General features: G+C 45.8%; 1 long non-coding RNA gene across 1 annotated transcript; it reads left to right on the forward strand.

The window, feature by feature from the left end:
* The first annotated feature begins 11,565 nt into the window (after positions 1 to 11,565).
* On the forward strand, positions 11,566 to 27,577 carry LOC135051123 (uncharacterized). Its single transcript, XR_010242051.1, has 3 exons — positions 11,566 to 11,652; positions 20,394 to 20,472; positions 26,830 to 27,577. It is a non-coding gene; the product is annotated as an uncharacterized LOC135051123 (long non-coding RNA).
* Positions 27,578 to 72,089: the final 44,512 nt, after the last annotated feature.

Below are 72,089 nucleotides of genomic sequence, written 5' to 3' on the forward strand. Positions count from 1 at the left end.
CTGCAGTCTCCCAGCGGGGATGGTTATCAATTTCCCAAAAAAGTTCAATCCTAATTCTATGGTTTTGCTGGGGTGCGCTCCCTGGGTCACTACGGGTAATAGTCCTTTGTGTAGAAAGGGAAAGTTCTCCTCACTGGACAGTTTATCAGCAGTACTTCCTTGTTCTGATATAGCACGATGTCCTCAAAGAAAGAAATAGTAAATAGTGAAGTCCCGTAGGGATCAAATGGATTATCAGAAATTTCAATCACATATAGATATAATGTGATTGAAATTTCTGATAATCCATTTGATCCCTACGGGACTTCACTATTTACTATTTCTTTCTTTGAGGACATCGTGCTATATCAGAACAAGGAAGTACTGCTGATAAACTGTCCAGTGAGGAGAACTTTCCCTTTCTACACAAAGGACTATTACCCGTAGTGACCCAGGGAGCGCACCCCAGCAAAACCATAGAATTAGAGGAATATCGGCGACTTAGTGCAGTATCTTTACTCTTCCTCATATGATATTCAGAGATAACATCAAGTATAACAATCCAACGCGTTTCGTCTAGTAACTAGACTTCATCAGGGGTATGTCTAAAAATTACAGAACAACTAGTCAATATTTATATACAGTAAAAATTGTACAAAGAACAGTCCATGGAAAATAGGATGTGCGAGACATGGTAAAACAAAGCGACAAACACAGACTTCCTTGTTGCGCTGTTTAAAGAGTAAATAAATGCTAATGGGCAGCCTTGTTTCACTGTTCCCTGTTAGAATGAACTGGAGTGAACATTATATGTGACAGTAGTAAAATTGGCGCCCTATGGAGTTGGAATTAATTCCCTCCTTAGTTCTTGATTATACAATATTATAGTGTAACATTCCGTACATTATAAAACAAACAGTAAGTTCCAACATACAAATTTTATTTAAAATTCATAAAAAATGGCGACAGTGTCCATATATACGTAAATGCTTTCTGGTCCAGCACCCCCTATCACATAACATGGGAGTCTGGTTTTGCATAAGTGTACAGATACTTCTTTTGTGATATCCTCCTTCCAATAATGTAGATTGGAGGTTACTTCAGAACAAGATAGAATGCCCTTAACGCTTTTCGTCTAACACAGAGACTTCATCAGGGGTGTATCTATAATGTTAGAACATCATTTTTTAGTACATCAGATCAAATAAAAATACATTATTACGTAAAAAAGATAAAGATTGGAACATCACTGAGAATTAACCACTGAACCACGGAGGAATTGGAATAAGAAGGAATAAATGACATGCAGGAGAACAAATCTAGGTGTGGAGATGGAAATAACAACATACCTCATATTAGGACTATAACATTGGATGATTGTATCATAATGAAGTGTTCTTGGACACTTTTTCGAACAAACCAAATATTCTTGGACACTTCTTTAAACAGGCCACAAGTTAGTATACAGCAGGCATGTCCAAACTGCAGCCCTCCAGCTGTTGAGAAACGACACATCCCAGCATGCCCTGACACAGCTTTAGCATTCTCTGACAGCAAAACTGTGTCAGGGCATGCTGGGATATGTAGTTTCACAACAGCTGGAGGGCCGCAGTTTGGACATGCCTGGTATACAGGTAAGTACTCGTGCCTATTGAATAAATATCCCCATTTATATATATTTCTTCATATAATAACTCCAACATGACGCTTTCTATTTTGACCAATAACACGTACCTGATAATCTTTAAAAAAGGACGTGTGACACTTAGGGGTTCAAATTCGCAGGGAAATCTCACAGGAGAATCTCAGACAGTCAACCTGGTAAAGTTCATTACATAAAATCAGGGCCCAAAGATTTATCATCTAAACTGACTACTTAGAGACAAGAATATCAAAATCATTACAAAGGGTTTATCAGAATCCATCTTAAATTACTAATGGGTGTGATTCACAACTTAATGACCCTTTATCCACAGCATTGTAAAAGTGTTACAAAAACATACATATAAACCAAATCAATAGAATTACAGAGAATTAAACCTGAACCATATTGAAATATCACTTGTAATTCTAAACAGATGTCCTTAAACCATGTCTTATTGGCAGCACTGTATGGGGGTCATTCCGAGTTGTTCGCTCGTTGCCGATTTTCGCTATGCTGCGATTTGTTGCAAATTGCGCATGCGCAGGGCAGTTTTGCTGTGGCATCTGCGAAGTTCCAACGTTCTTGGGTGGAGACACCACCAGAGGAGGGCTATAATGTAATGTCCTTTATTTGTCATGAACAAAACAGCTGTCACGATCCGGGTTACAGGACACCATTATTTACCTTTCAGGTGTCTCCTGAGGCTGGCTCAGCGTTCCAGGGCCATGTCTCAGTCATGCTGCTGATATCCTCACTGCATGTCTCCTCTCTGCCAGTCTACAGATGCTGTCATAAGGAACTCTTATTGTCTGGATGGTGTCTCTAGCCACCGCGGCCTCCACCGCCATTGCTGCGGTTCTAGTGCTCAGATGGCTCTGCATGGCGTCTCCTGTCAGTTGCGGCCTCTGCCGCCATCATTGTATTCAAGTGTACAGGCGGGTCTGCGTGACGCTTCTCACCCGCTGTGGTCTCTGCCGCCGGCCCCGTGTGTCTGATGCGCGGGTTGGTGCCCATTGGCTCCTGCGGCCGCTGCCACCATTACTGCAAACCCTATGTGGTGCTACAAACTAGATTCTCCTCCAAGTGCCAGGATGGGCGCAGCCATGTTGGTCCTAATCACATGACGCTATTTCCACCAATCCACTGCATTGCTGAATACTGCCTGATTGCTCATCCAATCCCTGCACTGCTGAGGGTATAAAGGGACTGATCCTGAACCAGGAAGTTGTCAGTGCTTTGGTTGTCATTACCAGTGTAACCTGTCTCTGCTCTCTGTGGTTGATTATCAAGTTCCAGGTATTCCAGCTCCTGTGTCTTCGTTCCATCAGAGACCCGCACCAATCACCACCTTGCGGTGCAGCCTGACTTCAGTGTCCTCACTGCTCTCTGCTCCTGTCAGTGCTCTAAAACACCGGCTTCCAGCGCCTGGCTCCCAGCGGTGTTCAGCTTCACAGTATTATCGATGTTCCACCATCGATTTCCTTGATACCATCGATGTTCAGTCATCTGTTCTTCAATATCATCGATCCCTAGCGTCACAAGTGTCATTCAACTCTCCTCCTGTTAACACTGGTTCATCTGCACTTCTTCAACAGTTTTCCATCACCGGTTCCAACCGGCAAACCCGGCAGTCTATGTGTACAATCTACTCTACAGTACATTCAGCCTCTGTACAACATCTGCTGACCAGTTCATATCTCCATCTTTTTATTTCAGCATATAGGTGCTGGTGAACGGACTCTCCATCTCCTAATCTCCTAACCCCTCAAGCTAGTCTTGCTGTGGATACCACACCTAAGGACATTTCCTTTATTGCTGCATCCAGTGGAACTGTGTACTGTTTATTTCATTCCTCATATTCTACTACTGCTACTGCCGTGTACCATCTGAACTGTGCTGAATAAATATACATTAATTTTTTCCTTGTTGTCATGGTCACACCTTCGGGCATTGGTGGAACAAATCTATCTGCATGTCTAGAAGTCCTATACTGCTGCCCAGGTTTACATACACACCAGCCCTTACAACTGAGGCTACTCCTGGTCAACACCAGCCCTCAGTTGTGACAACAGCAATGAAATGTCAATTACATTTCTGTATAGACACTGTGTACAATGGAACAAACCATAAACATATTTGATTAAAAAGAAGTTAGCCCTAATCCTTTTGTTCGTTTAGCAACCGAACAGCTGTTGGAAAAAAGCTATTTAACATGTGCTTTGTGTGTGTACACTCCTAAAACATTTTTGGGATGGCAGTCTTTCAAAGACCAAATAATTTGGATGACTAGCATCAGCTAATATGCATCTGGCATTTTTTAACACTCTTTTTACATAAAAATCCTTCATACAGGGCAAAGACACCCCAATAATCCTACTAGTAGTTCTAACCACATGTTCTAGGGTAATTCACTCAGCTACTGTACAATTCCCAAACCACACTATGATCCCATAAGTCAGAACACTCTCTATAATACTTCGATAAAACCTAACTAAAGTAGTCATACTCAGACAGATAGCCTTAAGTCTTCTTAAAAAGAAGAGGTGCTGCTTGGCCTTCTTAATCAAAAAAAGTGCAGTTTAAGGATCAAGTTAGGTCATTAGCAAAATACCTGCCCAAGAATTTAAATGAAGCCACCTCCTCAATTGGCTTACCATCTAAAAATACAGTAAGTAATGGTCTATTACTGCCTCGTCTAAAATCAATTACCATTTCCTTTGTTTTAGATGTATTTAAAATCAAACAATTTTCTTTACTCCATTCTAGTAAATGTAAAATTTCATATCTGTAGGATACCTCATCATTTTCACTTATCAGGCCAACAACCTCTGTGTCATCTGCAAATTTCTCTACTTTAACAGAATCAGAAACTGAAAAACAATCATAATAACTGCTTGTCACCTCAAAGAAGAGAAATTAAATCAGGTAAAATGGTACCCCAGTTACAATAATATTCGGACACACAAAAATAAAGAAAAAATAACCCTAGTGTACTGTATATGTGTTTGTACATATGGTAGGGAATGGAATATAGATTGTAAGCTTCACTGTAGTAGGGGATGATGGGAATGGTTAAGTATAGAATTCTCTGTAAAGTGATGTGGAATACAGGTATGAGTGCACTTTATAAATAGCTGCTGCTACTAAAGATAAACTCCCTAATCCTCTCCTGTGCCTCTTTTCCAAATTTACAAAAGTCGCAATTGAACTAAAAATATCTTCAGCAGAGTCCAAACATTTTTTTTTTTTGTGTCCCTGACAATTAACTGTATCCTGTTATACTCCACACCTCTGGGAATACCAGGACTAAATGAACAAATCCCCACACATTCCAGTGCATTGTGACATTGGTTACTAATATATTATCAGACTCCACCAAGAAGATTGTTTCTCAAATAGAAAAATAAAATGTAGCCAACCAAACTAGACCTAAAAATGAGATTTAAATAGGCATCCCGTTGGTCACTATTAGCAACCCCTGGAGAAGCAATATATAGACAGTTTACTCATGCTTTCTTTTTACAGCTCCCTCAAGGCCAGTTCCAGATTCAACCAATAAAACTCTGGAAGCAAAAACTGTTAATAGTTTATATAAACCTGAAATAAGTACCTATCAGGTACCAGATGCTTGTCTCCGCCTGCTTTGAAGATTGTTACTGTGTTTTCCTAGAAATTAGTGTACTGTATTTGCTTTGTGTCTGGTATCCAGTCATTTCAGACTCTGTTACCCCTGTGCCTCTTGTCTGGTACCTAGTTACATATTTCAGTCTCTCCCTATTGTCTGGCTACTACCAGTCATACAGTTCTCTTGTACTCATGTGCCTCACTACCACCTTTAACAGTCTCTGACACCCCTGTACCACATGACTTACTACCACCAGTCATACCAGTCTATTGTACTCTGGTGCCTCATGTCTGGTACAAAATTATTCCAGTTCTGGTACAGCTGTGCCTCATATTTGGTTACCAAAAGACATACATTAACTCATACTCCTGTTGCATCAGTATTACTAGTCTTACAAATATTTAATACTATTGTGTCTCATTCTTTTCTATCAAAAGTTATACTATACTCCAGTACTTCTGAGTCTGGGCGCTAAAAATGCCAGGTGTGCTAAGAATACGATCCAGCCTGCAAGGCAAACATGATGTGCCTGTTGCCTCCCACCTCCTTGCAATGTGCAGACAGCCCAACTAGCTTTGCAATAACCCAGCATCACAGTAAAGTGAAATGAACCAGATTTCCTGTTAGTGAAGATGGCATATTTTGTGTGCGGTTATTGACCATTTACTAAAACTTGTACAGTGTCTCCACCCACCAGAAATGAGTGGAGTCAATCCTGACTGATTGCACCAAATCTGTCTAATACTCATAGATTCATGGCAGAAGCATTTTGAATAACCTGCTAAAAAGCAAATTGTACAGTACATGGAAATAATTTTAACATTTTGCAAGTATGCAAAATGTTATGGTGTCATTTGAACATGGTTTGTTATACTAGTTATTGTTTGTGCTACATCTCACCTTTTCCTCTTTATTCCAAGTGGAGATGGCAGGGTTATTTGTAATTAGCCACTAACTTGCAAATAGACAAGAGCCAACGTGATCCTTTTTGCATCATCAGCTTCTCTGAGCTCCTTGCTAAGGGCACCCATAGCACTATACATAACAACATTCTCTTTCAGTATTTAATTGGGATGCAGTCAGTGGCGGATCCAGAAAAAAATTACAGGGGGGGCACCATAAGGGGTTGGGCTATCAAGGAGGGGTGGAGTTAGAAGTGGAGTAGGTGTGACCAAGTTTCAGTGGGTGTGTCCAATTGTGTGACGGGTAACAGCAAAGACACAGTCACTATCCATGTGTACAGCAAAGTCTAAAGGGCCCCATACACTAGGACAATGGGAACCCGATTTCAACCGATTTCGGGCATTCGGCCCAATATATCGGATGAAATCGGGCATTTTGGAGGCGTTTCCAATCCGATCTGATGCGCGTTCCCGTGAGCATCAGATCGGATCCTCCAGATTGAATGTGCTGCACATTCAATCTGGTCCGACCCCACAGGCGTGGCTGGGATCGGCCAGGATCGCCCAAGATACATCGTATGCAAAAGGACAGCATGCGATGTATTTTGGCCGATCCTGCACCCCCCCCTTCCTTCCCCTACCAGGAGTCTGCCGGGGTGATCGCGAGGGACATGTCACAGTAGTGTGTGGGGCCCTTTACACAGAGGTAGCGTAAATCAAAAAACATAAGGAGTGTCAAGTCCAAAGCAGAGGTCAGGAACACGCAGGCAATAATGCAATAAATCAGGGTCTCAAAACAGTGTCACATATCCAAAACCAAGGTCTGGGCAGGCAGTAAACAAGAGTCCCAAAAGTAGCCATGCAACTGTAGAATACCACCCAACAAATGCTCATCATTCTCTAATGTGTGCTCCTGACTAATTATGGATTATACACAGCAAGGTCCTCTACCCAGATTACATAATTTGCAATAAACACTAAACTGTATCAATTGCGACAAAATCAGGGCCTATTGCTAGCTACGTTATTTTGAGGTTCGGTTATACTTCTGCCCACAAAGATAAATACGGGTTTCATTCAGTGAACCCGAGAAAGAGCTTATGTAGTCACCCAGTAAAACACAGCGACACTCACCAGACACCAGTGACGTGCGGTGAGGTCCCTGGCTGGGGAGGCACTGAGGTTTTTTATATATATATATATATATATATATATACACACAGTGGTCGAAGTGGAAATTTTTAAGTGGGGGTATGGAGAAGTGAAGGTTGCAATTATGCGCGCACCTCCGGAAAAGGGTGTGTGGCCACTCAAACAGGGGTGTGTCCTTCAGTGTAGTAGGACCCCTTATACTATCTAGTACTGGCGCCCCTTTCACCTGATACCACACGGTATGAGCCGAAATTCACAATACAGCACACGGTATGAGCCGAAATTCATATTTTACCACACGGTATGAACCAAAATTCACATTACAGCACATGGTATGAGCCGAAATTCACATTACAGCACACCATTTGAGCTGAAATTCATATTTTACCACACAGTATGAGCCGAAATTCACATTACATTACAGCACACGGTATAAGCCAAAATTCACATTACAGCACATGGTATGACCTGAAATTCACATTACAGCACACGGTATGACCCGAAATTCACATTATAGCATACGGTATAACCCACAATTCAGGGACAGGGAGAGAGTGACAGCAGGGACTGAGAGAGTGACAGCAGGTACTGAGAGAGTGACAGCAGGGACATAGGGAAGCAGGGGAACATTACCTGATATGTGCAGCGGAGGTGCGGAAGGGACTGTGGTTGTCGGTGGCAGATGAGCCCATGATCTGCGGGGAATGCGGCAGTACTAAGCTGTCCTTTGTTGCTGCGGCGTTGATGCCCCTCTGACCACCGCCAGTTGTTGTCTGCGCTGGTCAGCTTTCAGTGGCGGTGCAGCTTGCGGCAGTGAGCGGCGGGCAGCTGTGATACAAATATATCTTTTTGTTTACATTTATTTTTTTTATTTTTCCCTGTCCCTGCAGTCCAAGTGATCTGAGGGTGAGCTGCAGTCCAAGTGATGTTGCCCAGATCACTTGGACTGCAGCTCACCCCCAGATCACTTGGACTGCAGCTCACCCCCAGATCACTTGGACTGCAGCTCACCCCCAGATCATCTGGGGGAGAACTGCAGTCCAAGTGATCTGGGGGTGAGCTGGCCAGACCCTTCCCACCCCACAACTGCCCCCCCCCCCACCTCCGCCCCCTCGCCTGGGTGGTCAGCGTGCTGACCCTAGCTCTGGTGCTCCCGTTATCTCTGGAGCTGCCACTGCTGTAGGCAGCTCTAACAACGGGTCCCACCGCCGCTGCCCACACGCCGCGCTCCTGTAGTTGTGGCTCTACTGTAGCGCCGGGTCCCGCCAGGTCCTGCCGCTGCCGCCCCCCCCCCCCCCACTGCTAATAGTGATTAAAAGTTTTAAAATGCATAGTATAATATAAAGAGATTACGTATGACACAGAAAATGTGTCATAAGTATTTTCTTTATATTATTTTAATCATTAATGGCTCATAAATGGCAGGGGTGGCACTGCCTCCCCTGACTGCACGTACCTGCCAGACACACACTCACAACCAGTGCAGAATGCAGGGCCAGGATTCTTCTTGGCCTGGGCGTCCAGTCCGCAGCACCTGCGCAGCGTACATCTACTTTTGCACACAAAAAAAACAGTTTTGGCACTGCGCTAAAGAGAGAAAATAGGTTAAACTGTAAAGTGCTGCTGCAAGGAGTGGGGCTACTACCTAGCTCCACTAACTTATGAACACAAAAAAACAAGATCTTTCCCCAGCGCACAGTACAGGGTATACCATAAGGAAAAATAAACCAAATTTGTTTCAATTCCTTAAATTTCTTTTTTATTCGATAATTCAAGAGAGGTTTAATATTCAGTTAAAAATACATATCAATGAAAAAGGTGACTGCCTATTACCAGTAAACATACATATAACAATCACAAACACAGAAAAAACATATAGATGGGGATTTTTAAAAATAAATATTCACTATACCCCACTGGTCTCCAGTGCAAAAAATGAAATGCAACCAATTCTCATAGGTTGGATGCGCTGCTCTGCGGCTTACTCCTTCTATGTTAATAGGTAATGACCACAGAATACCTGTAGGGATGTGCACAATCTGTTTGGAAAAATCATCTACCTCTACAAGTGCAGTTGTATAACTGGGAGTGTGCCCCCCCCCCCCCCCCCCCCCTTAAAGAAGGACTGTGACTTTAAGAGGAATTCTGTGGTCATTACCTATTAACATAGAAGGAGTAAGCCGCAGAGCAGCGCATCCAACCTATGAGAATTGGTTGCATTTCATTTTTTGCACTGGAGACCACTATACCATCGTGGGGTATAGTGAATATTTATTTTAAAAAATCCCCATCTATATGTTTTTCCTGTGTTTGTGATTGTTATATGTATGTTTACCGGTAATAGGCAGTCACCTTTTTCATTGATATGTATTTTTAACTGAATATTAAACCTCTCTTGAATTATCGAATAAAAAAGAAATTTAAGGAATTGAAACCAATTTGGTTTATTTTTTCTTATGGTATACCCTGTACTGTGCGCTGGGGAAAGATCTTGTTTTTTTACATCTACTTTTGGTGTCTGCCCTGGCTGGGACCCTCAGCGGCGGATGGCGGTGTACTGTAATTCCAGGGGCTGGCGGTGCGCTGTCCCGAACCCCCGGCGACAGTGCGCTGTGTGTGGGTGGGCTGGCGTTCCGCTGTCCCTCAGCGGCGGTGGCGTGCTGTCCCAGACCCCCGGCGGCAGTGCGCTGCGCTGTGTGTGGGTGGGCTGGCGGTGAGCTGTCCCTTAGCGGCAGCGGCGCTGCGGTGGGTTTGAATCTGGAAGCTCCACCTCCAAACATGCAGGAAGGTGGAGCAGCTGACAGGGGAAGAATTACAGCGGCTGACTGTGACTGACATCCAGCAGCCTGATCATTGATTCGGGCGGGTGTGCGGACATTATTTGACTGCACAGTAAAAAAAAAAATGACAGGGGGGGCACGTGCCTTGGTGCCCCCCCCCCTAAATCCGCCACTGGATGCAGTAACGGCAATGCTTTTTCCTATGTTTATGTTTACTGCTTACTGCTGTTTATCTGAGCCTGACCAAAAGTATCTATCAATATAAATATTTTGGTTTCTCTGTTAAGTTGGGTACACACTAGGCGATGTGTTTAGTGGGCGACATCACCTAGTGTTTTCCCACCCGACGGTGGGCACAGATACTGTGCAATATCACTAATGACATTGCACAGTGATATCATGCCGCGGCCAGCTGGAGCATGCAGCTTTGGACGATGAGTCCAAATTGAGCTGCATGCACGACCAAGACCGAGGGTTGTTAATGACCCGTGGTGCCGCGCAACGCTCGTCATCAGCTGCATACACACTGGGCAATATAGTAAACAATGTCACTCAGAAAGGGTTAAGTGAGCAACATTGTTTACTTTATCGCTAAGTGTGTACCCATCTTTAGAATTTCTGCATATGCCAAACACAACAGAAGCACGTGTACCTATGTGGCAAATTATAATACAGTATATAGCCTACCGAGGGAGTCTTGGCAACTTTTGACCTGGGTATGAGGTCAAACAAGCACAATGGAAAAATAGGCATCACGAAACCTTTGCTGAATTTGTTTGTCAAAAAAGTCTTGGTTCTTTATAACTAGTGAAATATATGAGAAATTGATATTTTTGCGTATTAGAGAAAAAAATTAGTCTCATCTGACTAATATTCATTGCATAGAGTACTATTTAAGTAACTGATCTACAACACAGAAAGCATTACAGTGATCTTAATACAATACAGACTCTGTATTACAGAGAGCATTCTAGTATACTTAGTACAACACAGACAACATTCTAATAACGTCTATACAATACATGGAGCATTTCAACAACTGATATACAATACAGATAGCATCCTAGTAAACAATATACAATACAAAAAACATTCTAGTGGCCTCTGCAGAGCTAATCATTATAGCCTATGTACAATACAGATACTTTCATATTCATCTCCGTAGATTAAAGAGAGATTACAGTTACCATTAGACAATGCAAAGAGAATTCATGAAATATGTATGTGATGCAAATATATTTACTGTGATTACTATACAATACAGAGATCTCTCTAATGTGTGCTATAGAGAAAATTTGGGGATTCTGCATGTCTATCAATCTCAGCAGCCTATGTTGATTATCGATGGCGGTATTTTAGGATGGCAATAGCAGCTGCAGTACCAATATTAAATTGCTTTATTATTCAAATAAAGCACTTTTTTCATACATCTGTACTAAAATTATTTTTTTTTATTTATTTTTTATATTATTGTTAATAGTTCCAGATGGGATCCCAAGACTGAGCTTCTAGGTGCAGTGTGCCTCTATGATCTATCACTATGGAGCTGAGCGTTTCTCATCTGCACTGGTAATTGTTGTTTCATCTATTAAAACATACAGTATGATCTTCTTTCTTATATTGGCTCCTAAACAGAAACAACAAAATAAGACCTTTCAGATCTTACACTTACTTTACCTTTTCTCTGACGTCCTAAGTGGATGCTGGGACTCCGTAAGGACCATGGGGAATAGCGGCTCCGCAGGAGACTGGGCACAACTAAAAGAAAGCTTTTGGTCTAACTGGTGTGCACTGGCTCCTCCCCCTATGACCCTCCTCCAGACCTCAGTTAGAATCTTGTGCCCGGCTGAGCTGGATGCACACTAGGGGCTCTCCTGAGCTCCTAGATAAGAAAGTATATTTTAGGTTTTTTATTTTCAGTGAGATCTGCTGGCAACAGACTCACTGCTACGAGGGACTAAGGGGAGAAGAAGCGAACCTACCTGCTTGCAGCTAGCTTGGGCTTCTTAGGCTACTGGACACCATTAGCTCCAGAGGGATCGAACACAGGACCCGGCCTCGATCGTCCGGTCCCGGAGCCGCGCCGCCGTCCCCCTTACAGAGCCAGAAGCATGAAGATGGTCCGGAAAATCGTCGGCAGAAGACTTCGGTCTTCAACAAGGTAGCGCACAGCACTGCAGCTGTGCGCCATTGCTCCTCATGCACACCTCACACTCCGGTCACTAATGGGTGCAGGGCGCTGGGGGGGGGGGGGGGGGCGCCCTGAGCAGCAATATTAATACCTTGGCTGGCAAAAAATCACAATATAAAGTCCCAGAGGCTATATATGTGAAAAATACCCCTGCCAGAATCCATAAAAAAGCGTGAGAAAGTCCGCCGAAAAAGGGGCGGGGCCATCTCCCTCAGCACACTGGCGCCATTTTTCCCTCACAGCTCCGCTGGAAGAATCGCTCCCTGGCTCTCCCCTGCAGTTTCAAGCTACAAAAGGGTAAAAAAGAGAGGGGGGAGGGGCACTAAATTTAGGCGCAGTAGTATATATATAAGCAGCTATATGGGAAAATCACTCAGTTATAGGGGTATATGCAATTGTGGTCGAATTCCCGAAATTGTCGAATTTCGGGTCATTTTCGACCAAAAAAAAAAATTCCCCTATGCAATCCAGTGCTTTCCGACCAAAAAACGGACTTTCAAAATTCGACTTTTTGAAATTCGAATTTTTGCAAATTCGACTTTTCTGCAATGATACAAGTGCTGCAATTCGACCAAAGCATATTCAATTCAAGTTTGGAAATTCGACAGCAGTGCTTTTAGACAGCAAATTCGTCATTTTCAATCCGCCACACTTTGGAGGGTGAAAACAAATAAAAAAATTTTAAACATGTTTTTTTTGGTGTTTTTTTTTTGGGGAATAGCAGATCTATTTATATTAGAAGGGATTAGGTACTTTTTTTTTTTTTTTTGGGAGGCACAAATATTATTTATATATTTTTTAAAATATTATTATTATTTTTTTTATGCTGGAAGGGTAAAATCATAAAAAAAAATGGCGTGGGGTCCCCCCTCCAAAGCATAACCAGCCTCGGGCTCATTGAGCTGGTCCTGGTTCTAAAAATGCGGGGAAAAAATTGACAGGGGATCCCCCGTATTTTTAAAACCAGCACCGGGCTCTGCGCCTGGTGCTGGTGCCAAAAATACGGGGGACAAAAAGAGTAGGGGTCCCCCGTATTTTTAACACCAGCATCGGGCTCCACTAGCTGGACAGATAATGCCACAGCCGGGGGTCACTTTTATGCCGTGCCCTGCGGCCGTGGCATCAAATATCCAACTAGTCACCCCTGGCCGGGGTACCCTGGGGGAGTGGGGACCCCTTCAATCAAGGGGTCCCCCCCCCCCAGCCATCCAAGGGCCAGGGGTGAAGCCCGAGGCTGTCCCCCCCCATCCAATGGGCTGCGGATGGGGGGGCTGATAGCCTTTGTGATAATAAAAAGATATTGTTTTTTCCAATAGTACTACAAGTCCCAGTAAGCCTCCCCCGCAAGCTGGTACTTGGAGAACCACAAGTACCAGCATGCGGGAGAAAAACGGGCCCGCTGGTACCTGTAGTACTACTGGGAAAAAAATACCCAAATAAAAACAGGACACACACACCGTCGACAGTAAAACTTTATTTCATACGTCGACACACACATACTTACCTATGTTCACACGCCGACATCGGTCCTCTTCTCCATGTAGAATCCACGGATACCTGTAAAGAAAAGTTCAAAATACTCACCTCAACCATGGTCCAGAGATAAATCCACGGACTTGGCAAAATAAGAAAACGCAAATACCCGCACCAAAAACGGACTGAAAGGGGTCCCATGCTGACACATGGGACACCTTTCCACGAATGAGACCTGTCAGTGACAGCTGTCACTGACAGGTCTCTAAGCCAATCAGGAAGCGCAACTTCGTTGCGCTCACCTGATTGGCTGAGCGCTGTCTGCACTGTGACAGCGCATCGCACAGCTCCCTCCATTATATTCAATGGTGGGAACTTAGCGGCTAGCGGTGAGGTCACCCGCCGGTCAGCGGCTGACCGGCGGGTGACCCCACCGCTACCCGCAAAGTTCCCACCATTGAAAGTAATGGAGCGGCTTTGCGATGCGCTGTCACAGTACAGACAGCGGACAGCCAATCAGGTGAGCGCCACGGAAGTAGCGCTTCCTGATTGGCTGAAGGGACGTCAGTGACAGGAGTCACGTGATGTCCCGGCATTCGGGAGAAAGGGGTCTGATGTGAAAACATTGGACCCCTTTCTAGTCCGGTATGGATCGGTGTTCGGTTTGTTTTTTTGCCAAGAACGTGGATTTACCTCTGGACGTGGATGTACCTCTGGACGCTGGAAGGTGAGTATAATTTTTTCACAGGTACCCTCGGATCGTCGGCGACCGTGGCAGTCGGCGTGTCAACATAGGTAAGTATGTGTGTGTCGGCAGTATGTAATAAAGTTGTACAAGTCACGGTGTCTGTGTCCTGTTTTTATTTGGGTATTTTTTTTCCAGTAGTACTACAGGTACCAGCGGGCCCGTTTTTCTCCCGCATGCTGGTACTTGTGGTTCTCCAAGTACCAGCTTGCGGGGGAGGCTTGCTGGGACTTGTAGTACTAATGGAAAAAACAATATCTTTTTATTATCACAAAGGCTATCAGCCCCCCCATCCGCAGCCCATTGGATGGGGGGGGACAGCCTCGGGCTTCACCCCTGGCCCTTGGGTGGCTGGGGGGGGGGACCCCTTGATTGAAGGGGTCCCCACTCCCCCAGGGTACCCCGGCCAGGGGTGACTAGTTGGATATTTGATGCCACGGCCGTAGGGCACGGCATAAAAGTGACCCCCGGCTGTGGCATTATCTGTCCAGCTAGTGGAGCCCGATGCTGGTGTTAAAAATACGGGGGACCCCTACTCTTTTTGTCCCCCGTATTTTTGGCACCAGCATCAGGCGCAGAGCCCGGTGCTGGTTTTAAAAATACGGGGGATCCCTGGCCAATTTTTCCCCTGCATTTTTAGAACCAGGACCAGCTCAAAGAGCCCGAGGCTGGTTATGCTTTGGAGGGGGGACCCCACGCCATTTTTTTTCCGGGTTTTTCACGTTTTTTTCCCGTTTTTTAAAATCGCGGCAAAATCCGCCAAATCGGCCGATTTTCGCCCGCGATTCTGGCGAATCCGTTTTTCATTGAATATGGTGAATCCCGGCAGGCACCTGCCGGGATTCACCTGGCGAATTTGGTCAAATTAAAAAACGGCGATAATTGCCGCGAATTCGACCGCAATTGCATATACCCCATTGTGTTAATCCCTGTGTTATATAGCGCTCTGGTGTGTGCTGGCATACTCTCTCTCTGTCTCCCCAAAGGGCTTTGTGGGGTCCTGTCCTCTGTCAGAGCATTCCCTGTGTGTGTGCGGTGTGTCGGTACGGCTGTGTCGACATGTTTGATGAGGAGGCTTATGTGGAGGCGGAGCAGATGCCTATAAATGTGATGTCATCCCCTGCGGGGCCGACACCTGAGTGGATGGTTATGTGGAAGGAATTACGTGAAAGTGTCAACTCCATACATAAAAGGTTTGACGACATACCAAATATGGGACAGCCGGCTTCTCAGCCTGTGCCTGCCCAGGCGTCTCAAAAGCCATCAGGTGCTCTAAAACGCCCGCTACCTCAGATGGCAGACACAGATGTCGACACGGATACTGACTCCAGTGTCGACGACGATGAGACTAATGTAACTTCCAATAGGGCCACACGTTACATGATTGAGGCTATGAAAAATGTGTTGCACATTTCTGATGTTACCCCAGGTACCACAAAAAAGGGTATTATGTTTGGAGAGAAAAAACTACCAGTAGTTTTTCCTCCATCTGAGGAATTAAATGAAGTGTGTGAAGAAGCGTGGGCTTCCCCCGATAAGAAACTGGTAATTTCTAAAAGGTTACTAATGACGTACCCTTTCCCGCCAGAGGATAGGTCACGTTGGGAAACATCCACTAGGGTGGATAAAGCGATCACACACTTGTCAAAGAAGGTGGCACTACCGTCTCCGGATACGGCCGCCCTAAAGGAGCCTGCTGAAGCTATTGCTTCAGCATGGATGTGCAGTGCTGCAGCTGCGTGGTCAGATTCCCTGTCGGAAAATATTGATACCCTAGACAGGGACACTATATTGCTAACCGTAGAGCATATTAAAGACGCAGTCTTATACATGAGAGATGCACAGAGGGATATTTGCCGGCTGGCATCTAAAATAAGTGCAATGTCCATTTCTGCCAGGAGAGGGTTATGGACTCGGCAGTGGACAGGTGATGCAGATTCTAAAAGGCACATGGAAGTTTTGCCTTATAAGGGTGAGGAATTGTTCGGGGATGGTCTCTCGGACCTCGTTTCCACAGCAACAGCTGGGAAGTCAGAATTTTTACCCCATGTTCTCTCACAGCCAAAGAAAGCACTGTATTATCAGGTACAGTCCTTTCGGCCCCATAAGGGCAAGCGGGTTAAAGGCGCGTCCTTTCTGCCGAGGCAGAGGTAGAGGGAAAAAGCTGCAGCATACAGCCAGTTCCCAGGAGCAAAAGTCCTCCCCCGCTTCCTCCAAGTCCACCGCATGACGCTGGGGCTCCACAGGCGGAGCCAGGTACGGTGGGGGCCCGTCTCAAAAACTTCAGCAATCAGTGGGCTCGCTCACGGGTGGATCCCTGGATCCTTCAAGTAGTATCTCAGGGGTACAAGCTGGAATTCGAGACGTCTCCCCCCCGCCGTTTCCTCAAATCTGCCTTGCCAACAACTCCCTCAGGCAGGGAGGCAGTGCTAGAGGCAATTCACAAGCTGTATTCCCAGCAGGTGATAGTCAAGGTGCCCCTACTTCAACAAGGACGGGGTTACTATTCCACAATGTTTGTGGTACCGAAATCGGACGGTTCGTTGAGACCCATTTTAAATTTGAAATCCTTGAACACATATATAAAAAAATTCAAGTTCAAGATGGAATCGCTCAGGGCGGTTATTGCAAGCCTGGACGAGGGGGATTACATGGTATCATTGGACATCAAGGATGCTTACCTGCATGTCCCTATTTACCATCCTCACCAGGAGTACCTCAGATTTGTGGTACAGGATTGTCATTACCAATTCCAGACGTTGCCGTTTGGTCTATCCACGGCTCCGAGGGTATTTACCAAGGTAATGGCCGAAATGATGATACTCCTTCGAAAAAAGGGAGTTTTAATTATCCCGTACTTGGACGATCTCCTGATAAAGGCGAGGTCCAGGGAGCAGTTGTTGGTCGGGGTAGCACTATCTCGGGAGGTGCTACAACAGCACGGCTGGATTCTAAATATTCCAAAGTCACAGCTGGTCCCTACGACACGTCTACTGTTCCTGGGGATGGTTCTGGACACAGAACAGAAAAAAGTGTTTCTCCCGGAGGAGAAGGCCAAGGAGCTGTCATCTCTAGTCAGAGGCCTCCTAAAACCAAAACGGGTGTCGGTGCATCACTGCACGCGAGTCCTGGGAAAAATGGTAGCTTCCTACGAAGCAATTCCATTCGGCAGGTTCCATGCAAGAACCTTTCAGTGGGACCTGTTGGACAAGTGGTCCGGATCGCATCTTCAGATGCATCGGCTGATAACCCTGTCTCCAAGGACCAGGGTGTCTCTGCTGTGGTGGCTGCAAAGTGCTCCTCTTCAAGAGGGCCGCAGATTCGGCATACAGGACTGGGTCTGGTGACCACGGATGCCAGCCTTCGAGGCTGGGGGGCAGTCACACAGGGAAGAAACTTCCAAGGACTATGGTCAAGTCAGGAGACTTCCCTACACATAAATATTATGGAACTGAGTGCCATTTTCAATGCCCTAAGTCAGGCAAAACCCCTGCTTCAAAACCAGCTGGTACTGATCCAGTTAGACAACATCACGGCAGTCGCCCATGTAAACCGACAGGGCGGCACAAGAAGCAGGACGGCGATGGCAGAAGCCACAAGGATTCTCCGATGGGCGGAAAATCACGTGTTAGCACTGTCAGCAGTGTTCATTCCGGGAGTGGACAACTGGGAAGCAGACTTCCTCAGCAGGCACGACCTCCACCCGGGAGAGTGGGGACTTCATCCAGAAGTCTTCCAACTGATTGTAAACCGTTGGGAAAGGCCACAGGTGGACATGATGGCGTCCCGCCTAAACAAAAAGCTAGAAAGATATTGCGCCAGGTCAAGAGACCCTCAGGCGATAGCTGTGGACGCTCTAGTGACACCGTGGGTGTACCGGTCGGTTTATGTGTTCCCTCCTCTTCCTCTCATACCAAAGGTACTGAGGATAATAAGGAGAAGAGGAGTAAGAACTATACTCATTGTTCCGGATTGGCCAAGAAGAGCTTGGTACCCGGAACTTCAAGAAATGATCTCAGAGGACCCATGGCCTCTGCCACTCAGACAGGACCTGCTGCAGCAGGGGCCCTGTCTGTTCCAAGACTTACCGCGGCTGCGTTTGACGGCATGGCGGTTGAACGCCGGATCCTGAAGGAAAAGGGCATTCCGGAGGAAGTCATTCCTACGCTGATTAAAGCTAGGAAAAAAGTGACCGCGAACCATTATCACCGCATTTGGCGAAAATATGTTGCTTGGTGTGAGGCCAGGAAAGCCCCAACGGAGGAATTTCAGCTGGGCCGTTTCCTGCACTTCCTACAGTCAGGGGTGACTATGGGCCTAAAATTGGGTTCCATTAAGGTCCAGATTTCGGCTCTATCGATTTTCTTCCAGAGAGAACTGGCTTCACTGCCTGAAGTTCAGACATTTGTTAAGGGAGTGCTGCATATTCAGCCCCCTTTTGTGCCTCCAGTGGCACCTTGGGATCTCAACGTGGTGTTGGATTTCCTAAAGTCACATTGGTTTGAGCCACTTAAAACCGTGGAATTGAAATATCTCACGTGGAAAGTAGTCATGTTGTTGGCCTTGGCTTCGGCCAGGCGTGTATCAGAATTGGCGGCTTTGTCATGTAAAAGCCCTTATCTGATTTTTCATATGGATAGGGCAGAATTGAGGACTCGTCCCCAGTTTCTCCCTAAGGTGGTATCAGCCTTTCATTTGAACCAACCTATCGTGGTGCCTGCGGCTACTAAAGACTTGGAGGCTTCCAAGTTGTTGGACGTAGTCAGGGCCCTGAAAATTTATGTTTCCAGGACAGCTGGAGTCAGAAAGACTGATTCGCTATTTATCCTGCATGCGCCCAACAAGTTGGGTGCACCTGCTTCAAAGCAGACTATTGCTCGCTGGATCTGTAGTACGATTCAGCTTGCACATTCTGCGGCTGGACTGCCGCATCCTAAATCAGTGAAAGCCCATTCCACGAGGAAGGTGGGCTCTTCTTGGGCGGCTGCCCGAGGGGTCTCGGCTTTACAACTTTGCCCAGCAGCTACTTGGTCGGGGTCAAACACATTTGCTAAATTCTACAAGTTTGACACCCTGGCTGTGGAGGACCTAGAGTTTGCCCATTCGGTGCTGCAGAGTCATCCGCACTCTCCCGCCCATTTGGGAGCTTTGGTATAATCCCCATGGTCCTTACGGAGTCCCAGCATCCACTTAGGACGTCAGAGAAAATAAGATTTTACTCACCGGTAAATCTATTTCTCGTAGTCCGTAGTGGCTGCTGGGCGCCCATCCCAAGTGCGGATTGTCTGCAATACTTGTATATAGTTATTGTTTAACTAAAGGGTTATTGTTGAGCCATCTGTTGAGAGGCTCAGTTATTGTTCATACTGTTAACTGGGTATTGTATCACGAGTTATACGGTGTGATTGGTGTGGCTGGTATGAGTCTTACCCGGGATTCAAAATCCTTCCTTATTGTGTCAGCTCTTCCGGGCACAGTATCCTAACTGAGGTCTGGAGGAGGGTCATAGGGGGAGGAGCCAGTGCACACCAGTTAGACCAAAAGCTTTCTTTTAGTTGTGCCCAGTCTCCTGCGGAGCCGCTATTCCCCATGGTCCTTACGGAGTCCCAGCATCTACTACGGACTACGAGAAATAGATTTACCGGTGAGTAAAATCTTATTTTTTACTTCTCAATACTTCTAGTTGATGGTAATATATATCTCCAAATCCCACATCTCTCATACACTTCATTGTGATTTAGCACACAACAGACATCCAACAAATCTCAAACATGTCACTTGCTTCCCTTCACTTTTTAAAACGCTTTAAAATGCTTTATTGAATTCACGCTATGCCTGTATCCAATGCTCTATTCTCATGTTACTCAATTGAGTACTGGCAACTTTTTTTTTTGGAAACAGGAACTTGTATCATCAGACTAGTCCATTCCAGCTACTTAGTATACCAGGGTGACACCTGCCCTCAAGATCTGCAGTTTAGGTGAGTACAGGTTCTGTAGCTTTTTTTCATAATACAGGACTCTCTTATGATAGCTTAAAAAACCATTCGCTGGAGATATATCGAATCTTGAAGAGAGATAAAGTGGAGAAGTTGCCCAAAGCAATCAATTAGCTTCTGTCAATTCAAAGACTGTACTAAATAAATGACAGCAGATTGCTTCTTTACTTTATCACTCTCCAGGGCTTTATATATCTACCTGGGGCTGATTCTGAGTCATCTGCAAAGTGGTTGTTTTTGTGGGATACTACGGCCGCCAGAGTTATTGCCTTATGCTACTGGGAGTTCTGTAGGGCTAATGGAAGAATTAATTTGGCTTTAAGCAGGAAGCTGCTCCGCCCACTGTTTTTCCATCCACATCCGAATTAGTAGTGGCACTTGCACCAGACCCATGATAGGTGAGAGATCTGTCATAAATATGCTTCCCTTCTCTGAATCACACAGAACCAGTGGCGGATTTTATCTATGGGCTGCCTTCCCATTAAAATCCGCCACCTGAGCACCGTGTCAGTGAGCCAGATGCAGTCCATGAGACTGCACTGACTTCACTGTGACTGGCATCCAGGTAGGAGCTGCCGCTGCACAGGACTATACTGTAGCTACATGTCCACAACGCTCCTAATACAGATCTCTGGTGCGTGATTGCATGGGATGCCACCCAGTTGCTTCCCAGTAATGCCAATTTCATGCAAAGAGAGATCTGGACAAAATCAGTCCAAATCAAAATTGCCAGGGATACTTAAGAATCTGCATATTCACTTCTGCGCATGTCCTGTATGCTAAAACTCACTATTTGTATCCATGAAAAGAGATGCATATGAATCAGAATCAGCCTGACTGCCTGTAATAACCTTACCTCCACCAATGACCTCTCTCTCAATCCAGGGGCGAATGCATGATTTCTGGAGGAGGGGTTCCAAATATGAATGATGCATAATTAGCATGTAACAAGCTACTGTAACACCCACAATTCCGATGCTGGAACTTAAAACTAAGTGTGGGGTACTAAAATAAACCAGGTTCGGTTAAGATCAGAGAGGCAGACCTGCTTTACCCCTCAGACACAATGACCACACAAAATGCTGGATCCAACTCCATTTTATTATTACAAAACTGAACAATATAAAGAGTAACAATTGCAAGGATACATGTGAACCATGGGGGTCATTCCGAGTTGTTCGCTCTGTAAATTTCTTCGCATCGCAGCGATTTTCCGCTTAATGCGCATGCGCAATGTTCGCACTGCGACTGCGCCAAGTAAATTTGCTATGCAGTTGGGAATATTACTCACGGTTTTTTCATCGTTCTGGTGATCGTAATGTGATTGACAGGAAGTGGGTGTTTCTGGGCGGAAACAGGCCGTTTTAGGGGCGTGTGGGAAAAAACGCTACCGTTTCTGGGAAAAACGCGGGAGTGGCTGGAGAAACGGAGGAGTGTCTGGGCGAACGCTGGGTGTGTTTGTGACGTCAAACCAGGAACGACAAGCACTGAACTGATCGCACTGGCAGAGTAAGTCTCGAGCTACTCAGAAACTGCACAGAGATGTCTTATCGCAATATTGCGAATCTTTCGTTCGCAATTTTAAGATGCTAAGATTCACTCCCAGTAGGTGGCGGCTTAGCGTGTGCAATGCTGCTAAAAGCAGCTTGCGAGCGAACAACTCGGAATGACCCCCCATATGCAACAGTTTACACAAACAGTTTCATCCCTTGAACTTTTTTCATTTAAAAGCAGAGAAGTGAAACAATTACATGAAAGCAGGCTGGTTTTAGTTTACTAACTCAGACACATTACCAGCTGTAGCAGTAGAATATTACCCAGGTGAGTTTTGAAGCAGGTAGCAAACAGGCAACCATGAGTAAGCTGGTCTTGGCCTAATATCTCAGTCTCTTTACCAGCTGCAGTAGTAAATTATCACACAGGTGAGCTCTGAAGCAGGTAGCAGACAGAATAAACAAGCAGGCTAAATCTGGCTTTAATAACACAGGTAATTCAGATCTGATCGCTGCTGTGTGTTTTAACACAGTGGGCGATCAGGTCCAAACTGTGCATGCGTATGCACCGCAATGCACAGGCGCATTGGACAACAACAACGGGCATTGCTGGTCAGCGACGGGTGCAAAAAATCAGTTCACACGGGCATTCGCAAAGTGATTAACAGAAGGAGGCCGTTTGTGGGTGGCAACTGATCGTTTACAGGGAGTGTCTGGAAAACCACAGGCGTTCCCAAGCGTTTTCAGGGAGGGTGTCCGACATCAGCACCAGCCCCGATCAGTCTGTTCTCATCGCACTGGAGGAGTAAGTTCTGGGTTACGCAAAGACTGCACAAAGTGAATTTTTGCAGCTCAGCTACACATGTGATCGCACACTTGTACGGCAAATTTACACTCCCCCTGTAGGCGGCGATTATCTAATTGCAGGACAACAAAATTAGCAGCCCAGTGTGCAGATATGAATTAGGCCCACAGTCACTATACGAGTTGTTGCAGTGGAATATCACACAGGTGAGCTTTGAAGCAGATAGCAAATAGGTGCATAAACAGAGCAAGCTGGTCTTGGCCTAATATCTCAGTCTCTATACCAGCTGTAGTAGTAAATTAGCACACAGGTGAGCTCTGAAGCAGGTAGCAGACAGGTGAATAAACAAGCAGGCTGGTCTTGACTTTCTAATACAGTCACTATACCAGCTGTCGCAGTAGGATATCACACAGGTCAGCTTTGAAGCAGGTACCAAACAGGTGAACAGGTGCATAAACAGAGTAAGCTGGTCTTGGCCTAATATCTCAGTGTCTATACCAGCTGTAGTAGTAAATTAGCACACAGGTGAGCTTTAAGGTAGATAGCGGACAGATGAATAAACAAGCAGGCTGGTTTTGAATTTAATAACACAGTCACTATACCAGCTGTCTCAGTGGGGTAGCACACAAGTGAGATTTGAAACAGCAAACAGGTGAATCAACGAAGCAGGCTGGTTTCAGCTTCATATAAACTCAGTCACTATACCTGCTGTAGCAGTGAAGTAGCACACAAGTGAGATATGAAGCAGGTAGCAAGCAGGTGAATCAACAAAGCAGGCTGGTTTCGGCTTTATATAACTCAGTCACTAATACCAGCTGTAGCAGTAGAGTATCACACAGATTAATTCTATTTCAATCTATTCACGTCTATACACAACCACTGCGTTACCTATCAACACTTTCAAATCCCTCTGACATACTGTAACACATCAGCAAAAGGCAAGCTAAATTCCATTAACACACTTAGGAGCACATCTCCTGGAGTAACTTTTTCAGCATTTCTTTTAAATTAGAATAACCACGTTAGCATTGAACACAATACATTTGCATTACACATTAACATAAAACTGGTCCCTGGGGAAGGGTTCTATAGCCAAACTCCCCTTTTTCTCCCTAAGACGGGACTTTACCAGGGGATCCTACACTGTGGGGCGACAGCGATGGAGGGGAGTCTACCCCCTATGATATTGTGACGGGGCACTGAGAAGCGGGGAGCCTACCCCACTCTACTAGAATGCTGGCCACCTGGGATAAGGGGAGCCTACCCTCTTTACAAATGTGTGGGGTGCTAAGTGAGCGGACCCTACCCCTTTTTACTTGTGCCCAGACAGGGGAGTCTACCCCCTTAATTTGTCCCCAAATACTGGGCTGAGGGGACGAAGGGGAGCCCACCCCCTTATTAGATTATAAATGAACTCAGGGCAGGGGAAGGTGGGGAGTCTACCCCCTTTGTGGCTAATGCAGAGTTTTGCAGCAGAAGGTATTCAGGGGCAGAGTCAGGCAGCGGAAGGGTTGCAAAGTTATCTCACCCCAAGCTGTGGCTCTTCTGCCACCTCCGAACCGTACCCATCTTTGGCACCATCCGGGATGCTAAGCACTGCACCATGAATGCACCCCTTGTCCAGCTGGCAAGATCTCCAGGAGCCCGCTCCATCCGGCCAGCCCTGCTCCTCTAGGCTCCGGTCAGGGTTCTTCCTTCCCTCTTCAGCCACTGTTGGACATTCTTCTCCGGCGTGGGTCTTTTCTCCAGCCCAGTACTCTTTGTTCTGAGACGGGGGTCCTGGGCGCAGGGCCTCTGAGTGGGGTAGTTCTGCCGGGGCTGTCCTCCATGATGCCTTTTCACTCGTCCTCAGCTGTTCACTGTGTTTCTTCTGGGGCCGGGCTGGCTGGCATCGATCCTGGACTCCTGGTCTTCTGGCTGTCTCTCCGCCTTTGCAGCGCTACCACTGTTCCACTGCAGTCTCCCCATACTTCTCTGCACAGGCAGCCCCGCTTCACACAGGAGTCCTGGGTACAGGTCCTTTCTCCGGGATGCAGATCCTTGCTCTTGATCCGGTCACCGGCTCCAGTCCTCTGTGTCCACAAGCACGGCTCTCCGATAGGGCACTCCTGGATCCTTGGACTCCACGGATAATCCTCCTCTTCAGCTGCAGGTGAGCATTTCCTCCAGCAGACCTCCAGGCACTCCTTTCCGCCCCTCCACTGCAGGTGGCATCTTCTGGTGCCGACCTGCCTCCGTCTTCATTCCTCAGGATGCAGGTCCCCACTACATAGCTGCACTGCACTCCCTAGGTACAGTACAATTCCCACCTTCTGGAGATCTTCTCTTCTTGCAGTGTGGTCCTCTTTTATAGGGCTCAGCTCCCCAGGACCACCCCACTCCTCCTTGCTCACTGGCTCCCAGGGCCCCAGCAGCAGCCCACCCACAGGCCACTCTGCCCTACAACCCAGGGGGCCAATCAGTGTGGGCCCAGTTTCCCGGGCAGTGGCGCCAAACTCTCCCTGTCAGAGCTGAGAGGGTCAATTAAAGTTCAGCCCTGTTATTACTATAGGGCTGTATCAGGGCAGCATCACTGAAGTGAGAGAAAAAAAAACTCAGGGGTCCCCTTTATCTCTAAATACAACAACTATGGGGGTATTACACTACTGTATACTCCAAACAAAGTGCAGTTTATGTAATACAGTTCTTCAAGCAACACAGGCCCAATGACAATGGTAAGCTACTTACCAGATTCTCTTTCTGGTGCAATGACTGAGCAGTCAGATCCATAGACACACACACAGCAGACTTGGTAGGAAAATCTGCTGCTGCTGGGCATGTGCAGAAGCTCCATTCTGCCATTAATACTGCATGTAGTGGCCGCTGGCCGGCCTGAAAGGAAGGAGGTGGTTTCCAGGCAACTGGAAACCCCCCTGTGTTTGCCTATGCAAACAACCTCAACCTTCTACATTTAAGCATCTTTTCTACAAGAGAAACATGTGCCTAACTTCAAACACCACTTCACCTGCAATCATTTAATGCTCACATTGCATAAAAGCTAGCACGCACTCATTATGGGACTGTTACTGCCCCGGACCTCACCTTTTTTTGCCTCCTGCAATACAGTTAACCTTTGTTTCTCTAACTCCATCTGCAACACACTTGGGTGATCTATTATGGCTGACACATTATTTTCAATTACAATGTTCCAGTCTCACGTTATCAGTACCACTAGAGCAGACATTATATCATCTACCTCAACCTCTTACAAAAACTACTCACAGGATATTTTATTCTCAAGCTAAACAGGTAATTATGAACAACTCACTGAATTGTGGAGCACTGGAACTCCCACATAAAGCTTCACACACTCTTACTATATGCATATGTGAACAGGGTGCATACACTACAGAAAACTCAGGAATAACACATTACTCTATGGGGGAGATTCAAATGTTTGAAAAGTCAGTTGGGTGTCTGTTTTTTGCTGTCTATTAGATTGGAAAAAACAGACTCCCAACTGACTTTTCAAACATTTGAATCTCCCCCTATGTCTGAATTTAAAAATTATTCTTGAGAATCAACTGGAAAGCTTTAATACATCTTGTAAATTAGCAAGATGAAGGACTATAAGGTCAACACCTAACATACCATTAACGGAAAATCATAAGTGAGGTGCAGCTACTGCCATAATAGTGGTTGTCACTCTGCTTCTAAGCAGTGCATATGGAATAGCTTTACTGTATCATCAGTTGTACCTGAAGGAACTGTAAGCCACCCAGTTTATGCAGGTCTCACATATAACTCACATCCTTCATAATGATAGCATCAGTGGATAAGCATTTTGATAGATTCATCTGTCTGACGACATTGCTCTGGTTACCCGCATCAGTTAATGAGATTAGTTTAACTGTTTTTTTCTCCTGCTTCCGTCTAATGAGAATTAGATAGCATACCCTAGATTCAAAATGATTTAGTCACAGGAAGCTTCCATTAGTCTTTTCTTGATTGCTGTCAAACTGTGGAAAATTGTAATATTAGTTTTATATCTCTCATCATCAGCTATGCTTTAGCTGCCGTTCTGATGTCAAATGAGGTGGGAAGAATCCGGAGGTGTCCGCAAGGCAGACATTTTTCACACTGAGGAAGACAAATAGTAATGGGGCTATGACATTTAGAAAGGTGAATAGACAAAGACTTGTTACTGCTAGAGAACAATTGCATTGCTAGCCATTTGTTTTAGTGAACTGTAATTATATAGAAAAAGCTAAGCCAGTGGTCTTCCTAACACAGAGTGGTGTCATGCACAAACGTCCATTCTCCTTTGCAGTACTGGGACATGTAAACACTACATTTGCACGGTGCAAATAAATAAAAGGAGCTCTTTTTATACAGAAAAACCTGGTGCCAATACCATAGTGACACAAAAATTCTATAAAAACAATAAAACAAACTGAATACATAACAAAAGTAGTATATAAATTCTGGTCAATTGTAGTATAATTCTACAGTATTTTTTTGTGTAAATGAATATAGGGCAATAGGAAGCAAGTCTGATTTATTTATCACAACAGTAAGAAAATATTACAAACAAAAGGAAGCATTATGGCCCTCATTCCGAGTTGTTCGCTCTGTATTTTTCATCGCATCGCAGTGAAAATCCGCTTAGTACGCATGCGCAATGTTCGCACTGCGACTGCGCCAAGTAACTTTACTATGAAGAAAGTAATTTTACTCACGGCTTTTTCTTCGCTCCGGCGATCGTAATGTGATTGACAGGAAATGGGTGTTACTGGGCGGAAACACGGCGTTTCAGGGGCGTGTGGCTGAAAACGCTACCGTTTCCGGAAAAAACGCAGGAGTGGCCGGGGAAACGGTGGGAGTGCCTGGGCGAACGCTGGGTGTGTTTGTGACGTCAACCAGGAACGACAAGCACTGAACTGATCGCACAGGCAGAGTAAGTCTGGAGCTACTCTGAAACTGCTAAGTAGTTAGTAATCGCAATATTGCGAATACATCGGTCGCAATTTTAAGAAGCTAAGATTCACTCCCAGTAGGCGGCGGCTTAGCGTGTGTAACTCTGCTAAATTCGCCTTGCGACCGATCAACTCGGAATGAGGGCCTATGTGTATACATTTAATGGAAGAGCATTGGTATATGGATCAGATCACTATAGCAGACTGGTCCGATGGCATATGGCATTTTGTTTTCAGTGATTAGCAACAAATACTGAAAAAGTCTGATCACCTCTGCTCATCTAAAACTGTGTTTTTGCTTATAGCAGCAAATGATCTCCTGTATTATTAAGGAGTATCTACAGTATATCTCACAATTCCTAAATGGTATACTACCATCCTTTAATTTTAACTGTTTTCATGACTTTCACCAATAATACTTAGTATTGTTTTCCTGACATAAAACACTCAAATTATTTGCACTGTGTAATAAAATATAGCACAATTACATAAAGTGATTTATATCTGTGCAGTTATGACAGCGGCAAATGGAAGATTTTTATTGTCATTCCATGAGATAATAAACTATTTAATATTAATAAAGCAAATATAGTAAAAAAAATAATGTGCAATTGTAAAGTGCAACTTATTTACCATTAAAAGCTTAGGATAAGATTCAATATCCAAGGGCAAAGCTCCTTTAGGTGCAGGCAGTGCAGCTGCTATGGGGCCCAAAGTTGAGAGGGGCCCATCTTCCCTGTCAAAGATACATGTGATAAATACATTTTTCCCATTGGGTGATACATAGAGGCACTTACAAAATATTGCCTTGGGGCCTACAATATATCTAGTTATGCACCTGGACCTGCTAATTGTAATGCAGTGTAAAATGAACAGGAGAGCACTATACTGTACATAATATGAACCGGGGGCACTGTAATGTGGCATAATATGAACCAGAGACTCTGTACAGTATGTAAAAAATATGATCTGTTTTGATTAAGAGTAAAAAACGTAAATGCAGATGAGAAGGAGAATCAGAAGGAAATGGCTTTAACACAAACCTGACAAGGAAAGTTGGCAGACACATATTATAGTTGAGAAATAGTTACCACTATCCTGTCGGGTGCATGATCACCTGCTCCTGAAAGGTTAACATTGTTATGTATACACATGTCGAACATACATTATTATTTATATAAACATTTAGGCTATTTGATTACAATATTTTATATGTCTTTAAAGGTTCATACTGTATATGTATGCTATTACTACTCACAGGTAAAGTTCGGTACATGTAATGAGCAGGTGCAGTCATGCACTATTTAAACTTGAGCTTCACCCACATCCAAACTGGCTTGAAAAACCCCCAAAACATTTTATCCCTCCTGGAATGGGTCATGTTGGGAGGTATGGACTGTGTAAATTCAATTTAAACCAATTGTGTATATTACATAGTAACATAGTATCTAAGGTTGAAAAAAAGACAATTGTCCATCGAGTTCAACCTATTTGTGGTCTCCTATGCATGATTATTTTGTAGAAAATTTTGACTGAAGTTGATGACTGCCGTTACGTTTTACCCCTCTTTTTTATAATAACCATAGTGCGTGACTATGCCTCGTAACCCTGGATATCCTTATCCATTAGGAATTTATCTAACCCATTCTTAAAGGTGTTGACTGAGTCGGCCATTACAACTCCCTCAGGCAGGGAATTCCAAACACGTATCGTCCTTACCGTAAAAAAGCCTTTACGCTGTATTGTGCGGAATCTCCTCTCCTCTAACCTGAGTGAGTGTCCACGAGTTCTCTGTGTTGAACTAACCAAAAACAGGTCCTGCACAAGATCTGTATAATGTACCCTTATATATTTGTAAATGTTGATCATGTCCCCTCTTAATCTCCTCTTTTCCAGTGTAAACATGCCTAGTCTTGCAAGCCTTTCCTCGTATTCCAGCGTCTCCATACCCTTAATTAGTTTGGTCGCCCGCCTTTGAACCTTTTCTAGCTCCAGGATATCCTTTTTGTAGTAAGGTGCCCAGAATTGTACACAGTATTCAAGGTGTGGCCTCACAAGTGATTTATATAACGGGTGTATAATACTCTCATCCCTAGCATGCATGCTAATATGCATGCTAATATCTTATTAGCCTTCTTTGCTGCAGTCCTACTTTGGGTACTACTGCTTAGTTTGCTATCTATGAGGACACCTAAGTCCTTTTCCAGTACAGAATCCCCTAATTTTACCCCATTTAGTAGGTAGGTGTTATTTTTGTTCTTGTTACCACAGTGCATTACCTTACACTTGTCTGTATTGAAGCGCATTCTCCATTTCGCTGCCCAAGCTTCTAATTTAACTAAGTCGTTCTGAAGCGACTCATCATCCCCCTCCGCATTTATAACTTTACACAATTTAGTATCATCTGCAAAAATTGACACCATGCTCTCTAGACCTTCTATTAGGTCGTTAATGAAAATGTTGAACAATAGCGGTCCTAATACTGAGCTTTGCGGCACACCACTTAGCACTTCAGTCCAAGTTGAAAAAGATCCATTAACCACAACGCGCTGCTCCCTATTATCTAACCAGTTTTTGACCCAAGTGCATATTGTGCTTCCTAGCCCTGATTCTTGTAGCTTGTAGATAAGTCTCATGTGTGGTACAGTGTCGAATGCTTTGGCAAAATCTAAAAAGATTACATCCACCTCTTTACCCTGATCTAGGTTTGCGCTTACTGTTTCATAAAAGCCAAGTAAATTGGTTTGACAGGATCTGTCCTTCATAAACTCATGTTGATTCCTTTTAATGACCTTATTGACTTCAAGGAACTTCTGAATACTATCTCTTAGAATACCTTCCAATACTTTCCCCACTATAGATGTAAGACTAACTGGTCTATATTAACCTGGTTCAGCTTTACTTCCCTTTTTGAATATAGGCACTACTTCCGCTATACGCCAGTCTTTGGGAACCATACCTGATATTACTGAATCCTTAAAGATCAAAAATAGCGGTTTTGCAAGTTCAGAGTGAAGCTCCATTAGAACCCTTGGGTGAATACCATCGGGACCATGTGACTTATTAATCTTTAAATGTTTTAATTGGTCACAGACTACTTCCTCGCTTAAATAAGTACCTATCAGTGGGATATTCTCATTACTGAGATTATGTGTTAGTCCCTGAATTGGGTCCTCTCTAGTAAATACTGTTGAAAAAAACTCATTTAGTGTGTCCGCTATGTCATTATCATTTTTACTTAAGACTCCCAACTTGTCTTTTAAAGGGCCTATACTCTCCATCTTTAATCTCTTGCTTAATAGCAAGATTAATATGTATTTAAATAATTTTGGGGGATTTGCTTTGCTTTCCTTTCCTTTGCTACTAGTTTTTCAGTTTCTACTTTAGCCGCTCTTATTTCCTTTTTGCATATTTTGTTACATTCCTTATAGTGCTGAAATGACTCTGCTTCCCCGTCATATTTGTATTTTTTAAATGCTCTCCTTTTCTTGCCCATAAGTTCCTTTATCTTTTTGTTAAGCCACATCGGTTTATGATTTTTATTCCTTTTTTTGCTGCTCGTAGGAATAAATTTGAGTGTAGTTTTAGCTAGCAGGAATTTTAGTACCTCCCATTTCTCCGTAGTATTTTTTCCTAAAAACAAACCTTCCCATTCAATATCCCTGAAAAATACCCTCATCTTTTAAAAATTCGCTTTGCTAAAGTTTAGAGTCCTAGTTGAGCCAGTATAGGGCTGTTTATGAACACTGATATTGAATGTGACCATATTGTGGTCGCTGTTTCCTATGGGTTCCCCTTCTATAATACCTGATACCAAATCCCCATTGTTTGTTAATACCAGGTCTAAGATTGCATTGTACCTAGTTGGTTCCTCAATTAGTTGAACTAAGTAGTTATCATTAAGTGTGTTTAAAAACATATTGCCCCTAGCAGTATCACATGAATCGTTTTTCCAGTTTATCTCTGGATAGTTAAAATCTCCCATCACTACTATGTCTCCTACTCCTGCTGCTCTTTCAATTTGCTTTAGTAACAATTTCTCATCAGATACGTTGATACCAGGCGGCCTATAGCATACACCCAATACTAACTTTTTTATTCCTTTTTCCCCACATGCAATTTCTACCCATAATTCTCGACAGTGTCTACAGTCCCCTCCTGAATATCTTCCGGTATATCAGGTTTTAAAAACGGCTTTACGTAAAGACACACCCCTCCACCCTTTTTATTTAGTCTGTCTCTCCTAAACAGTGTATAGCCCTCTAGATTGACTGTCCAATCATGAGATTCGTCCCACCAAGTTTCAGTAATGCCTATAATATCATACTGTTTGCTTGCTGTAAGTATTTCTAGTTCGCCCTTTTTACCAGTAATGCTTCTAGCGTTTACATACATACAACTAAGATAAGTATTTTCCCTTGCGTTAGGGACATCTTTCACCTTATGTAGCAATGATGACCTGTAATCGTCATTGGTTAGTGCTTTGGTAAAATCTCTTTTAGTACCCATGTTAGTAACCTTACCGTCTGCTCTTACCCTCCCCCCAACTTCTCCCCCATTTCGTTTACTACCGCCATCCCCACTATTCTCACTGCATGACCCGTAGTTTCTAGCTAAACCCTCCCCCCAGGCTCCTAGTTTAAAATCTCTTCCAACCTTCTAACCATCCTTCCCCCCAGCACCGCTGCCCCCTCCTCAGTCAGGTGCAATCCGTCACGACAAAAGAGATGGCGCCTGACTGAGAAGTCTGCCCAGTGTTCCAGGAACACAAACCCCTCTTTCCTACACCAATCCCTAAGCCACACATTTACCTCCCTAATCTCCCTCTGCCTCCCTGGACTACCGCATGGCACGGGTAATATTTCGGAGAATATTACCTTAGATGTCCTTGCCTTAAGTTTCTTTCCTAAGTCCCTATAGTCTTTCTTAAGGACATCCCACCTTCCGCTAACTTTGTCATTGGTGCGAACGTGCACCAAGACCGCCGGGTCTTTCCCAGCCCCTCCCAACAATCTATCTACCCGGTCCGCGATGTGCCGTACCCGAGAACCCAGGAGACAACAGACTGTACGGCGATCACGGTCCCGGTAACAGATTGCCCTATCTGCCTTCCTGATGATAGAATCCCCTACCACCACCATCTGACTTGATCCTAACCATCTTTTATCCCAACTGCGCCAGAGGGACCGCTCCTCTGGATGCTAGAGGGCGCAGTCTCCTCCGGCACCGTCATTTCTTCACTATCATCCTCCGATACCTCGTCCAGACGGGCAAATTTGTTCGGGTTTGATAGTTCGGAGATGTCGAGCCTTCCCCTCTTTTTCTTCCTTCTAACTGTGATCCAGCTGGCTACCTGATCATCATCCTTGTCTACCAGTGACCCCTCCCGCAACTCCTCCACCGTTCTGTCTAAACTACGCTCGAGATTGTGAATCTCCCTCAGTTGCGTAACGGTTTGCTCTAGATCAGTTACCTGGGCTTCCAGGGCAACCGTTCGCATACACCTCGTGCAGATGTAATCACACTGGGCCGGTAGCTCCAGGTGTGCATACATCTTGCACGACATGCACAGAGTGAGGTCCCCAATCACAGCCCCTCCCATATAGTTTGTAAGGTCTAACTCCCTGTTACTCTCAAAGAAAAAGGAGCAAAAAGAAAAAGTAGAAGACAAACAATCTCACTTATACAATAATTAAGCTGGCTTATACTTATCTATCTTTGTGCGGTTCTTGGTCCTTCACTTTTATGCAGCCGTAGTACTCTCTCCTGCAGCACCGATACTCCACTTAGCAGTTGCAGTTGTTCCAGCTCACTGCACCCCCTTTTCACTCGGCTTCCAGGTCCAGCTAAAAAAAAAAAAATGCCCCTCACCCACGCACAATCACAGCCCCTCTGCTACTCCAAGTAAGAGACCCTCTCACTCACTCACAAGGTCAGCCCCTTGCAGCCTCACCAGAAGTTTAATGGTACTGCAAATATGTGTGTTCCTGATCGTGTATTATAAAACTAACCTTTTTCTGTATTCTAACTCGCCTTTTGCTGTTACCAACTCACATACACTTACAAATCCAAGCAGCACTTTAAAATACAAGCCCTTACAATGAGCAAGATTAGATTTAAACTAATACTTTAATAATGCCTGGGTACTGTTTATTAAGCCACCTAATTAGGAGACAACTATTAGATACAGTTTTCCTGTGGTGGAAAACAGACAACTTAAACAACCTTAAAACACACATGGAAGAAAAAATAATCTATAATTGATCTTGCAAAAAATGCAGTAGCAGCAGCCTCTGTACTACTTCTACACTGGGACAGAACTCAGGAGGAATCTCTGGGGGAGATTCAATTGTTTGAAAAGTCAGTTGGGTGTCTGGTTTTTCCTATCTAATAGACAGGAAAAAACAGACATCCAACCGACTTTTCAAACATTTGAATTCCCCCCAATGTGTGTGTCATTGTACACAATGCAAAGTATACATAAATGCACATTGTACTGGGAAGCCAGCCGAAAGGACAGTGCCACTGTTCCCGTAGTCTACAGAGACTTTGGGCCTAATTCAGACCTGATCGCTCCTGTGCGTTTTCATACAGCAGCCGATCAGGTCTGAACTGTGCATGCGCCAGCGCTGCAGTGCGTCCATCAACTGTCTAAATCCCACTGCACTAATGGCAGATACCAGACGCACGTCTAACACCAGTATAGTTGTTGTGGCCTCAGTAATCCAATTTGCAACAGAGTGACTGCTGTCATTTCTCATACGTCCTAGAGGATGCTGGGGACACTTCAAGAACCATGGGGTATAGACGGGATCCACAGGAGACATGGGCACTTTAAGACTTTGAATGGGCGTGAACTGGCTCCTCCCTCTATGCCCCTCCTCCAGACTCCAGTTTAGAATTGTGCCCAGGGCGACTGGTCACACACAGGGGAGCTCTACTGAGTTTCTCTGAAAAGACTTTATGTTCGGTTTTTTATTTTCAGGGAGAACTGCTGGCAACAGTCTCCCTGCTTCGTGGGACTGAGGGAAGAGAAGCAGACCTACTTCTGTGAGTTCAAAGGCTCTGCTTCTTGGCTACAGGACACCATTAGCTCCTGAGGGTTTGGAACACTAGGTACGACTAGGGGGTCACTCCCAGAGCCCGCCGTCACCCCCCTTGCAGAGCCAGAAGTCAGAAGACAGGTGAGTAGAAGAAGATAGAAGACTTCAGTGACGGCTTCTGAGGTACCGCACAGCGATCGCGCTGCGCGCCATGCTCCCATACACAGCAGCAGTACAGGGTGCAGGGCGCAGGGGGGTGTGGGGGGGGGGCACCCAGGGCGGCATAAAAAAATCCACATACAAGCTGGTAAAGTGGATAAGATGTGCCAAGGCACAAAATCCTGACCCCCGCCAGCGTTTTTATATTATAAAATAGCGGGCTGAAGCGCGCCATTGAGGGGGCGACGCTATGCCTTCACAGCTCTCAGCGCCATTTTCTCTTCACAAGAAAACTGTAGAGACGCTGGTCCTTGCCTCCACACTGCTGTACCAAGTAACAGGGTGCAAAACGGGGGGGGGGGGGGGGGGGGGACGACACAGTTAATTTGGTTTATATAAGTTATAAAAGCGCTAGAAACAGGTCTGGGCTTTATATTAAGGTTTCAGTACTGTGTTTGAGCGCTGGGTTGTGAGCTGGCAAACTCCCTCTGTGTTTTCTCTGACAGGCTTTACTGTGGGTCTGTCCCCTATCTGCCCAGTGTGTCAGTGGATGTAGGTACACGTGTGTCGGCATGTCTGAGGCTGAGTGTTCTTCACAGGAGGAGACTGTGTTAGAGACAGAAACGGCTGTGGGAGTGACCGTGTCGGCACCGCCGACTCCTGATTGGGTAAACGTGTTGAATGCCTTGAATGCTAATGTGGCTCTTATTAATAAGAGATTGGATAAATCTGAATCTCAGAACCAGGCATGAAAGAAATCTGTGGAAGATGTGTTATCACAGGTCCAGACCCTTTCAGGGTCACATAAACGTTCATTTGATCAGTTGGCAGACACAGATACCGACACGGATACTGACTCCAGTGTCGACTATAGTGATGCCAGATTAGACCCAAAATTGGCAAAGAACATTCAGTACATGATTGTGGCAATAAAAGACGTGTTACATATCACCGAAGACCCTGCTGTTCCTGATACTAGGGTCTGTATGTTTAAGGGAAAGAAACCTGAGGTAACATTTCCGCCCTCTCATGAACTGAATACCTTTTTTGAAAAAATGTGGGAAAATCCTGACAAAAAGTTTCTGATTCTCAAAAGGATTCAGGTGGTGTATGCGTTCCCCTCTGGGGATAGAGATAAGTGGAAATCATCCCCCATTTTGGACAAGGCCCTATCACAGTTATCTAAAAAGGTGGCTTTACCGATTCCTGACACAGCAGCCCTTAAGGATCCTGCGGATCATAGACAGGAGACTACGTTAAAATCCATTTATGTAGCCACAGGTACGCTGCTCAGGCCAACTATTGCATCGGCGTGGGTGAGTACTGCTATTGAAAAATGGGCAGATAACTTGTCATCTGATATAGATACCCTAGATAGGGATAGCATCCGGTTAACTCTGGGTTATATTAGGGACGCTGCGGCCTACCTAAAGGAGGCGGCGAGGGATATTGGCATTTTTAGAGCAAAAGCCAATGCCATGGCAATTTCAGCTAGGAGGGCATTGTGGATTCATCAATGGAATGCTGATGCTGACTATGGAGACTCTCCCATATAAAGGTGGTGTCTTGTTTGGGGACGGTCTCACTGAATTGGTATCTACGGCTACCGCGGGTAAGTCGTCTTTTTTGCCTTATGTTCCTCCACAACAAAAGAAAGGCCATTTTTAGATGCAGTCCTTTCGGCCAAATAAATACAAAAAAGGCAGAGGTTATGCCTTCCTCGCTAATAGAGGAAGAGGAAAAGGTAAAAGATCTCCAGTCGTCGCAGCTACCCAGGAGCAGAAGTCCTCCCCGGCTTCTGCCAAATCCACCGCATGACGCTGGGGCTCCACTGAGGGAGTCCGCGCTGGTGGGGGCACGTCTCATGCTCTTCAGTCAATTCTAGCTCGTTCGGCCCTGGACCCATGGGTTTTAGAAATAGTGTCCCAGGGGTACAAACTGGAGTTTCAAGACGTTCCCCCTCACAGATTTTTCAAATCGGCCTTACCAGCTACTCTTCCGGACAGGCAGGTTGTATGCAATGCATTACAAAAGTTATGCTTAAATCAGGTCATTATTAGGGTTCCCCCATGTCAACAGGGAGAAGGCTTTTATTCCAGCCTGTTTGTGGTCCCGAAGCCAGACGGTTCGGTTAGACCTATTCTGAACCTAAAGTCCCTCAATCTTTACTTAAGAAAATTCAAATTCAAGATGGAATCTCTCCGAGCAGTGATCTCCAGTCTGGAGAAAGGGGATTTCATGGTGTCGGTCGACATAAAGGATGCCTACTTACACATCCCCATATATCCTCTGCATCAGGCTTACCTAAGGTTTGCTATTCAGGATTGTCATTACCAATTTCAGATGTTGCCGTTTGATCTGTCCACGGCTCCGAGGATTTTCACCAAGGCGGAAATGATGATTCTCCTTACTTGGACGATCTCCTGATAAAGGCGAGATCCAAGGACAAACTGGTCCAGAACATTACGCTCTCCCTGACAGTTCTACAACAACATGGTTGGATCCTAAACTTGCCAAAGTCACAGTTGAATCCAACAAAACGGCTGTCGTTCTTGGGAATAATTCTGGACACAGAATTACAGAGAGTGTTTCTTCCAGAAGAAAAAGCTCTGGAAATCCAAAGTTTGGTCAAACAGATTTTGAAACCGGCGAGAGTGTCGATCCATCAATGCACTCGTTTGCTGGGAAAGATGGTGGCGGCCTACGAGGCCATTCAATTTGGCAGGCTCCATGCCAGAGTGTTTCAGTGGGACCTTTTAGACAAGTGGTCCGGATCCCATCTACACATGCACCGGAAAATAATCCTGTCCTCCAGGACCAGAATCTCACTCCTGTGGTGGCTGCACTGCTCTCACCTCCTAGAGGGATGCAGGTTTGGGATCCTGGACTGGATCCTAGTAACCACAGATGCGAGTCTCCGGGGCTGGGGAGCAGTCACACAGGGAGAAAACTTCCAGGGAAGATGGACAAGCCAGGAAGTTTGTCTACACATAAACATGCTAGAATTAAGAGCCATTTACAACGGTCTTCTTCAAGCGGAACGTCTCCTTCAAAACCTGCCCGTACTAATCCAGTCGGACAATATAACAGCAGTAGCACACATAAACCGCCAGGGTGGAACAAAGAGCAGAGCGGCAATGGCAGAGGCCACAAAAGTTCTCCGCTGGGCGGAAAGACATACAAGCGCTCTGTCAGCAATCTTCATTCCAGGAGTGGACAACTGGGAAGCAGACTTCCTCAGCAGACACAATCTCCATCCAGGAGAGTGGGGTCTTCATCAAGAGGTCTTCGCAGAAGTGACAAGTCTTTGGGGAATTCCTCAAATAGACATGATGGCATCTCGCCTCAACCAGAAACTTCAGAGATATTGTTCCAGGTCGAGGGACCCTCAAGCAATAGCGGTGGACGCGCTGGTGACGCCATGGGTGTTTCAGTCGGTGTATGTGTTCCCTCCGCTTCCACTCATACCAAGGGTGCTAAAGATGATAAGAAGAACAAGGGTTCAGGCAATCCTCATTGTTCCGGACTGGCCGAGGAGGGCTTGGTATCCAGATCTTCTGGAATTACTCATAGGAGATCCCTGGCCTCTTCCTCTACGAGAGGATCTGTTACAGCAGGGGCCGTGCGTATATCACGATTTACCGCGGCTATGTTTGACGGCTTGGCGGTTGAACGCCGGATCTTAGCCCGAAAGGGTATTCCCAATGAAGTCATTCCCACACTTCTTCAGGCTAAGATGTAACGGCAAACCATTATCATTTGGAGAAAATATTTGTCTTGGTGTGAATCCAAGAGGGCTCCTACGGAAGAATTTCAGCTGGGGCGTTTTCTCCATTTTCTGCAAGCAGGTGTGGATGCGGGCCTAAAGTTAGGCTCCATAAAAGTACAAATTTCGGCCTTATCAATTTTCTTTCAAAAAGAATTGGCCTCCCTTCTGGAAGTTCAGACTTTCGTGAAAGGAGTTTTGCACATCCAACCTCCATTTGTGCCCCCAGTGGCACCATGGGATCTTACTGTGGTGTTGCAGTTCCTTCAATCTCATTGGTTTGAACCTTTACAGAAGGTAAAGTTGAAATTTCTCACTTGGAAAGTGGTCATGTTATTGGCCTTAGCATCCGCACGATGGGTGTCTGAGTTGGCGGCTTTGTCTCACAAGAGTCCGTATTTAATCTTCCACGAAGATAGAGCAGAGTTGAGAACTCGTCAACATTTTCTGCCGAAGGTGGTTTCATCGTTCCACATGAACCAGCCTATTGTGGTGCCAGTGGCTACTGACGTTTTTACTGAATCAAAATCTCTCGATGTGGTCAGGGCTTTAAAGATTTATGTCACCAGTACGGTTCCACTTAGGAAAACAGAAGCTTTGTTTGTCCTGTATGCTTCCAACAAGATTGGAAATCCTGCTTCTAAGCAGACTATTGTGTGCTGGACCTGTAATACGATTCAGCATGCTCATTCTACGGCTGGATTGCAGTTACCGAAATCAGTGAAGGCCCATTCTACCAGAAAGGTGGACTCATCCTGAGCAACTACGTGGTCGGTTTCAAACACTTTAGCAAAATTTTACAAGTTTGCTACCCTGGCTGAGGAGGACCTCATGTTTGGTCAGTCTGTGCTGCAGAGTCATCCGCACTCTCCCGCCCATTCTAGAGCTTTGGTATAAACCCCATGGTTCTTGAAGTGTCCCCAGCATCCTCTAGGACGTATGAGAAAATAGGATTTTAATACCTACCGGTAAATCCTTTTCTCTTTGTCCGTAGAGGATGCTGGGCGCCCGTCCCAGTGCGGGCTGTATCTGCAGTTTGGTTATGGTTACACTCATGTTGAGTTAAGTTCTGTCAGTCTGTGGCTAATGTTAGTCATGCCGTTGCATGCGTTGTTGAATGCCATGTTGTACGGCGTGTTTGAGGTGTGAGCTGGGTCTATCTGCAGTTCTTACTTACTAAGTTTTGGTTGTGTTACACACAGGTTGTGTTTCTGTTGTAGTCAGCCTGTTGCTGACATTGTTCATGCCGTTGACTGGATTTCTGTTAAATGCCATGTTGTTCGGCGTGTTTGTGCTGTGAGCTGATATGTATCCCACCTTAGTTTAACAATAAATCCTTTCCTCGAAATGTCCGTCTCCCTGGGCACAGTTCCTATAACTGGAGTCTGGAGGAGGGGCATAGAGGGAGGAGCCAGTTCACGCCCATTCAAAGTTTTAAAGTGCCCATGTCTCCTGCGGATCCCATCTATAACCCATGGTTCTTGAAGTGTCCCCAGCATCCTCTACGGACTAAGAGAAAAGGATTTACCGGTAGGTATTAAAATCCTATTATTTCATCTTCCTCGCAAAGGACTGTTGGACAGTCAATTGCTTAGTTGAAGTAGTACAAGCGGTCTTCCGACTTTCCCTCTGGGATAACGATTGACTCCCAGAAGCAACAACAGCAGCAGCAGCAGCAGTAGGCGTACCACTCAAGGATCCTCCAGAGGAATCCCGTTTAGGAGAGGACTCATCAGTCATGCAAGTGACATGGCCTGCAGGACTACTTACGTTCCTGACTGAGAAGGAAATTGGCGTTGAGTGAGTTGGTGGTGTGGCTTGCAGGAGCTTGGGAACAACAGGAAAAAGGGATTTAGATGTCAGTGGACTGCTTACGCTCTTTCCCAAAGTTTCTAAACTTGACAATGACTTCTGATGAATGCGCTGCAGGTGACGTATAAGGGAGGATGTTCCTAGGTGGTAAACATCCTTACCCCTACTGGCTTGACACCTGTTGTCCGGATTTGTGGAGAAATAATTCACCACCAAATAGGTGGCTTTTTTGGGTATTTTGCCCAGGCATGACAATGGGCTTTCTCATCACACGGACAACAACTGTCCCCACTGGTGCCTTATTCAAACAAACCACATCACCATCAGAATCCTCATCGTCAACTTCCTCCTCAGCACCAGCTACACCAATATCCTCCTCATCCTGATGTACGTCTACAGTGGCATCCTCAATCTCAGCAACTGGACTGGCGGTGCTCTTCCCAGCACTTGCAGGGGGCATGCAAATGGTGGTAGGAGCCTCCTGTTTCCATACAGTCTTGGGAAGGTCAGGCCTAGACATCGCAACCGCGGACACACTTGGACTCTCCTTGGGGATTTGTGATATCTCTGAACACAGTTGTTGTTTTTCCTGTGCTTTAACAAGCTTTATTTTTTCAATTTTTTGAGAGGGAGGAGGGCTTCCATCTTCATGAAAAGCTGAACCACCAAATGGTGGTAGGAGCCTCCTCTTCCCATACAGATTTGGGAAGGTCAGGCCTAGACATCACAATCGTGGACACACTTGGACTCTCCTTGGGGATTTGTGATATCTCTGAACGCACAGTTGTTTTTTCCTGTGCTTTAACAAGCTTAATTTTTAAAAAATTTCAACAGGGAGGAGGGCTTCCATCCTCATGAGAAGCTGAGCCACCAGTCATGAACATAGGCCAAGGCCTTAGCCTTTCCTTGCCAGTTCGTGCAGTGAATGGCATATTGCCAATTTTACGTTTGCCGACAGATCATTTCTTTTTTTTCCTATTTATTAATTTTTGCTACTTGGATTTTACATACCCTCTATGACATTGGGCATCGGCCTTAGCAGACGACGTTGATGGAATTGCATCGTCAATGTCATGACTGGTGGCAGCAGCAGCTTCAGCACTAGTACTAGGAACTGGAAGTGGTTCCTGATATTCCACTGTTTTTTCCTCCAAATTGTTCTCCATTTCACAGGACAGCACCCCTTTATTATTACAACACACAGAACAGTGCCCCTTTATTTTCACAGCACCCCTGTATTCTTACAGCATACGGGACCAGTGTGCTTTTATTTCACCAACTGCACCTTTGAATTTAAACAGCATACATGGCCAGTGTAATGGTATTTTAACAGCAGCACCCCTATATTTTTACAGCATACATGACCAGTGTGCTTTTAATTTTAAACAACTGCACTCCTGAAATTTTACAGCATACAGGGCCAGTGTAATGTTATTTTAGCAGCACCCCTATATTTTTAAAGCATACAGGACCAGTGTGCTTTTAATTTTGATCAACTGCACCCCTGAATTTTTACAGCATACATGGCCAGTGTAATGTTATTTTAACAGCAGCACCCCTATATTTTTACAGCATACAGGACCAGTGTGCTTTTAATTTTGAACAACTGCACCCCTGAATTTTTACAGCATACAGTGCCAGTGTAATGTTATTTTAACAGCAGCACCCCTATATTTTTACAGCATACAGGACCAGTGTGCTTTTAATTTTGAACAACTGCACCCCTGAATTTTTACAGCATATAGTGCCAGTGTAATGCTATTTTAACAGCAGCACCACTATATTTTTTACAGCATACAGAACCAGTGTGCTTTTCATTATGAACAATTGCACCCCTGAATCTTTACAGCATACAGTGCCAGTGTAATGTTATTTTAACAGCAGCACCCCTATATTTTACAGCATACAGGAGGACACTGCCCCTGCCCCCTGTAAAACACAAGGACAGCCAGAACAGGAATGCCCATGTACACAGCACATGAAACACCAGTGACAGCCAGGACAGCATCCCTAACAGCACAGGTACACCACAGTGACAGGAGCAGCACCCATACAGAGCACACACTAACCCCACCTGATGCCACCACCCACAGAGAGACAGTCTAGAGTGAAAATGGCGGCTACACGCAGCTGTTTATATGGAATCCAAAATCCGCGAGAATACGACAGCGGGATGATGACGTTTTGCCTTGTTCTGGTTTCCGAGTCTGGTGGGAAGTCCCGAGCCGGGCTCAGAATGGGATGTTCGGGGTGGGGTGGGGGGGTGGGGGTTTGGTTCTCTATGAACCGAACCCGCTCATCTCTAACACAAATACAATTAAAAATGTGTCTAAAAAAAGGGTCACCTTTTTCACAACCTAGTTAGAGTTGGTCACATATGTAACTTTGTCACTGTGGCTCATTCCTCTTCATATACCTGTGGCTGAAATACAACTGGAGCACTAATAAATATATATGGAGCATTCCCTTTAAAAACAGAGTTTGCTGCATACTTTGGGGGTCATTCCGACCTGATCGCTCGCTGCTGTTTTTCGCAGCGCAGCGATCGGTTTAGAACTGCGCATGCGCCAGCGCTGCAGTGCACCGGCACATGGCAGCTTTCGTTACCTAGCGATCGCCTCTGAGACAGAGGTGGTCGCTAGGTAGGAGGGGGCTGAATGGCGGTGTTAAGCCGCCGTTTAGGGGGAGAGGTCTGGCCAATGCAGGCGGGGCCGGATCATTGGGGGGGTGGGCCGCGGAGGCTGTGTGATGTCTCACACAGTCGATGTGACCAGCGGGAGTGACGAGTAACTCCCAGCGTCCCCCCGCATGTCTGAGTTTACGATCGTAGCTGTGCTAAATTTAGCACAGCTATGATCAACTCGGAATGACCCCCTTTGTGTAAAGCGAATGTTAAATGTGTTTTGCAGCAGTTTTAATGTATTTGCATAAATCTGCTAGAGATGTTTTCGTCCAATCAGGCTGTGTCCATCAACATCATTAGTGTGCAACTTACGCCAGGCAAATTTGATTGCGTCTGACATTGTTTTAGTCACAATTTGCATTTATCCCAACACTTACACTACTTTGGCTGTCTGTACACACCCCATGCCCACAAGAACATGCCAATTCTAGTTCTATCTTGGTCTGCCAGTTAGTTGTACACAGTCACAAGTCACAAAAGATGGGTGGTGGGCTGTGGTACTGTACAACATGTCTAAAACATTTACAACATTGGTGAATTAGCCTGTATTCCCTCCCACAGGTTTCACACAAACTTTCTTCACTGTAAGTTCTTAAATAAAAATGTCCTACAATTTACATCCACTTTGACCACATGGGGCCTGATCCTGATTTAAATGCAAATTGACCATAGTTATTACAGCTTTGTATCTAAATAAAACTATGTCTACCACAATTCATGCAATTTTAAAACAAAACCACGTCATCATACAGTATATGACAGGAAAATTACAAACATTTAATGTGGTTTCATGCTTTTTGCTAAAAAGTCTTATGTTAAATGCTCTATACTACTAAACAAAAGCTCCTTCTACAAAAGAAGATCAGTAGGACCCAAAAGCTCCTTCTACAAAAGAAGATCAGTAGGACCTGATGTCGATGTTGGATGCACAATTTCTTCTGTGCGTTTTTCTGTGCATGCGTAGAGATAGTGTGCAGGAGTCACGGGAGATAGTTGCTGGAGATGCACAGTGTGACTGATTCTGATGTGGACGGAGGTGTGCCCTGCGCCGCAAAGTACCGATAATCAGGGCAGGCAAGGAGTGTCGACAGCCCCTGTTTCTCCAAATGGAGGAGTGTCTCTACTGTTTAGGGGGAGTGAAAAGGCCAGGGATCTCCATCTATGGATGGAGATTTTCTGGCCTCTGCGATGGGCTGCTTGCATGTCCCCATGGGTGCTCCAAGCTGCCTGACGGTGAGTGAGTAATCTCATGCCTGCGCCATAGGATGCAGGTCGGATCAGTGCTGCAACAGGTGTTGTCAGCTTGTAATAGATGCCTCCTGCTACATTACCATACAGCGCTATTGCTGCTTCGTCCAAGTAAGCAGCAGTGATTGCAGCTCAGTCCACATCGAGTCCTTGCCCCCATCTCAGAAATGTCTTGAAAATACTGTATATTGGGGGTTCCTGGGCAGTGACAGGGAGGTGGTCTAGAGCAGGCATTCCCAACCGCGGTCCTCAAGGCACACCAACAGTGCAGGTTTTAGTGATATCCAGGCTTCAGCACAGATGGTTAAATCAAAATAACTGAGGTACTAATTAAGTCACCTGTGTTCAAGCCTGGATATCACTAAAACCAGGACTGTTAGTGTGCCTTGAGGACTGAGGTTGGGAAACACTGGTCTAGAGGATGCATGGAGATGGTATATTTTATGGGAGTGTTACGGGATTGTCTCCAGCATGTTGTTGAAAGTGGTTGCATACAAAGACGCTCAAGTGCTCACATAGATGGTCATTCCCAGAGAAACTGCAAGTTTTGTCAGTATTTCAGCATCTATGGATGCTGACAATGGGTTTCAATGCTTGCACATTGGGACAAACTAATGTAAACCAGTGAAAGTGTAGCAGCATTTGTATAGTCACCCATTGCACAGATGGGTGACTGCTAAATGACGCAGACAACGACACAGCTGAGTTTGACTCAAGATCATCCCCTTTGTTTGTAATGCCTCCTAGTAGCAGCAGTATCTTTGCATTAATGTAGAGTCTCATGAATCTTCAGGGGGGATTTCAATTAGCTGGCGGAAGGAGTCGCCCGTCAAATCCGTCTGACACTGTCGCTCTTTAGGGCGGCGGGCATCTCGCTCAAAAGACTTTTAGGCAAATCCGGTATTCGGGCAGCCGGGTGAAGGGGGCAGATTGGGTTGCTAATGCTGAGGTGGAAATGCTGTAGCAATGGCTGTTCTGCCCCCTTTGCATCTATTTGAATTCCTCCTTTAGAACATTGAGAGGTGAAAGGTGTTCTGGCTTGTTATATGCAGAGTACATATACTGTAGCTGACAGAACTGCTCCAGGCACCATGTACTATAGCTAGCCTAGAGAAAATGCCTAGGGATGGCCAAAATCTGACTTGTATGAGCCAAAATATAGGGGGTCATTCCGAGTTGATCGCACCAAGCAACTTTTTGCTGCTGGTGCGATCAACTAATCTCCGCCTATGGGGGAGTGTATTTTAGCATAGCAGGGCTGTGATCGCTTGTGCAGCCCTGCTATACTAAAAAAGTTTCCTGCAAAACAAGACCAGCCCAGGACATACTTACCCTGTGCGACGGATCCAGCGATGATGGGCTCGGCTTTGATGTCAGACATCCGCCCTCCGTTCGCCTGGACATGCCTGCGTTTTTCTTACCACTCCCCAAAAACAGTCTCCAACGGTCAGTTGACACCCCACAACGCCTTCCTGCAGTCAGTCTTCTTGCGATTGCCGCTGCAACCACTTTTTCCGCTGTGCCGTCGCCAGGCAACGACGCACATGCACATTACGGCCCCCACGCGTGCGCAGTAGTGACCCGGTCGCAGCTGTGCAAACTAAAGCACGCTGCGATCAGGTCAGAATGACCCCCATAGTCCAAACAGCTATTGCTGCAAGCCCTTTATTCTCCAATATGAAACTCTCACACTGAGTCACAATATTATATTTTGTCTTATTCCCTGTAGTCACATACAATAAAAAGGATCATCTCAAACATCATGATGCATTTCTCCTTCAAAAAGAATGAGCTATTTGGTTTCCTTAAAAACCTTTTTTCATATTGAAGCCAAACACTAATGATGATTTTATGGATATAAATCGATATAGTAGTAAATCTTTGGTATCTCGTAAAAAGTGAAAAATATACAAAATTTGCAAATTGCTCTTTTGTTGAAAGAGGAGCTTATTACTTTGTAGCTCTCCTTTATTTATTAAGTGTCAACTTGGTTTGCATATGAAAAATAAAGGTAGACTGCGCTGAAGCACATTGATTATAATGCAGTATTGCAACCTGCTGTTCAGCTAGAAGTGTTTTGCATTGAAATCTTGTGTGTGTGTGTGTGTGTGTCAATTGAGGCTATGGGGCAATGGATGTGTGTGTGAGTATAGGGGCAGTGTGAGTGGCCATGGCAGCAGTTTGTTTGTGCAGCTATGGCAACAGTGTGTGTGTGTGTGTGTGTGTGTGTGTGTGTGGCTATGGCTGCAGTGTATCGATGCGTGGCTATCGGGGCACTTTGTGTGTGGCTATGGGTACAGTGTGGCTGCCTATATTGTCAGTCCTGGGCCCCAAAATTTCTGATGGCAGCCCTGTAGATGTGTGTGGTCCAATTGAAGTCAATATGATACGTGGATACAGATACTGTCCTGACCACCCACCCTTCACAATTACCCTCACCCTCTATGGTCACTGGCAGTAAATAATAACTGCAGAGATGCCCAGCAGCAGTGACGTGCAGCTCTCCATAAACATCACCATAGAATTGACAGTTGGGGAGGAGGTGGTTATGCTAGTGGTAGTAGTCAGTGGCGCCGAGAGAGGAGGGAGAGGGTACAAATTACCTAGGCCAAGGTCTGATGGAGGGGCCTAATGAGGGCCCAGACCCCCCCCCCCCCATTCCTTACCTGGAATCAGCAGCTGGAGCTTTTCTTCTCAGACTAACACACACTGCTGTGTGCTGGGTAGCAGTGTAGCCAGGGAAGTGCTTAAAATATAAAATATATCTGTATATTTTTCTAAGGGTGCACGGCCACGCCTCTTGTGATTAGTCCATGTCCCATGAAAAGTACCTGGGCCCAGCCAGGCTCTCTACTGCCCTGGCTGGGAGGCATGCCATGCTCCTGTGAGTGGGTACTCCTCCTGTGCTAGACATGCCCCCAAAGAGGTGTGGTCATGCTCCCAGCATGCTGTGGTCACACCCCCTCCAGGGGAGGCACAAGGGCCCAGGAAGTTGTTGTACCAAGGCTGAGGATTTCTCTGGGCAGCCCTGGTAGTAGTAGGAGGAACTGGGTAAGAGTAATAGTAGGGATACATGAGGTTAGCACAGGTATAAGGGACCTACACAGGTTAACAGGTTCCTCCAATCTACCACTGTCCATTACACCAATAATTCCAGGCTGGCTGGCTCTCTCTGCATTCTTTCTCTCATGCTGGGAGAAAGGGTCAGTCTGCAGACTGCTTTACACTATACAAGTGTATTCAACAGTATTTGACTACACTTGCAATGTGGCAAGTAGTTTGCAAACTTTCCCTTGCTCTCAGGGACCAATCTTGCAGACAAGGAGAGATCATATTAAGGTGGGTGCACTCAGAGAGAGCAGTGCTTAAATTCTAAGCAATCTGACTAGAAGTTAAGCACTGATCTCTCCATGTGTACTCCCCACAGCGGTCGCGCATCGCTGTCGCCGGTGCTAGATTGGCCTGCATGCAGGCTCAATCTAGCACATACTGTAGCTCATTTCACCTGCTGGGTGAAATGAGCGTTCCCCCCGTCTGTCCCCCTCGCTCAGCACACATCGCGCTGTGCTAAGCGGGGGAGAGATGTGTGCTGAGCGGTCTGTGTTAAGATTGCTCAGCACACATCTCTCCCTTCAGTACTGAAGCTTAACTGTGCTGACATTTATTCCAGTTAAGGTGGCTCTCGATAAGCCCGAACAAGCAATTTTGAGTTGAAGCAGTGTCCATAGAAGTAAAACTACAGTAAAACATCTTTCTTCCTCAGCTGACATAAAAGTAAAAGTCAAAACACCTACTGAAGTGTGGTTAGGAAGTAAAACAAAAGCATCTCAGAACATTGGATGTACTGCCTATGGGGGTCATTCCGAGTTGTTCGCTCGTTATTTTTTTTCCGCAACGGAGCGTTTAGCCGCTAATGCGCATGCGCAATGTCCGCAGTGCGACTGCGCCAAGTAAATTTGCTATGCAGTTAGGTATTTTACTCACGGCATTACAAGGTTTTTTCTTCGTTCTGGTGATCGGAGTGTGATTGACAGGAAGTGGGTGTTTCTGGGCGGAAACTTGCCGTTTTATGGGAGTGTGTGAAAAAACGCTACCGTTTCTGGGAAAAACGCGGGAGTGGCTGGAGAAACGGAGGAGTGTCTGGGCGAACGCTGGGTGTGTTTGTGACGTCAAACCAGGAACGACAAGCACTGAACTGATCGCACTGGCAGAGTAAGTTTCGAGCTACTCAGAAACTGCACAGAGAAGTCTTTTCGCAATATTGCGAATCTTTCGTTCGCAATTTTGATAAGCTAAGATTCACTCCCAGTAGGTGGCGGCTTAGCGTGTGCAATGCTGCTAAAAGCAGCTTGCGAGCGAACAACTCGGAATGACCACCAATGTGCACAGACACAAGCTGGATTCAAAGTCCATGAAGTATATCATGCTTGGTTATTGGCATGAAAGTAATGGTTCAGACTATGGAATCTATGTACCAGAAAGTCAGTCAAGAGATGTCACATTTATAGAAAAAAAGCAAATTAAAGAAAAGGTGACGCTGAATAAGTATGTGTCACTGCATATGCCAGCAGCTGGAGACATATCTGAAAGAGATCCTACCAATGTGGTCATCAAACCACAGAAAATAACTTTTGTGAGCTTAAATATTGGAAAACCACACATCAATACGATGAGGAGGTTACAAATGTTATGTTCAGTGAACCACAAGACATCCAGAGACCAAAGCTGAGTGGTGTGAGTGACAGCTCAAAATAGAAAAAAGGCTTTGTATAAATCAAATTTCACAAGTGTGTAAGACATCATCAACAACCTTGAGAGTTTCAGCAGTCATGAGTTTGTGAAGAAAGAGACTATTAATATGGTCCGCACAGCCAGTAAGAAGAGTCTTGCTCATGTCTCTACCAAGAAATCTGGACTAGAATTCTTTGGAAAGTTTTTCACAAGCTAAAAAGACTGTAAATGTTTGTGTAACATGGATAAACTTGTAGTAAGGGGGTGTTAAAGCCAGGAGAGTGATACTGCGCAGATGTGTCTTCATACATCTAGCCTCAATATGCCATGCAGCATGAGATGAGTGGTGTGAGTGCTAACGTCAGAAGTCTTTTTTTGTCAAAACTGGCAACTAGGACACACAAGGAGACTGTGCTTATTAATCACACACATTTGTATATTGTGTGTTACTGAGACTTTTTACAGAGCAGAACAGAACTTATATTGGAAAAAAGCTGCAGCTGCTACGTTGTAGCACTTCATGTACAGATTCAGAGACTCAGTCACACACAGTTATACAAGTGTCATACAGTACTGTATTATATCAAATTAATCAGCAGTCTCCTCGTGCGTCATAGTTGCATTGCATTGTGAATAAGATGCATTTTTGGTTAAAAAAAAAAAGAAGCAAAAAAGACGCCCAATGCTTGCAGAGTCTCACGCTAACTGGCGTACCCAGAGGGGCTGTTTGGAGTGACTGCAGCAGAGATGTATGAGGACACATTTGTATTGGCTAATTTGAAGAGACTTTAATCCCTAACCAAGATGGACCCCTTGTGTTCTTCTGCACATGTACTGCACCATCTTGTCACTGTGACACTCTGCTTTTACTGCTCGATCCACAATTCTACAACTGCTGGTACTGCTTGCATCCTGCACCGCTATCCACATATGGATGTGTCCACATACATCTTTGTAGTCATGCCAAACACACTCGCTTAGCATGCCAGGGCCCATAAGACTCTGCTAGCGTTATTAATTTTTTGCATCTTTTTTTGCTGAAGATGAATCTAAAGGTGGGAACACACTTGACGATATGCTCCGTAAGAGTTTTCCCTTGACTCCCGGGCAGCCGATATAGGGGTTAATTCAGACCTGATCGTAGCAGCAATTTTGTTATCAGTTGGGTAAAACCATGGGGGTCATTCCGAGTTGTTCGCTCGTTGTTGATTTTCGCTATGCTGCGATTTGTTGCAAAATGCGCATGCGCAAGGCACGCAGGGCGCATGCGCTTAGTTATTTAACTAAAAACTTAGTAGATTTGCTGTGGATTCTGCAGTGCTTTTCATTCGCACTGCTGATCGGTGAATGATTGACAGGAAAGGGGCGTTTCTGGGTGGTAACTGAGTGTTTTCCGGGAGTGTGCTAAAAAACGCATGTGTGTCAGGGAAACACGGGAGTGACTGGAGAAATGGGGGAGTGGCTGGCCGAACGCAGGTCGTGTTTGTGACGTCAAACCAGGAACTAAACGGACTGAGCTGATCGCAATCTGTGAGTAGGTCTGGAGCTACTCAGAAACTGCAAAGAATTATTTAGTAGCAGTTCTGCTAATCTTTTGTTCGCTATTCTGCTAAGCTAAGATACACTCCCAGAGGGCGGCGGCCTAGCGTTTGCAATGCTGCTAAAAGCAGCTAGCGAGCGAACAACTCGGAATGACCCCCCATGTGCACTGCAGGTGTGGCAGATATAACATTTGCAGAGAGAGTTAGATTTGAGTGGGTTATTTTGTTTCTGTGCAGGGTAAATACTGGCTGCTTTATTTTTACACTGCAATTTAGATTTCAGTTTAAACACACCCCACCCGAATCTAACTCTATCTGCATGTTATTATATCTGCCCACCCTGCAGTGCACATGGTTTTGCCCAACTGCAGTGCTAACATATTTGCTGCTATGATCAGGTCTGAATTAACCCCATAGTGCGTACACAGTCACACTAGACGATATCGCTAAAGATATTGTTTAGTGTGGTCACACTGCAACCAGCCCGTACATGCAGTTTTGGATGATATGTTAAAATTTAGCAGCATGCATAGGTGGCAGAGGGAGGTGATAATGACCCGTGGAAGTGCATATCGTCCATCGGTTGCAGAGTACACACTGGGCAATATTTGAAACAATTTTGCTTAGAAGGGTGAAAATAAGCGATATCGTCTAAAATATCGCCTAGTGTGTACACACTTTAAGACAGATGTGGTTTGGATGCACCAGGAGACTATGCTGATTAATTTGCTACAGTATATATAACTTGTATATTTGTGTGCGAAGAGTCTCTGAATCTGCATATGAACTGTTACTATGCAGCAGCCGTGGCTTTTCTTCCATACCAAGTTCTGTTGTGTTTTATATACAGGCTCAAAAACCGAGGGGGGGTCATTCAGATGCGGATGCACCTGCACCCATCGTTGCGATTTTCAGTACTTTGCACATGTGCAGGATGCAGGCCGACATCGGCCCTCATTCCGAGTTGATCACTCGCTAGCTACTTTTAGCAGCCATGCAAACGCATAGTCACCGCCCACGGGGGAGTGTATTTTCGCTTTGCAAGTGTGCCAACGCCTGTGCAGCCGAGCTGTGCAAAGACATTTTGTGCAGTTTCTGAGTAGGTCTGAACTTACTCAGCCCTTGCGATCACTTCAGTCTTTTTGGTGCCGGAATTGACGTCAGACACCCGCCCTGCAAACGCCTGGACATTAGAGATGAGCGCCTGAAATTTTTCGGGTTTTGTGTTTTGGTTTTGGGTTCGGTTCCGCGGCCGTGTTTTGGGTTCGAACGCGTTTTGGCAAAACCTCACCGAATTTTTTTTGTCGGATTCGGGTGTGTTTTGGATTCGGGTGTTTTTTTCAAAAAACACTAAAAAACTGCTTAAATCATAGAATTTGGGGGTCATTTTGATCCCAAAGTATTATTAACCTCAAAAACCATAATTTACACTCATTTTCAGTCTATTCTGAATACCTCACACCTCACAATATTATTTTTAGTCCTAAAATTTGCACCGAGGTCGCTGTGTGAGTAAGATAAGCGACCCTAGTGGCCGACACAAACACCGGGCCCATCTAGGAGTGGCACTGCAGTGTCACGCAGGATGTCCCTTCCAAAAAACCCTCCCCAAACAGCACATGACGCAAAGAAAAAAAGAGGCGCAATGAGGTAGCTGTGTGAGTAAGATTAGCGACCCTAGTGGCCGACACAAACACCGGGCCCATCTAGGAGTGGCACTGCAGTGTCACGCAGGATGGCCCTTCCAAAAAACCCTCCCCAAACAGCACATGACGCAAAGAAAAAAAGAGGCGCAATGAGGTAGCTGTGTGAGTAAGATTAGCGACCCTAGTGGCCGACACAAACACCGGGCCCATCTAGGAGTGGCACTGCAGTGTCACGCAGGATGTCCCTTCCAAAAAACCCTCCCCAAACAGCACATGACGCAAAGAAAAAAAGAGGCGCAATGAGGTAGCTGTGTGAGTAAGATTAGCGACCCTAGTGGCCGACACAAACACCGGGCCCATCTAGGAGTGGCGCTGCAGTGTCACGCAGGATGTCCCTTCCAAAAAACCCTCCCCAAACAGCACATGACGCAAAGAAAAAAAGAGGCGCAATGAGGTAGCTGACTGTGTGAGTAAGATTAGCGACCCTAGTGGCCGACACAAACACCGGGCCCATTTAGGAGTGGCACTGCAGTGTCACGCAGGATGTCCCTTCCAAAAAACCCTCCCCAATCAGCACATGATGCAAAGAAAAAGAAAAGAAAAAAGAGGTGCAAGATGGAATTGTCCTTGGGCCCTCCCACCCACCCTTATGTTGTATAAACAAAACAGGACATGCACACTTTAACCAACCCATCATTTCAGTGACAGGGTCTGCCACACGACTGTGACTGATATGACGGGTTGGTTTGGACCCCCCCAAAAAAGAAGCAATTAATCTCTCCTTGCACAAACTGGCTCTACAGAGGCAAGATGTCCACCTCATCATCACCCTCCGATATATCACCGTGTACATCCCCCTCCTCACAGATTATCAATTCGTCCCCACTGGAATCCACCATCTCAGCTCCCTGTGTACTTTGTGGAGGCAATTGCTGCTGGTCAATGTCTCCGCGGAGGAATTGATTATAATTCATTTTAATGAACATCATCTTCTCCACATTTTCTGGATGTAACCTCGTACGCCGATTGCTGACAAGGTGAGCGGCGGCACTAAACACTCTTTCGGAGTACACACCTGTGGGAGGGCAACTTAGGTAGAATAAAGCCAGTTTGTGCAAGGGCCTTCAAATTGCCTCTTTTTCCTGCCAGTATAAGTACGGACTGTGTGACGTGCCTACTTGGATGCGGTCACTCATATAATCCTCCACCATTCTATCAATGTTGAGAGAATCATATGCAGTGACAGTAGACGACATGTCCGTAATCGTTGTCAGGTCCTTCAGTCCGGACCAGATGTCAGCATCAGCAGTCGCTCCAGACTGCCCTGCATCACCGCCAGCGGGTGGGCTCGGAATTCTGAGCCTTTTCCTCGCACCCCCAGTTGCGGGAGAATGTGAAGGAGGAGATGTTGACAGGTCGCGTTCCGCTTGACTTGACAATTTTGTCACCAGCAGGTCTTTCAACCCCAGCAGACTTGTGTCTGCCGGAAAGAGAGATCCAAGGTAGGCTTTAAATCTAGGATCGAGCACGGTGGCCAAAATGTAGTGCTCTGATTTCAACAGAGTGACCACCCGTGAATCCTTGTTAAGCGAATTAAGGGCTCCATCCACAAGTCCCACATGCCTAGCGGAATCGCTCCGTGTTAGCTCCTCCTTCAATGTCTCCAGCTTCTTCTGCAAAAGCCTGATGAGGGGAATGACCTGACTCAGGCTGGCAGTGTCTGAACTGACTTCACGTGTGGCAAGTTCAAAGGGCATCAGAACCTTGCACAACGTTGAAATCATTCTCCACTGCGCTTGAGACAGGTGCATTCCACCTACTATATCGTGCTCAATTGTATAGGCTTGAATGGCCTTTTGCTGCTCCTCCAACCTCTGAAGCATATAGAGGGTTGAATTCCACCTCGTTACCACTTCTTGCTTCAGATGATGGCAGGGCAGGTTCAGTAGTTTTTGGTGGTGCTCCAGTCTTCTGTACGTGGTGCCTGTACGCCGAAAGTGTCCCGCAATTCTTCTGGCCACCGACAGCATCTCTTGCACGCCCCTGTCGTTTTTTAAAAAATTCTGCACCACCAAATTCAAGGTATGTGCAAAACATGGGACGTGCTGGAATTTGCCCATATTTAATGCACACACAATATTGCTGGCGTTGTCCGATGCCACAAATCCACAGGAGAGTCCAATTGGGGTAAGCCATTCCGCGATGATCTTCCTCAGTTGCCGTAAGAGGTTTTCAGCTGTGTGCGTATTCTGGAAAGCGGTGATACAAAGCGTAGCCTGCCTAGGAAAGAGTTGGCGTTTGCGAGATGCTGCTACTGGTGCCGCCGCTGCTGTTCTTGCGGCGGGAGTCCATACATCTACCCAGTGGGCTGTCACAGTCATATAGTCCTGACCCTGCCCTGCTCCACTTGTCCACATGTCCGTGGTTAAGTGGACATTGGGTACAACTGCATTTTTTAGGACACTGGTGAGTCTTTTTCTGACGTCCGTGTACATTCTCGGTATCGCCTGCCTAGAGAAGTGGAACCTAGATGGTATTTGGTAACGGGGGCACACTGCCTCAATAAATTGTCTAGTTCCCTGTGAACTAACGGCGGATACCGGACGCACGTCTAACACCAACATAGTTGTCAAGGCCTCAGTTATCCGCTTTGCAGTAGGATGACTGCTGTGATATTTCATCTTCCTCGCAAAGGACTGTTGAACAGTCAATTGCTTACTGGAAGTAGTACAAGTGGGCTTACGACTTCCCCTCTGGGATGACCATCGACTCCCAGCAGCAACAACAGCAGCGCCAGCAGCAGTAGGCGTTACACGCAAGGATGCATCGGAGGAATCCCAGGCAGGAGAGGACTCGTCAGAATTGCCAGTGACATGGCCTGCAGGACTATTGGCATTCCTGGGGAAGGAGGAAATTGACACTGAGGGAGTTGGTGGGGTGGTTTGCGTGAGCTTGGTTACAAGAGGAAGGGATTTACTGGTCAGTGGACTGCTTCCGCTGTCACCCAAAGTTTTTGAACTTGTCACTGACTTATTATGAATGCGCTGCAGGTGACGTATAAGGGAGGATGTTCCGAGGTGGTTAACGTCCTTACCCCTACTTATTACAGCTTGACAAAGGGAACACACGGCTTGACACCTGTTGTCCGCATTTCTGGTGAAATACCTCCACACCGAAGAGCTGATTTTTTTGGTATTTTCACCTGGCATGTCAACGGCCATATTCCTCCCACGGACAACAGGTGTCTCCCCGGGTGCCTGACTTAAACAAACCACCTCACCATCAGAATCCTCCTGGTCAATTTCCTCCCCAGCGCCAGCAACACCCATATCCTCCTCATCCTGGTGTACTTCAACACTGACATCTTCAATCTGACTATCAGGAACTGGACTGCGGGTGCTCCTTCCAGCACTTGCAGGGGGCGTGCAAATGGTGGAAGGCGCATGCTCTTCACGTCCAGTGTTGGGAAGGTCAGGCATCGCAACCGACACAATTGGACTCTCCTTGTGGATTTGGGATTTCGAAGAATGCACAGTTCTTTGCTGTGCTGCTTTTGCCAGCTTGAGTCTTTTCATTTTTCTAGCGAGAGGCTGAGTGCTTCCATCCTCATGTGAAGCTGAACCACTAGCCATGAACATAGGCCAGGGCCTCAGCCGTTCCTTGCCACTCCGTGTCGTAAATGGCATATTGGCAAGTTTACGCTTCTCCTCCGACAATTTTATTTTAGGTTTTGGAGTCCTTTTTTTTCTGATATTTGGTGTTTTGGATTTGACATGCTCTGTACTATGACATTGGGCATCGGCCTTGGCAGACGACGTTGCTGGCATTTCATCGTCTCGGCCATGACTAGTGGCAGCAGCTTCAGCACGAGGTGGAAGTGGATCTTGATCTTTCCCTAATTTTGGAACCTCAACATTTTTGTTCTCCATATTTTAATAGGCACAACTAAAAGGCACCTCAGGTAAACAATGGAGATGGATACTAGTATACAATTATGGACTGCCTGCCGAGTGCAGACACAGAGGTAGCCACAGCCGTGAACTACCGTACTGTACTGTGTCTGCTGCTAATATAGACTGGTTGATAAAGAGATAGTATACTCGTAACTAGTATGTATGTATAAAGAAAGAAAGAAAAACCACGGTTAGGTGGTATATACAATTATGGACGGGCTGCCGAGTGCCGACACAGAGGTAGCCACAGCCGTGAACTACCGCACTGTACTGTGTCTGCTGCTAATATATAGACTGGTTGATAAAGAGATAGTATACTCGTAACTAGTATGTATGTATAAAGAAAGAAAAAAAAACCACGGTTAGGTGGTATATACAATTATGGACGGGCTGCCGAGTGCCGACACAGAGGTAGCCACAGCCGTGAACTACCGCACTGTACTGTGTCTGCTGCTAATATAGACTGGTTGATAAAGAGATAGTATACTCGTAACTAGTATGTATGTATAAAGAAAGAAAAAAAAACCACGGTTAGGTGGTATATACAATTATGGACGGGCTGCCGAGTGCCGACACAGAGGTAGCCACAGCCGTGAACTACCACACTGTACTGTGTCTGCTGCTAATATAGACTGGTTGATAAAGAGATAGTATACTCGTAACTAGTATGACTATAAAGAAAGAAAAAAAAACCACGGTTAGGTGGTATATACAATTATGGACGGGCTGCCGAGTGCCGACACAGAGGTAGCCACAGCCGTGAACTACCGCACTGTACTGTGTCTGCTGCTAATATATAGACTGGTTGATAAAGAGATAGTATACTCGTAACTAGTATGTATGTATAAAGAAAGAAAAAAAAACCACGGTTAGGTGGTATATACAATTATGGACGGGCTGCCGAGTGCCGACACAGAGGTAGCCACAGCCGTGAACTACTGCACTGTACTGTGTCTGCTGCTAATATAGACTGGTTGATAAAGAGATAGTATACTCGTAACTAGTATGTATGTATAAAGAAAGAAAAAAAAACCACGGTTAGGTGGTATATACAATTATGGACGGGCTGCCGAGTGCCGACACAGAGGTAGCCACAGCCGTGAACTACCGCACTGTACTGTGTCTGCTGCTAATATATAGACTGGTTGATAAAGAGATAGTATACTCGTAACTAGTATGTATGTATAAAGAAAGAAAAAAAAACCACGGTTAGGTGGTATATACAATTATGGACGGGCTGCCGAGTGCCGACACAGAGGTAGCCACAGCCGTGAACTACCGCACTGTACTGTGTCTGCTGCTAATATATAGACTGGTTGATAAAGAGATAGTATACTCGTAACTAGTATGTATGTATAAAGAAAGAAAGAAAAACCACGGTTAGGTGGTATATACAATTATGGACGGGCTGCCGAGTGCCGACACAGAGGTAGCCACAGCCGTGAACTACCGCACTGTACTGTGTCTGCTGCTAATATAGACTGGTTGATAAAGAGATAGTATACTCGTAACTAGTATGTATGTATAAAGAAAGAAAAAAAAACCACGGTTAGGTGGTATATACAATTATGGACGGGCTGCCGAGTGCCGACACAGAGGTAGCCACAGCCGTGAACTACCGCACTGTACTGTGTCTGCTGCTAATATAGACTGGTTGATAAAGAGATAGTATACTCGTAACTAGTATGTATGTATAAAGAAAGAAAAAAAAACCACGGTTAGGTGGTATATACAATTATGGACGGGCTGCCGAGTGCCGACACAGAGGTAGCCACAGCCGTGAACTACCGCACTGTACTGTGTCTGCTGCTAATATAGACTGGTTGATAAAGAGATAGTATACTACTAATATTATATATACTGGTGGTCAGGTCACTGGTCACTAGTCACACTGGCAGTGGCACTCCTGCAGCAAAAGTGTGCACTGTTTAATTTTAATATAATATTATGTACTCCTGGCTCCTGCTATAACCTATAACTGGCACTGCAGTGCTCCCCAGTCTCCCCCACAATTATAAGCTGTGTGAGCTGAGCACAGTCAGATATATATATACATTGATGCAGCACACTGGGCTGAGCAGTGCACACAGATATGGTATGTGACTGAGTCACTGTGTGTATCGTTTTTTTCAGGCAGAGAACGGATATATTAAATAAAACAAACAACTGCACTGTCTGGTGGTCACTGTGGTCGTCAGTCACTAAACTCTGCACTCTCTTCTACAGTATCACAGCCTCAGGTCAATCTCTCTCTCTCTCTCTCTCTCTCAACCCTAATCTAAATGGAGAGGACGCCAGCCACGTCCTCTCCCTATCAATCTCAATGCACGTGTGAAAATGGCGGCGACGCGCGGCTCCTTATATAGAATCCGAGTCTCGCGAGAATCCGACAGCGTCATGATGACGTTCGGGCGCGCTCGGGTTAACCGAGCAAGGCGGGAGGATCCGAGTCTGCTCGGACCCGTGAAAAAAACATGAAGTTCGTGCGGGTTCGGATTCAGAGAAACCGAACCCGCTCATCTCTACTGGACATGCCTGCGTTTTTCCAAACACTCCCAGAAAACGGTCAGTTGCCACCCACAAATGCCCTCTTCCTGTCAATCTCCTTGTGATCGCCTGTGCAAATGGATTCTTCGTTAAATCCATAGCTCAGCAACGATCCGCTGTGTACCTGTACGATGCGCATTGCAGTGCATACGCATGCGCAGTAGAGGCCTGATCGTTGCGCTGCGAAAAACAGCAGCGAGCAATCAACTCAGAATGACCCCCATCAGACTGTCATTGATTGACAGTCTGATGCTGTTTCAGGGGTGGGGCGGCTATGGGCTCAGTTCAGAAAAACAGGCATGTTGCCGCCATTCAGGGGGTGGGAAGAGGTGAGGGATCTCTGTCGTAGGATGGATATTTCCTGGCCTCTGCGATGGGTGGCTTGCATGGCGTCATGGGTGCCGTAAGCCGCCCAATGGTGACTAAGTGATCCGATGCTGCTTCCTAGGATACAGCTTGGATAACTACTGCAGTAGGAAATGTCTACTAAGGAAGCAGCTGAGAAGCGTCTACCAAGGAAGCAGAAGTGATGGCACCACAACCACACCTGCATGACCCCCAGTATACAATGTTGCATATCAAATTAAGTAACACATGGCCTAATTCTGAGTTGATCGCAGCAGCAAATTTGTTAGCAGTTGGGCAAAAACATGTGCACTGCAGGGGGGGCAGATGTAACATGTGCAGAGAGAGTTAGATTTGGGTTTGCTATTTTAGCAAAATTTTGAACCACTAAAATCACATTCTTGGGGCCGTCCAGCACAGGGCATGGCTGCCCAGCATGTGTGGCGCTGCTCCGAGATGTGATCGCAATTCAAAAAAATCACATAGAGGTTGACCCCTGTCTATGCAGCATGTCTGCATAGACAGGCACTCCATATTTCAGATCTCAGGAAACGCAGGCAACGTCATTGACCAGCCCTGAAAATGGCCATGACACACCCGCTTTCCTGGAGCACCCCCCCCAATGCTGCGTCAACCATGATGTGAATGCATCCTTCCGGGATGAGATCACATAATGATTGGTCGTGCATGCGCACTGCGGCTGGTGCGCTTTCTCAATGTTCCAAAAATCGTCTGATTGACAGGCAGATGCGGTCGATGGGCGGGAGTGGGTGAGCCAGCGGCGTTCGGCCACCATTTATGGGGCGCGGTCCGGTCAACGCAGGCTTGTCCGGACCATTGGTGGTGGGGGGGCGTGGCAGCTGCGTGATGTCACAAGCAGCCGCTGCGACCCTCACAGCGACTGGTAGCTCTCTGCCAGCGCTGGTGGGGAGATACTCTTCAAGTACAAAAGCATCACCGCTGTGTGATGCTTTTGTACTTGTGCTGGGCGTCCCCCCGCATGTCAGGAAAGCTGATCATAGATGTGCTAAATTTAGCACATCTACGATCAGTTCTGAATTAGGCCCTAAAAGTTTAAGGGGCATATTAATCACAATTCGCATTGTGATATTCAGAATTATTACAGGGATGTACTGTATCATAATAGCAATGTGCTCACATTGGACTACAGCAATAGTGAATATCTTCACGTGGGCTAACTTTGCACATGCCCAATAAGACAGTGATGGATCTAATGGCACCAAGGAGGGGAGTGGGCTACTTGATAGACTCGCCTCACTGATCGCAGTCCCCTTCTGATCTCCTGGTTGAGGTGGAAAATGGTGCCCCAATCCCCCTTGTAGAGCGTGCGGCACCATAAATACTATTTTTAATTATATTGTTTTTTGTAAAGAGGCGTAGTCATGCCTTTCCGGAATTAGGTCACACCCCAACATAACCTTGAGCCGACCACGCTGTCTATGGCCATGGATGGATCATGCAGTCTGTGTTGGTTAGGATACAGGCTGCATGCAGAAAGAATAAATGTTTCTGCTGCGGAGTACACTTGGCTCCACGGAATGACATTGGGGTGTAGAGTAGGATCTTGATCCGAAGCACCAACAGGCTCAAAGCTTTGACTGTTCTCAGAATGCATAGCGCCGCCTGCTCTATAACCCCGCCTCTGTGCTCAGTTTTGTAGTTGGTGCCATGCAGTGCAGGCATACAACAGGGAGGCTGCTGCCTGAGAAGAGCTTTTAAAGTGAAAAATGAAGACTTCAAGGGCTGCAGCAGAGACAGTGTGAGTGTTAGATGTCAGTCAGACATTTCCTGGTTTAGCTCCATCACCTCCCACAGCGGCGCTGTACACTCCCGAGCCCTGGTTGCTGGGTACCTACAGCGGAGGCTCCGGTTTCTCTCAAGTTAGTCACACACACCACCGCTGCTCTCCAGGATCGCGTGGCCGCACTCAGGGAGAAGGTAAGTGGGTCTCTCAGACAGGACCCGCAGCAAATCGCGATCCCACGCGGCCAGTCGAAGGCGGGCCGCGCGCGCTGGAATGAACACTGTGGTAGTACAGGGACCCCACTAGACCACCAGGGCAAGGGCACTGGTCGGTTTTGATAAAAAAAAGTTTATTAGAGAGCCCACAGTATCCGGTGGTGAAGTCCAGCAGGGGGCTAAGGCTTTAACCTGTAGCCCCTCCCCCAGCCCCAGGGTGCCATTTAGAGTAAATGTTCCCGCCCTGGAGCTGCATCTCTTTCTCACACACTCCCTGTCAGCGTTTGAGCGCCATTAGATCAAGCTGAGCTGATCCTCTGTAAAGCTGCCTGCATGTTAGCGCTGTGCATTTTACAGGACACTTTAAGTATTCTACATGTTTGCTGACAGTGTTAGTTAAGAAAGAGTGCATTTAGTCAGGGTTATATAGTACAAGTACCCTGTGATATACATCCAGTTTTTACTGTGCATTGTTATATCTATTGAGTGTATAGCTATACTTAGTACTACTTTGTATTGCTAGTCCAATGCAGTTTTATTGCATGTCATAATTACTGCATTGTACAATGTGACTATGTGTGTGTGCATATAGCTGCTGTGTGACCTCCATTTCGTGTATCTCACTCAGATTGCTATCCCCATGGGGGTAATTCCAAGTTGATCGCAGCAGGAAATTTTTTAGCACTTGGGCAAAACCATGTGCACTGCATGGGGGGGGGGGGGGGGGCAGATATAACATTTGCAGAGAGAGTTAGATTTGGTTGGATTATTTTGTTTCTGTGCAGGGTAAATACTGGCTGCTTTATTTTTACACTGCAATTTAGATCTATCTCTCTCTGCACATGTTATATCTGCCTTCCCTGCAGTGCACATGGTTTTGCCCAACTGCTACCAAAATTTCTGCTGCAATCAACTCAGAATTACCCCCTATATTCTATAACCAGATGCATCTGGTTAACATGTAATATACAGTAGGTATTTCACAAGATATACTCAGTGTGTATTTTTCTCTGTGATTTTTAGTCACCATATACCTCTTGAATTCCCTGTTTGTGCTGTTACACTGCAAAGGGGGTTCTTGTCAGGTATTGTGCTGCTGATATTGCACTGGGTTGCCCTGCATTGAGCTTCTGGATATGTCAGCTACAAAGGGCAATGGTGCTGGGGCTGATCCCACATTGTGTGGTGGTGACGCTGCAGACACATTTGAGGAAAATATAGCAGCTGAGGGTTCAGGTTCTGGGGGTTCCTTACCCCCCAGTGGGATCGTAGCAACGGGGGTTCAAAATTACCCGCCTTGGGCTACCTTCTCCATGCTATTGAATACGCTGGTAACTAGACTAACGCCCCCTATGGGACCTCCTGTACTGGTACAACCGCTTATGGTCCCCGCGGTTAACCCGCCATGGGCAGATCAACTGATTGAACCAATCACTGACTACTCAGAAGTCTAACCCTCGCCCGCCTAAGACCAAGGGGTCCTCTAAGCGGGCCATTACTCCTTTACAATCCAGATACAAATTGATTTGGTAGGTGTGGAAGAGCCCACATCTCACCAAAACAGAAGAAATTCCTATGTTTGGAGCACTCTTTTAATAATTGTATGTGTGAAAAAATGAAAACTGTCTATAATTTAAAACTTAGCTTTTATTTATCCAATACTCGACTAAAATATAATAACAGGGGTATACTAGAAATATCAATTGATTATTCCCCTTTTAAACAGTGGTAAAAATATATGAATAAATCAGGAAGAGCAAATGTTATCGTCTTACAATTTTATATTTTGCTTAAAAATAGGTCCTAAGAAAAAAAGAAAGATAGTAATCTATCAGACTTATCCAATAAACAGCAGTAATCACAAAAATTAATGAAAAAAATGAAAAAAATGATAATAATCCATCAAAAATATCACATGAGCAGCATTTTTGGGATGATATTAGTAATATATAGTCTATACAATCAGAGAGATTATAGATAAGTTCAAATTCAATATCTCATATAAAATCAAATCTGATAATAGCTATTTAAGTTAACTCTGGCGGTATACATGCTAATATGCATGTGAGATCAAGTTCTCCCCATACTTCACACTGTCAATCTGTGTTTTAACATCCCTTCCATGCCAAAAGAAAGTACTCTCCATGTCTGTTAGGAAATACATAGTTGCAATTGAATTTTACTGGACACTCTGTCTTCATAATGATTCAATTGTATCTTTAAATAAGAAACTGACACACCAATGTTGTTTGTCAGGTAATTATATAACAAATGCAGATAAGGAGAAACTGATTTGTGCTGACATGGATAGTAGAAGGAATTAGATAGTGACACTCTAGTCTGCTGGTCCCATCTGCTGTCTAACCTCATCCATGAGCGGAGGAAAAATGAGAGTAGGACCGTCGACTGCGTCACAGAAAAAGTAAAGCTGGCACACTGGCTAGAGACCCCGTCGTGGTGTTAGATGGGCCCTGATGCTTATAAGCCTTGCAAGGTCCTAAATGCGCCACTTGGGTCTGAGTCAGAATCCAAAAGTGAAAAGGCCCACAGTAGCAAGCTGATCACAATTGTGTTGATAACATTACATCATTTGAAAACATTTTAGTTGTGAAATGAGATTGCACATACCAAACCTACTCCTAAATGAGAAACTGGCTATTGCTGGAAAACAGTTATTGTTATCTTAATAGGCACAAATTGAGACAAACTCACAGATATTCATTCCCACAATGGTTGCGCCTTGCTTGTTGCCACATTTGTTAAATACGTTGGTACCTATTATCTCATCAAGATTATATGCTTGTAGCTGGTCAAATGTGAGACTAAACCTCTGGAAAGCGAAAGATAGTCGGCACTCCAGTTCACTGATCCCATCTGCTGTCTGACCTCATCATCAGAGCGGAGGACAGATGAGAGTGGGATCGTGGGTTGTGCCGTGGAAAAAAGAAGAACAGCGGACGGCAACCTGAGAAGCCGTATGTGGTGTTAGGCGGACCCTGTTGCCACTTGCCTTGCAGGGTCCGGATGCGCCACCGGAGACCAGGTGTCTGTCCGTGAAAATGAGAATTGACAGGAAGAGAGAAGATGTGGGGAGTGTCGGGTGAGTGAGTCTGACCCGTAGGTCACTGTACATTACCACTCGCTATCTCCCCGGACTCTATGAATCATTGCCGCTCAGCCGCTCTGGATCACTGCTGTTGGTCACGGCTCCCCCTGCAGTGAGGAGTCCGTGCGTGAGGCCGTTAGTTGACGTACGTTTCACCACCTGGGCTTGCTCACCTTTACAATCCACCAACGTCCCAGACACCTCGTCTGATGAGGATGGCGTTTATACTGACCCCACAGATTCTGATCCTGACTCTTCTGATGGGGAATCTGTTTCACAGGTGAATGTTTCTGACTTGTTGGAGGCTATCAGGCTCATTCTTCAAATTACTGATGACCCGGAGCCTGATGCTGTCACTAAGAAACTGGACAGATTTAAACGTCAGAAAGTGGTTAATCAAGTTTTACCTCATACTTACCATTTAGTTGACATATGTCAGGAGTCCTGGGAAAATCCAGGAAAGAAATTCACGCCTCACAAGAAGATGCTGGCTCGCTACCCCCTTGCTGTGGAGCTTAGTAAAAATTGGGTAACACCTCCACCAGTGGATTCGCAGGTGGCGCGGCTGGTGGTATCCTCAGCTCTGCCAGTAACTACCGTCAAGTCTTTGAAAGAACCGACGGATAAGCGTGCAGAGGGTTGTTTAAAGGCAATTTACACCCTAGCAGGTGCTGCGCATCGGCCCACCATTGCAGCGACATGGGCTGCAGAGGCTGTTGAAGCGTGGGCTTAGCAGTTGGAAGCTGAGATGTCTTCCAACGCTTCTGATCATGCTTCCAAACCCAATAAGCCCAAACCTAAACGGGCCTGGGCTGCCCATCAGCCTGCTTCCAAGACTGACAAGCCTGCCGCATGACGGGGCGGGCCTCCCTCTGGGGGATCCCAGGGTGGGGGGCCGACTTCTAGGAATGGTTGAAGACCACTTCCGATGCCTGGGTACGAGAAGTCGTCACTCAAGGATACGCCGTATCCTTCAAAAATTGCCCCCCTCATCGATTTTGCCTGACAGGCACCTCTTTGGATCAGGTGAAGGCCAAAACTCTTCAGTCGGTGGTACAGTCCCTCCTGGACACAGGAGTGGTAGTACAGGTGCCTCTAGTTCAGAGAGGCATGGGGTACTATTCACCGCTGTTCCTAGTCCCGAAACCGGCCCATTCTCAACCTCAAGTCCTTGAACAAATTTGTGAGGGTCTCCAAGTTTCGTATGGAAACTCTTTGCTCTATTGTTCTGGCATTGGAACCTGGGGATTATATGGTCTCCCTGGATGTACAGGATGCTTACCTGCATATTCCCATTGCAATGTCACATCAGCAATACCTGAGGTTTGCGGTTGGCAACCTCCATTACCAATTTCGGGCATTACCTTTTGGTTTGACCACGGCTCCGCGAGACTTCACCAAGGTCATGGCGGTAATGATGGCTGTACTCTGCCGTCAAGGGGTCAGGATCCTACCGTACTTGGACGACTTGTTGATCCTGGCAAATTCCACAGAAGTTCTCCTACGCCATCTGGATCTGACCATCCAGTTTCTGCAAGCCCACATGTGGCTCATCAACTGGAAGAAATCTTCCCTGGTCCCTGCTCAGAGCATGGTGCACCTGGGGGCATTGTTGGACACTCACAACCAGTGGTTGTCCTTGTCTCAGGAGAAAGTCCTGAAGCTTCAGGACAGGATTCGATGCTTCCTATCTTGTCCGCGTGTGTCGATACATTCGGCAATGCAAGTGCTAGGTCTCATGGTATTGACTTTCGACATGGTGGAGTACGTTCAATTCCATTCCTGCCCTCTGCAGAAGCTGAGTCTTGCCAAGTGGGATGACCTGCCTCACCGGATCAGGTCTCAAATGATCTCTGTCTCTGGAGGTCCATCTGTCACTGAGCTGGTGGCTCAGTGATTTAGCAGGGGTCGTCCCTTCTGGATCTCCAACTGGGTCCTTCTGATGAAGGATGCCAGTCTGAGAGGTTGGGGCGCGGTGTTGGAGCAACACTCCCTTCAAGGTTGGTAGACCAAGGAGGAGTCTCTCCTCCCGATAAACATTCTGGAATTGTTCAAGTACAGTTGTACAACGCCACCACGGTGGCATACATCAATCATCAAGGCGGCACTCGAAGCCACATGGCAATGAGGGAAGTATCACGGATTATTCAGTGGGCGGAACACCATCTGCCAGCCATATCGGCAGTATTCATTCCGGGGATCCTAAACTGGGAAGCGGACTTTCTCAGTTGTCAGGATGTACACGCCGGAGAGTGGAGCCTCCATCCAGAAGTAATTCAACTCCTCATGGACAGGTGGGGCCTTCCAGATGTGGACCTGACACAATCACAAGGTTCCGTTCTTCGGAGCAAGGACAAGGGATCCTCAAGCAGCGTTCGTGGATGCACTGGCAATTCCATGGAACTTTTAGCTGCCATCTGTGTTCCCACCAGTGTCACTCTTGCCCAGAGTAATAAGGAAGTTCAAGCAAGAGGGAGGACTCCTACTTCTGATCGCTCCCGCATGGCCCAGATGGCATTGGTTCTCAGACCTTCAGGGTCTCTCGATAGAGCGTCTCCTTCTACTTCCACAGTGTCCAGATCTTCTCGTTCAGGCCCCTGTGTATATCAGGATTTAGCCTGGCTGGCTTTGACGGCGTGGCTCTTGAAGCTTCCGTCTTAAGAGCCAAAGGATTTTCTGAGGCGGTCATTCAAACCATGTTGAAGGCCCGGAAACCGGCTTCTCCTCGGATTTACCATACGGTCTGGAATTCTTACTTTACTTGGTGCGCATCTAACAATTATGACGCTTACAAGTTTAGTACGGCCAAACTTTTGGCCTTTCTACAACAGGGCTTTTACTTGGGCCTTCATCTGGCCTCCATCAAGGTTCATATTTCTGCCTTGTCGGTTTGGTTCCAGAGAAAAATTGCGACTTTACCTGATGTACATACGTTTACTCAGGGTGTGTTGCAGATTCAACCTCCCTACGTCCCGCCTGTGGCTCCTTGGGTCTTGTCGTGGTTTTGGAGGCATTGCAAAGGTCTCCTTTTGAGCCTTTTGAATCTGCAGACTGCTGGCTATTACCTCTGCTAGACGAGGTTTCGGATTTGGGTGCCTTGTCTTGTAGGTCACCATATCTGATTTTTCACTGTTATCGGGCAGTTCTTAGAACACGTCCTGGGTATTCCTTCTTCTTTCCACCTTAATCAGGAGATTGTGGTTCCGGCCTTTGCCTCTCCTGATTTGTCTTCCAAAGAGCAGTCTTTGGATGTGGTACGGGCTCTCCGTATCTATGTGAAGAGAACTGCCTCCATCAGGAAGTCGGATTCTCTCTTTGTTCTGTTTGGTTTTCACAAATGTGGCTGGCCTGCTCACAAGCAGACCCTGGCCAGATGGATTAGAATGGTGATTGCACTTGCTTATGTACAGGCTCCTGCTACCATAAAGGCCCATTCTACTCGGTCGGTTGGCCTTCTTGGGTGGCCTGCCGTGGTGCGACTCTTGAACAATTGTGCAAGGCGGCTACGCGGTCCTCAGTGAACACGTTCATAAGGTTCTATGCCTTTGATACTTCCGCCTCCCAGGATGCTTCGTTTGGACGCCGGGTTCTTGTGCCCGCTACAGTGCATCCCCTCCTATAAGGAACTTTAGGACATCCCCAATGTCATTCTCTGTGGAGCCCAGTGTACCCCACAGCAGAAAACGAGATTTATGGTATGAACTTACCGTTGTTAAATCTCTTTCTGCAAGGTACACTGGGCTCCACAGGGCGCCCACCCTAACGCACTTAGCTTCTTTGGGTTGGTATGGCATTAGCCGCTGACACTTTCTTCTGTCGTAAGAGTGTGGTGTATGTGGCTACTAAAAGTTTTCATCTCTTTTGCCTGCTACTGCATTGGACTGGTTAACAAACACTGAGCTCCTGTGCACGGAGGCGGGGTTATAGAGGAGGCGACGCTATGCATTCTGGGAACAGTCAAAGCTTTTAGCCTGTTGGTGCCTCGGATCAAGATCCTACTCTGCACCCAATGCCATTCCCTGTGGAGCCCAGAGTTCCTCACAGAAAGAGATTTAACAACGGTAAATTCTTACCATAAATCTCGATTTTTAATAGAAAATAAATAAAAAATAAACTTACCTCCACCCAGGGGTCTCTGGTCGATGAGCTGCTTCTGAACCATGATCAGTTGAAGTTGTGTAGCCACCTATGCTGCAGCCTGGAGGCAGGGAGTTAGCAGCGACTGCGACAGTTTAGGTGTGCCGAGTCTCACGATGCAGATTTCCTTGCCTCAGCAGAGTAGTTCTGGCAGACATTCTGAGTAAGTTTAAGCTTACTCATATGGATGATAGCTGCTGGGTGGCGATCTGATGCTGCATCTTTGCACACAGTAGCGGATCACAGAAGCCACTTTTCACACAAGACTCCTCGTGTGGCTTTTATACATTTTTTTCGCACAGCAGCTGCATTCAAAGATGCATTGGGGCCCATCAGGGATTTCCCAATGGCCTTGAGGACCAGTCCAACCCTGGCTATCACTACATGCTGTGTTATTCTCTTGGTGTTGGCTGCAGTATTTTAATACTCATGTACACATCAGTGTGGCTCATTCCTTAATATGCATATGATAATTTATAGTGCATCAAATCAATTCACAATGTAACTCTATACATAATATTCCACACGGGTCTGGGACTCCGGGTCGACATCAAAAAGGTCGACACACCTTAGGTCGACGCCAATTGGTCGACACACCTTAGGTCGACATGGACAAAAGGTCGACATGGACAAAAGGTCGACAGAGAAAAAGGTCGACGTGAGTTTTTTATTTTTTTGGGTGTCGTTTTTTTCGTAGAGTGACCGGGAACCCCAATTAGTGCACCGCGTCCCCTCGCATGGTGCCTTCGCTCCGCTTCGCTCGGCACAGATTACCGTTCCAATCGTAGTCCACGTGGATCGCTAAGTATGAAAAGGTTCTAAAAAAGAAAAAAATAGTGAAAAACTCATGTCGACCTTTTTCCATGTCGACATTGTTCCTGTCGACCTTTTGTCCATGTCGACATTTTGTCCGTGTCAACCTAAGGTGTGTCGACCAATTGGCGTCGACCTAAGGTGTGTCGACCTTTTTGTTGTCGACCTGGAGTCCGGATACCGTTCCACACAATGGGGATCATTCCGAGTTCTCCGCTCGTTGACGATTTTCGCAACGGAGCGATTAAGGCAAAAATGTGCATGCGCATGGTACGCAGCACGCATGCGCTAAGTATTTTAGCACAAAACTTAGTAGATTTACTCACGTCCTAACTAAGAATTTTCATCGTTGAAGTGATCGGAGTGTGATTGACAGGAAGTGGGTGTTTCTGGGCGGAAACTGACCGTTTTCTGGTAGTGTGCGGAAAAACGCAGGCATGCCAGGATAAAACGCGTGAGTGTCTGGAGAAATGGGGGAGTGGCTGACCGAACGCAGGGTGTGTTTGTGATGTTAAACCAGGAACGAAACGGGCTGAGCTGATCGCAGTGTAGGAGTAAGTTTCGAGCTACTCAGAAACTGCTAAGAATTATTTAATCGCAATTCTGCTAATCTTTCGTTCGCTATTCTGCTATGCTAAGATACACTCCCAGAGGGCGGCGGCCTAGCGTGTGCAATGCTGCTAAAAGCAGCTAGCGAGCGAACAACTCGGAATGAGGGCCAATGACTGTTGACAGTGTTCAGTTCTGTATTTAACAGGAAAGGTGTAAAGCTAATCGCTAAAGTGTTGTAGATTGTGCCCTCCAGGTGAATCCAAATGGCCTTGCAATGTGAAAAAAGGAAAAGTGTCAACATTGTGATCAAATGTATCTTCGTACCAAATAACAATAAAATATATGCTCATCTGTCAAGTTGTATAGGTCTTGCATGCCCTAAAAGGTGATAATCTGCTGCCAGTGCTCGATGGGTGAGTGCAGTAAAAATAAAACAAAAAACAAAAAATAAAATGACACATACTGTATATAGTGAAATTCCATCAAATAAATACAAAAGTGCATGTAAAAAGTATGACACAAGTGTAGAGTATTCAAAAGGCATCAAACCAGATTCCAACTTTTAAAGCACTTATTAAAAGTATTCTTACAGGACTCCAGAAAGGTGGTGAAGCAATGTCATGACTTCCATCATGCAAGCACACTCTAGGGCCCATTTACTAATTATCAGAAACAGGAGAACTGCAGCAGATAGGAGATGCGTACATTTTGTCGGTATCCACAAAAAATGACAGTTTTCAGGGGATTTCCCAAAAAAGGAGAGTTATGGTAGACTTACCATTGTTAACGCTCTTTCTGCGAGGTACATTGGGTTTCACAGGGAAACAACAGGGTGTAGAGTGGATCTTGATAAATTTAGCACATCTACGATTAGGTCTGAATTAGGCCCCTAGTCCCTTAGGGTACAGAATATATTGATAGATATACTTGGGAAACACTGCAAGTGAAACCACACAGCAGATACAGGCACACACAGTCACAGGCATTGCAGATAAATATTATGACTATAAAACTGCACTGGTCTAGTACATGTACATATATATATATATATATATATATATATATATATATATATATATATGTAACACAACACGGTTCTACACTGGAGGTATATATCAGAATACTCGTACAATATATCCTGTAATAGATACACTTTTTCTTAACTAACGCTGTCTGTATAAAAACAGTGTCCACGCCAGCACCGCAACCCGTCTCCCTAGGTTGCGGATGGAACGCGATTTAATGTCGGGTTCAGCCTGGGGGACCCTCTTACCTCCTCCCCGTAACAGTCACGCTAACCAGGAGAGCGAATGCGACCGTGTGTCTAAAGCCGGAGCATCTCCACCGCAAGTAACCGGGAACAGTCTGCGGGAGTATGCAATGCCGCTTGGAGGTGATGGAGCTGCAGCGCTGAAGTGTCACCATGACATACAGCATTGACAGCCCAGTTTTGAAGACATTTTCTGTCAGAAAAAGCTTTTTCAGGGCTACCCAGTGCAGCCCATCTGTTAAGTGACCTGCTGCTGCAGACACCAACTGAAACTGAGCTCACAGTGGTGGTCATTCCGAGTTGTTCGCTCGCTAGCTACTTTTAGCAGAAGTGCAAACACAAAGCCGCCGCCCTCTGGGAGTGTATCTTAGCATAGCAGAATTGCTAACGAAAGATTGCTAATGAAAGATTAGCAATTCTGCTATTAAGTATTTCCTTGCAGTTTCTGAGTAGCTCCAGACCTACTCCTAGACTGCGATCACCTCAGTCCGTTTAGTTCCTGGTTTGACGTCACAAACATGCCCAGCGTCCAGCCAGCCACTCCCCCGTTTCTCCAGCCACGCCTGCGTTTTTTAGCACACTCCTGGAAAACGCTCAGTTACCACCCAGAAACACCCACTTCCTGTCAATCATTCTCCGATCAACAGAGCGACTGAAAAGCTTTGTTCGCCTGTGAGTAAAATAGCATAGTTTTGTGTAAAATTGCTTAGCGTGTGGGCCCTGCGGTGCATACGCATGCGCAGAACTGCCGGATGACCACCAGTGCCCGGAGGCTTTACACCCGATGTTTCCCTGTGTGTGGAAACCAATGTAACTTGCTGCAGAAAATGTGTTTAATAAATATGCCCCGCGGACTCTTCTCAAGCTCCTTGCCATTATTTCCTTGTCTGTCTTTTACAAAACAGAATGCATCATCTAATAATGAACCCAAGGAAAGCCAAGTCTTATAAGTTAAAAGGTTTTGTTGCATTAGTAAAGCATATATTTGCCAGAGATCCAAAAGGCTATCCAACA

Source organism: Pseudophryne corroboree, chromosome 2, assembly GCF_028390025.1.
Source record: "Pseudophryne corroboree isolate aPseCor3 chromosome 2, aPseCor3.hap2, whole genome shotgun sequence".
Lineage (NCBI taxonomy): Eukaryota > Metazoa > Chordata > Amphibia > Anura > Myobatrachidae > Pseudophryne > Pseudophryne corroboree.